This window comes from Natator depressus, chromosome 6, assembly GCF_965152275.1.
Source record: "Natator depressus isolate rNatDep1 chromosome 6, rNatDep2.hap1, whole genome shotgun sequence".
In the NCBI taxonomy this organism is placed as follows: domain Eukaryota; kingdom Metazoa; phylum Chordata; order Testudines; family Cheloniidae; genus Natator; species Natator depressus.
The window spans coordinates 12,252,009-12,312,956 of record NC_134239.1 but is presented as its reverse complement, the minus strand read 5'-3'; the positions used below and the strand labels follow the sequence as shown (position 1 = coordinate 12,312,956).

General features: G+C 59.8%; 3 protein-coding genes across 4 annotated transcripts; all 3 read right to left on the bottom strand.

Moving 5' to 3' along the window:
• Positions 1–235: 235 nt before the first annotated feature.
• On the bottom strand, positions 236–26,698 carry PITPNM1 (phosphatidylinositol transfer protein membrane associated 1). Its single transcript, XM_074954474.1, has 24 exons — positions 26,587–26,698; positions 24,087–24,179; positions 23,661–23,875; positions 23,051–23,172; positions 22,255–22,479; positions 21,364–21,675; positions 20,518–20,613; positions 20,088–20,195; positions 19,214–19,275; positions 18,497–18,741; positions 16,294–16,483; positions 15,857–15,964; positions 15,156–15,316; positions 14,491–14,678; positions 7,799–7,969; positions 7,199–7,348; positions 6,086–6,234; positions 5,800–5,910; positions 5,231–5,347; positions 3,014–3,162; positions 2,566–2,715; positions 2,207–2,390; positions 1,642–1,770; positions 236–1,341 (listed from the first exon to the last, which is right to left on the bottom strand). The coding sequence occupies exons 2-24, from the start codon at positions 24,162–24,164 to the stop codon at positions 1,087–1,089; spliced, it is 3,675 nt and encodes a 1,224-aa protein (XP_074810575.1). The 5' UTR covers positions 24,165–24,179; positions 26,587–26,698; the 3' UTR covers positions 236–1,086.
• Positions 26,699–30,113: 3,415 nt separating this feature from the next.
• On the bottom strand, positions 30,114–37,396 carry CDK2AP2 (cyclin dependent kinase 2 associated protein 2). 2 transcript variants are annotated; one of them, XM_074956822.1, is made up of 4 exons: positions 37,356–37,396; positions 31,687–31,787; positions 31,469–31,601; positions 30,114–30,481 (listed from the first exon to the last, which is right to left on the bottom strand). In XM_074956822.1, the coding sequence occupies exons 2-4, from the start codon at positions 31,699–31,701 to the stop codon at positions 30,414–30,416; spliced, it is 216 nt and encodes a 71-aa protein (XP_074812923.1). In that variant the 5' UTR covers positions 31,702–31,787; positions 37,356–37,396; the 3' UTR covers positions 30,114–30,413. The 2 variants fall into 2 exon arrangements, with proteins under 2 accessions (XP_074812923.1, XP_074812922.1); XM_074956821.1 differs by lacking the exon at positions 37,356–37,396 and adding an exon at positions 36,972–37,329.
• A 3,529-nt stretch (positions 37,397–40,925) lies between these two features.
• CABP2 (calcium binding protein 2) lies at positions 40,926–49,550 on the bottom strand. The gene is made up of 7 exons (XM_074956820.1): positions 49,227–49,550; positions 45,759–45,929; positions 43,125–43,155; positions 42,600–42,734; positions 41,884–41,993; positions 41,133–41,280; positions 40,926–40,951 (listed from the first exon to the last, which is right to left on the bottom strand). Exons 1-7 carry the CDS (start codon positions 49,548–49,550, stop codon positions 40,926–40,928), a joined length of 945 nt encoding a protein of 314 aa, XP_074812921.1.
• Between the last annotated feature and the right edge of the window lie 11,398 nt (positions 49,551–60,948).

Genomic DNA, 60,948 nt, shown 5'->3' with positions numbered 1-60,948 from the left:
TCGGACAAGGCCTCGCTCCCTGCTGAATAGGTTATAACTCATGATTTTAATACTCCAGTCACATAAACCTCCCCCCTGCTGCCCTGTATTCCTCTTCCTCGCCCGCAGGAACCAGCCCTTCTTCTTTGTACCATTCTCTCTTTATTTATTTTTACATTTTGTTCCACATTTACACATTTTTTTTTAAAAAAACAAAGAACCATGAATCTTTCTGCCCCCGCCCCAACCAGGCCCCGCCTCCTCTGGGCCTGGCCCCTCCCTCGCTAACTCCGACACCAACAAAAATAAATAATGAACCCCCCTGCCCCTGGGTGGGGGTGTACCGTGCCCAGCCGGGGTGCATGGCCTAAACTCACGCCCAGGCCGTCTGGCCCTGCTTCTGGGATCCAGCATCACACAGGACACAGCCGGGGCTGGGTGCATGGGTGGGGTCTCTGTGCAGGGAGGCTGGGTCATGCAGGCTGTGGGGTACAGGAGCTGCCCAGAGATGGGGCAGCTACCCTTCCACCCAGTCGCTGTGATGGGGACAGCAGGGTCCAGGGGCAAATGTGCCAGAACTAGGCCTTGCATGGGGGGCAGGGTGGAGAGCCCCAACCCCCTAATTCCCAGCAGCGACTCACCCTTCCCCTGGGAAACCCCGCCACACGGCAGCCACTTGCTCCCAGAAAGCAGCATGGGCAACAAGGGGGTCTCAGGGATGGGCTGGCAGAGGTCTGTGGGTCAGGATTGAGGGGCACCAACAGAGCAGCGGTGGAGGAGGGGGGGTTGGGCCCAGGGCTGGGGGAGCAGGGGAGGCTGTGGGTGGGGGAGGGGACCCCAGGGCTGGGAGAGCAGGGGGTTGTGGGTGGCAGGCAGGCCATGCCCAAGAGAGCAGTGGGCTGTGGGTGGGGGAGGGGAGCCCAGGGAGATGGGGGGCAGGCCATGCCCAGTGCTGGGGGGCTCCTCTGGCCCCCACGCACAGTTCTTGCCCCGCACCGGCGCTGCGGTGCAGCGCGTGGTCCCGTCGGAGCGCCCTCTCTGTGCCGGACGCCCTCGTCCCCTCATGCGGGCATGGCGCGTGCTCCAGGCCGGGAAGCCGCGGGGGGCTCACTCCTCGCTTTCCAGCTTGAGGCTGATGCTGCGGGCCTTGGCGCGGGGTGGAGCCGGGGCACCCCCCTCGCGCTCCGCCTGGCTCTGCCCCCGCGAGCGCAGCAGCTGGCTCTGCTTCCGCAGGAAGTCGACAGGGGCGGGGCAGCCGTAGGTGCCTTTGCCCAGCGTGGGCCGCGGTGCCCCCTTGGGCGAATGTGCCAGCGATGCCGTCTCCAGCTGGGCCAGGTGCGCCACGTAGCCCTCGGACAGGAACTGCGGACAGACACACAGACCGAGCGTGGGGGCAGCTGGACGGGGGAGCACTGGGGCCCAGCCCCCACTGTCTCCATGCCATGGGCACCACTGCCTCCCACAGTTCAGCCCAGGCGCTCTGTGCCCTCTGGAAGGGGCTCCCGTGTCCCATTCCCCACCCCCCTAAGCCAGCCAGTCTCCTGCCCTGGGGCCAGACCAGAGCCAGCGCCCCCTAGAGGGGAAAGGCCCCAGGTCCCAGTCCCTGAGCCAGCTAGTCCGCTGCCCGGGGACTGCGACTTGTACCCCCTGGTGTCCGCGTACCTGGCACTGGTTCTGGAACTTCTTGACGGTGCGCCCGACGATGTAGATCTGGGTGGGCGAGAGCCCCAGGGAGCTGTAGACCGAGATGTCCTTCGTGGAGCCATAGCCAGCCACAATGGTGACCTCTGCCTGCAGCACATGGGTACTCAGCCTGGCACCCCACCTCCTCGTACCACCCGAGCCCCGCCCACTCCTGCTGCCCGAGCCCTGCCGCCTAGCACCACCTGAGCCCTGCCCCCACATCCCCTCAGCCCCGCCTCCTCGTGCCACCTGACCCATGCCCCCTTGTGCCACTAGAGCCCCACCCCCTAGCACCACCTGAGTCCCACCCCCATACCCCAAGCTCCACCTCCTCGTGCCGTCCCAAGTCCCACCCCCTCACACCACCTAAGCCCCACCCCTCATGCTGCACGAGCCCCACCCCCTCGTGCCCCCCAAGCCCCCCCCAAACCCTGCCCCCTTGTGCCACCCCCTGGCACTGACTGAGCCCCGGCCTGGCCTGACCCCCGCCACTCCCAAGCCCTGGCTGTGCCCTGTCCCCCGCGGCGCTGGGCGCGGGCCCCACCTCGGTGCGCAGGCTCTGCAGGAAGGCAGCTTTCTGGCGCAGGGGGTCGTGGGTGAGGCCATCGCAGAAGGAGACGACGCCATGCGGGAAGTTGTGTTGCGACAGCCAGGCCACCACGCGGTGCTTCTGCATGTCAGGCCGCCCTGTCACGTAGATGATCATGTACCCCGAGTCCTGCCAGTGCCTGGGGCAACACAACATGAGCATCACGGGGGGCCGTGGGGAGCTGGGGGGGGCAGGAGCTGAGAGGAAAGCAGCGGGAAGGTGGTTAGCAGGGTGGTAGGGGGTTGCTGGGCGTAGGGACAGGAGTGGGAGGGTTACCCAGGGGGGAGGGGGCGGGTGTCAGTGGGGGCACCTACCGCACAACGTCGACGGCGCCTGCCCGCACCTTGGGGTCGCTGCCCATGATGGAGACGCTGGCTGTGAAGGAGCCGTCGATGCTGAACACAACCGCCTCGGTGCTGCGTGCCACCACCGTCAGGAAGGCCTCGGCGTAGCTGTGATCCCCTCTGCACGGGAGCGGGGGCACGTCAGGGACCGAGCGGGACATGGGAGCCCAGAGGACCGCCCCCCGCCCCTGCACACAGATCTCCCCCTCCTCCGCACACACATTGCCGGGGGCGGGGGCTCCCACAAGCCTTACCCAGAGGGGTCCCTGGGCTCCAACAGCTTCCCCTCACCCCTTCCCAACACTGCTTTCCCCGGGCCTTCCCCTGAGGGCTCTCCCTGCCAGGCTGCTGGTACAGCCCCACTCCCAGTGCGTCTCTCCCCAGGATCACATGCACACAGACAGGGCGGGGGTCTCACCTGACCACCATGCGCACAGGGTACATGCCAATGCCCAGTGCCTTCTCGGGCGGGATGAGGAAGGCCAGGCGCCCGCTGCTGCTTGTCACCTCGGTGCCGTAGTGCAGCCACTTCCCCGACAGCGGCTGCGTCATGATGTAGATGTCCACCTGCCGGGAGCCACGCAGGTGTTAACGTTGGCTCTTAACAGCCACTGCTCTCACGGCTCCTCAGTCTGCCCGGGATCCGAGATCACCCTGTGCAGCACCCAAAAGTCCAGCTTCCCCTTGGAGCGGCCGAGACCTCTTGTCTGGAGACCCCAGCTACCTCTCTTGAGTCTAGAATTAGGCTAAAGCTAAATGACACCGTTCCCAGGAACGTCGAGTGATACCTGCGAGGGATCTCCCAGCTGCTGTCAGACCCTCACCCCAAAGACTGCCCTAGTTCACTCATGGATGAGACGTCCAATTCGCTTAGTCTAGCTAAGAGCCCCTGCCAGGTGACAGAGAGGAGCAGTTGCTCCCAGGCGTGAGCCAAGGGCCAGGGGAGAACAGGTAAGTTTAAGGAGCTGGGAACAGCTTGAAGGGTGACCCAAAAATGTTCCTGAGAGCCCAAGAAGTCTCAACCAGCTAGCCCTCGCTGACGCCAGCGTGCAGCTGCCTGCCTTGGGAGACAAAGCCACCCCTCTCCTCGCCAACCCTCCGGCTTGTTCCTCTCTGGGACGTCTCAGACCCTGGGACAAGCCTGAAGGGTGTGGCAGCAAAGGTCTCAGAGATCATCCGGGGCCGGGGCATTGGGCCCACCAGACTGCAGGGATCTGTCAGGGGGTGGTGTGCGTGCTTTGGAGGTGACCGGGGCTCTCTAGGAGTGACAGGAATTGCACAGCTCCTCACCAGAACCGGACTCTGGAACAGTAAGAGAAATTGCTCGCGAGGGGACACTGGGCTCATTATGAACCAGGCCTGGCCATGAATCAAAGCAACACCCCTCGCTCTCTGCAATGTGTCACACACCAGTGCCATCTCCTGGACAGCAGAGGAACTCAGAGCTGGAAAGTGGCATATAAAACCGAGGTCACCCAGGGGGACCCCAGAGCTAGCTGCACCCTCTGCAGGCAGCCTCTCCCCTCGGCTACGGTCACAGCACCAAGAGATGAGCGACTCGCCCCCAGCCCAGGGTTCGCAGGAGAAGAAGAAGTGATGAGATTTCATTTCCCCCCTGTTCTTTAACAGAAATATCTGCAGGTTGGCTTGTTGAGTGTACATGCCCTAGCAACACCTCGGGCAGCCATCTGTTGGATTTAACCACCGCGCTTTGCGCGCTCTTCTTTGTAGGCCTGAGCATTGAACCAATCCACTCTGGGACCAATCCACACCCATAGCAGTGTGAGGGGCTCGAAAGACAAGCGCTTCCTTTCTCCCCGGTGAAATACTGGGCAGGAGTGTCCGTGTGTTCGGGGCGGAAGAATTGCTGAGTGATGATTATAAAGAAACCCGGGTGCTCTGCATTGCTCCTTGATCTAACCGCTCGTCCTCAACCCCACGGTACCGCTTGCAAGGCTGTGCAGGACAGAGCTGGAACGGTGGTTGTATCTATGCTCGAGTGGTGCACTGCTGCTGGTATGCTAAGGTGGCTCTGGCCAACTAATAAACGGGTTGGTTGGGAATAACCGAGCGTCCAGCTGTGAGAAGTGCCCTCCGAGGTGAGCGCTGACCTGAGAAGAGCCCAGTGTTAATTAGTAGCTAAGGCTCCTTGGGCTCAATAAAAGGGGTTCTCTTCTTAGCTTCCACTGGAATATTGGCTACGAAGTGAGAGTTTTCTAATGTTTTTATGAGGCCGACGTGTGCCTCAGTTTCCCCCTGTACTTTGCATTGCTGGCCAGTGGGTGCAGAAGGGTGAAATCTGCTCTTGAGGCGAGCAGGAGGCTTGAGGTGTTTGTGTCACATGACTACCAGTGTGGTGGGGAGGAATGGGTCATCGGAGGCCTGGGCGAAACCGACCCAGACCAACCGAGGGTGCAAATAGAGAACCCCAATCGGCACCGAGCAGCTGGGAAGGCCAGCGGCGGGGCGCCCATGAGGACTCAGCTGGAGAGACCCAGGGCTCTGGCCTTGGACTGATAGAGGGAAGGAGCCAGGAACAGAGTCCATAGCTGCATGGCACCCCAGGGCACTAGTGCCAGGGTTCACACTCCCAGCTCCCCCGTGGGACCCCGCCTCTCCCTCACGGTGCCGGTACCTTCTCCCCAGTCAGCGTCACCACATCCAGGGGGCCGTACATGAAGCGCCCACTCAGCACCTGGGGCCGCCCCTCGCACACGATGATGTCGCTGGCTCGGTGATTGGACGTCACATTCTGCGGGGCAGGGCAGGGGGGTCAGTGGCGGCTGCTTCCCCCCCCCCCACGCCCGCAAGGGCTGTTGGGGTCTCTGCCCCCCACCCCAGGGGGGCCTGCCTGAGCTCAGGCAGCACAGCTGGGGCTGAGTCCAGCGTCCCGTCCAGAGCCCTGTGGCCTAGGAGCCGAGCCCAGCCCAGCTGTGGGGGCCAATGGAGTACTGCTGACTCAGCATCACCCCGCTGACAACCCCCGCCCGCAAACCCAATGACTCAATCCCCACCTCTCCGCTCGCGCCCCCCAGGCCCCTGCCCCACTCCATTCTGCCTGGGCCCCCACTGCCCTCACCCGACTATCCTCAGCCCACCCACCCCAGCAGCACCATCTCCTGTCCCGACCCCGGTCCCCCCATGCAGCCCCCTGCTCGGGCACAGGCCAGCTGCCCCAGCCTCAGGCCGGTGGAGGCCGCGTACCCGGATCTTCACTTGTGTCCGCTTGCGCTGCCACTTCTCACGGGGGATGGCGGGGCTGTAGATGGAGCTCTCCTCGCACTCCGCCAGCTGGGGGCGCTCCTTCTCGATCACCTGCAATAGCAGCGCGGCCTCAGCGCCCCCCGCCAGACGGCGACTGCCCGCGCCCCTCTCCGGCGACAGGGCCCCAGCCACTGCACGCTCCCCACCCTGCTCCCGACACCCTCTGTGCCACCGACCCTGCCCCCAGGCCCGCCGGCCCCTCCCTTCCCAGACCCCTCCGGCGCACCTGGCGCAGGATGAAGGCTACCACGTCGGAGGACTCCCAGTAGCTGGCGTGGAAGAGGTGCGGCAGGGTGATGGTGGGGAAGGCGGTCAGCGCGTCAGGGCAGTACAGGGAGTAATCAATGCGCTTTGGGCCCCACCACCGCTCCAGGACTGCGGGGAGAGCGGTGTCAGGAGAACTTGTACCCCGGCCTGGTCCTTCTGCCCGGTACCCACACTCCAGACTGGACTGGTATCCCCTCCCGAGACTGGACTGGTACCCCGCTTCCTCTGCTCGGTACCCCCTCCCCAAAACAACCTGTACCCCGCTTCCTCCGCCCGGTACCTCCCACCCCAGACCGGCCTGTACCCCGCTTCCTCCACCCGGTACCTCCCACCCCAGACTGGTCCAGTACCCACTCCCCAGACCGGCCCTGTACCCTGCTTCCTCTGCCAGGTACCCCCTTCCAAGACTGGCCTGTACCCCACTCCTTCTCCCGGGTACCCCCTCCCCAGGCTGGCCTGTACCCCGCTCCTTTCACCTGGTACCCCATCCCCAGATCAGCCCTGTACCCCACTCCCTCCACTCAGTACCCCCACCCCAGAGCAGCCCTGTACTCCGCTTCCTCTGTCCAGTACCCCCTCCCCAGACAAGCCCTGTACCCCGCTCCTTCCACCTGGTACCCCCACCCCAGGCCTGTTCCCTACCCCCTCACCTTCTGCACTGCTCCCCCCTACCCAAGACCTGCCCCATACTCTGCCCCTTCCACCTTGTGTCCCTCATCTCAGACCTGCCCCTACTCCTCATCCCCTGGCCTACACCATCCACACTTGAGATGCCCCCTACCCCTCACCCCAGACCTGCCCTGTACTCTGTCCCTTCCACCTTGCATCCCCCACCCCAGACCTGCCCCTATTCCCCATCTCCTGCCCTACACCCCCTACCCCAGACCTGCAGCCTACCCCTCACACCCTGCCCTGCAGTCCAGCACCCCAGACCTACCCCATATCCCACAGCCTCCTGTCTTGTACCCCCCTCAATGCTCCATCCCCCTGACTCCCTCACGTCACTCTTGCTGGTGCTGGGGGGGGGAGGCTACGCAACGAGCTAGGTGGGCGGCGGAGGGGTCGCACTCACTCTTGACGACCTCGCTGGTGCTGGAGGGGGCGGGAGGCTCTCCTGTCTCGCTGCCTCTCCAGAAGCCTCCAAAACAGCTGGTAGGGGTCGTGGGAGCTGTCAGCTCCAAGTCGCCCAGGAAGAGGGTGGAATGAGTCTGCAGGGCCTCAGCTGAGCCAGGGAGAGAGAGAGAGAGAGAGAGAACAGGGTGAGCACAGCAACCCCAGGGACCCTGCCCCCCACAGTCCCCTGGGAGACAACCCAGAGGGGACCCCCCAATCTTCACTGTCCCCCTGAGAGACAACCCAGAGGGGACCCCGTATCCCACTACCACCCTGACAACCCAGAGGGGACCCCCAAACCCCACTGTCCCCTATTGCTCCCCTGAGGGACATCCCAGAGGGGCCCCCTTAACCCTCACTGCCCCCCTGAGGGACCCCTAACCTCCATTGTCTCATCCCCCACTTGCCCACCCCAAGGGGACATCCCAGAGGGAACCCCCAAACTCCACTGTCCCCCCCTTTACCCCATATTACCCCCAGACCCTGGGGACCCCCATGCTCCCAATGAGACTGCCCCAAAGGGATCCTGTTGTCCCCGCCCCCCGTTCCCAGCCCTTACCCAGCAGTGCTGAGGTGCCGTCGCCCAGCGGGTATTTCTGGTAGCGAGGCACGCCCAGGGGGGGCACGGCGTGGAAGGCCTTGGCCAGCAGGGGCTCCAGGCGCGAGGCGCAGGGGTCGGCTGCGTGGAACAGGTTGTAGATCTGCTCGCAGGCCGGTCGCATCTGGGCCACTGCAGGGACAGGGGGGTTAAAGGCCTGCACCCGGGGGAGGGGGCTAGTGAGCTATGCAGGGGAGGGGTCAGCCCCTGCACCTTGGTTGTGGGGGAAGTGCGGGGTGAGCAAGCAATGCAGGAAGGGTCACCCACTGAGTGAACAATGCAGGGGAGGGGAGCAGTGATGCAGGGGGGCAAGCGATGGGGGGCAGCAGCCCCTGTGCCTAGTGGGGATGTGAGCAATCCAGGGGGAGTGAGCGCAACAGGGGAGAGAGGCTCCTGCACCTAGGGGGTGGGGGTGGAGCAAGGCAGCGGGAACAAATGTTTCAGGGGGTGGGATCGGCACCTAGGGGAATGAGGGGGCCCCCTCTCTGTTGGAGAGCCACGGGGAGAAGCAGGGGTGCCAGATGCCCTGTCTTGGAGCAACGGAGCTGGCCCTTGCTCAATAAAGGGGACACCCCAGAGGTGTCTGTATAAAGGCTGGGGCAAAGCAGAGACCCTGGAAATCTGTGCCAGCTTGGTGGCAGTGGTGGGTGTCATTTCCCACTTTCAGTGGCCCCGGCCATAGAAACAAGCTTAAAACAATTTGCCAAGGGCCGTGGTGGGTTCTCCAGTGTTTAAATCAAGATGGGATGTTTGTTCTAAAAGCTCTGTTCTAGGAATTATTTTGGGGCCGGTCTCTGGCCTGTACTAGACAGGAGGTCAGACTAGCTGATCACAATGGGCTTTTCTGGCCTGGGAATCTATGAAAAAAGAAATGGCAGGAGAAGTGACATCTAAACGACTCCCCATGAGGGAGATGGCAGAGCAGTGCAGACACTGGGAGGCCTCCTCCAGGACATCTGGCAAAGAACCCTGGTTCCAGCCCAGGCGAGGCTCTGAGCGGCCCAATCCACCAGCCGCAGGGAATGGAGACCCAGACGCCCCAGAGGAGAGGTGAGAGGCCAAGAGTGACAGCCGCAGTGGCCCCAGCCCAGGAACTAGAGCAGGCCAAACTGGAGCTGGAAGCAAAGGGCTGGCGTCTGGGGCTGCAGCGGCAGGAGCTGGCTGAGCAGGGCAAGCAGCCAAAGAGCAGCAGGGGAAGCAGGCCCTGGCAATGGAGGCCTGAGAAGCAAAAGGCTGTGTGGCAGAGAGCTCAGGGGGCCAACTCCACTGGGAGAGAGATGCTGGATTGGTGACCCTGTTCAAGGTGCATCCTTTCCCTCCGAGGCAGCCTGTGAACCGGATCCCCCTTCAGGCGGGCTGCATAGCCTCACTCCCTTCCTGGGCCACGCGGCCAACTGGAAGGGGCCGATGGGATTATGAACAGTCCCTAAAGGAATCTTTTTGGAAGGTGGCTGCCGGCATGGGGCCCACAGCACAGCCCCCCACTCCCTGCTCAGGGAAGAAAAACATTCTGGTGGTGGCATTTGTCACCACTCGCTACCCTGAGCAGTAGGCTTCCCCAGCAAGGCAGTTACCAGCCAGGGGGCTAATTTCATGTCAACCTTTCTCTGGTGCTTGTGGGTCATAAGAACGACCACACTGGGTCAGACCAATGGTCCATCTAGCCCAGTATCCCATCTTCTGACAGTGACTGGTGTCAGATGCTTCAGAGGGAATGAACAGAACTGGGCAATTATCATAGGCTATCAGGGTTGGAAGGGATCTCAGAAGATCACCTAGTCCAACCCCCTGCTCAAAGCAGGACCAATCCCCAATTTTTGCCCCAGATCCCTAAATGGCCCCCTCAAGGATTGAACTCCCAACCCTGGGTTTAGCAGGCCAATGCTCAAACCACTGAGCTATCCCTCCCCCCTTGTGATCCATCCCCTGTCATCCAGTTCCAGATTCTGGTGGCCAGAAGTTTAGTTGCATCTCTGACTCGCTTGGCTAATAGCCAGTGATAGACCTACCCTCCATGATCTTATCTCATTCTTTTTTGAACCCACTTATGCTTTTGGCCTTCACAACATCCCCAGCAATGAGTTCCATGGGTTGACAGTGCATTGTGTGAAGTACTTCCTTGTGTTTGTTTCAAACCTGCTCCTTATTAATTTCATTGGATGACCCCTGGTTACGTTATGTTATGTGAAGGGGTAAATAACACTTCCCTATTCACTTTCTCCACACTATTCATGATTTTATAGACCTCTATAGCATCCTCCCCTTAGTCAAAACAGTCCCTATCTTTTTAATCTCTCCTTGTTTGGAAGCTGTTCCATACCCCTAAGCATTTTTGTTGCCCTTCTCTGTACTTTTTCCAATTCTAATATATCTTTTTTGAGATGGGGAGACCAGAACTGTGCACAGTATTCAAGGTGTGTACGTACCATAGATTCATATACTGGCATTATATTTTCTGTCTATTCCTTTCCTACTGGTTCCTAATATTCAGTTTGCTTTTTTGACTGTCGCTGCACATAGAGTGGATGTTTTCAGAAAACTATCCACAGTGACTCCAAGATCTCTTTCTTGAGTGGCAACAGTTAATTTAGACTCATAATTTTGTATGCACAGTTGGGATTAATTAGCTGGTGGCAAGAGCTAATTTTCTTATTTTCTTTCTCAGCTCTTCCCCAGAGCGGGGTGAAAGGGCTTGAGGGTACCCCACAGGGAGGAATTCCCAAGTGCTCCTTCCTGCATTCAAAGGGTTTTTTTTTTTTTTTGCATTTGGGTGGTGAAGAAACAGATTGACAGAGCCAGAAGGGTACCCAGAAGTCGCCTTCTACAGGACAGGCCCAACAAAGACAGTAACAGAAAGCCACTAGCCGCCACCTACAGCCCCCAACTAAAACCTCTCCAGCGCATCATCAAGGATCTACAACCTATCCTGAAGAACGATCCCTCACTCTCACAGACCTTGGGAGGAACATGTTGTGACAGAGTGGGCATTGTCTATACTATTTGTATGAATCTTGCCCATGTCTCAGTTTCCCTCATATTTTGCAAGGCTACCCAGGGGGAGGATGAAAGAACTGTTTGCTCTCAGGCAGGTGAGGACACATAGGTATGAATAGCGCCTAGCTGTCTGAGCTGGGATGGGTCACTAAAAAGGACTGGCTGAGGCTGACCCCATATCAACAGAGAATCTATGAAGAAAATGGAAAGCCAACCACCAGGACTGTGACACCTAGCAACCTGAGGGACATGGATTTCCCCACCTCTCAGCAGGGAAGCTGAGCGACCTCCTTCAGCTGGAGAACAAAGGCCTGACAAGGTGGGAGGTGGGGATAAGAGTCGGCTGCTGGAAGGAGTCAGGGCTCTTGCCTGGGATGTGATTAACAAGGTCAGACTCAGAGACAGAGCTTGAACCCTGGGGTTCACTATAGCTTGGCTGGGCCCTGGGCTGACCAACCTGTGCTAACCTAAGGGCTTCCTATGCTGTGTTCCAGCTGACTAATAAACCCCACTGTTCTGACAACGCTGTGTGAGCGTCACTGCAAATGCTTGGTGAGGTGCATTAATCCCTGGTGACTGGGCAATGGGGGATAGTGGGGGTTCGAGGGGGCCCCCCTCTGAGATGTCCCTCGAGGTGGGCACACTGAAGGGGTTCCCCCAGAGACTCTTCCAAAGCTGGGGATGTAGCACCGAGCCCGTGGCTCCGTGACACATGGCCCAGGAGTGAAGGAGGCAGGAGCGACTGTGCAGGTGGACAAGTGTAAAGTGGGGCTCACAGAGATGTCGTGCCTGGGAGCAGCAGCACAAGGCCAGACCTGCCAAGGTGGAGGCGATTAGAGACTGAGCTGCTCCCCAAACCAAGAACAGGCCCAGGCCTTGATTGGGATGGCAGGGCACTACTGGAGGTTTGTGCTCCACCCTAGTGCCCTAGCAACTCCCATAACCAAACTGTACAAGCAGGGGGAGCTGGACAAGGTGGTCTGGCCAAGCAGTGCACTGAAGGAGGCTCTAAGCCCAGACTCAATACGGATGGACCCAGACTTTGGAAACTAGGATGAGTTACCTCAGACACAGGGCTGGGTGTGGTGCTGATGCAGGCCAGTGCTAAGGGGGAAAGACACCTGATTGTACCCTTGAGCAAGGAACTACTACCCCAGGAGACAGAGCTATGTCACCCCGGAGAAAGGAGGTCTGGCCGGTGGGTGGGCCCTGAAGAAGCTGCAGCCGAATCTGTTTGGGCAGCAGCGTACTGTGTGTACTGACCATTCACGTCTCACCTGGCTACAGCAAATGAAAGGGTTGAACGCTGAGTTGTTAAGATGGAGTCTGACAATCTGGAAGAGAGTCATGTGAAGGGGGAATGTGAATGTTACTGCTGACACATGGTCCTGAAAGGAGAGGGTCCAACTTCCCTTGGTCACTGGGGTGGGGGGGGTCACCTGGAAAGAGGGTGCAACATGGAGAATGCAGGAACATCTATAACGTCTGCGTGAATAATATACGTGACTCAGTTTCCCTGCTCACTCTCGATGGCCCCGAACACACTGGCTGTGAAGAGGTTGCCTTTCCCCTCTGGGGACCAGACCGGTGAAGGGGTGCTGCTGGAGGCACTATCCCCAGCTATCCTCCAATAAGAGGAGGGAGGGTCCAGCGACTGGATGTGGTTCCATGAATGCCTGGCAGCCAACGCGAGGGGACGTGGAACCAGCGCAGCTGTGACCAGGGACAGAGACTCCCAGTGCATCACAAATTGAATATGAGCCCACACCAGGATGCAGCTGATGGCTAATGTCATTCTGGGGTGTGTGTGTGTGTGACGGAGGGAGAATTTTCCGTAAATATTTTGCATGAATACTATGTGTGCCTCAGTTTCCCCCATACGCTGCATTGTCACCTGGGGTGTGGGGAGGATTGTTTACTGTCTGCAAGGGCGTGGGCTTCAAGATGCAGGTGTGACTGATGCCTACCTGTCTGGGGTCTGGCCCAGCTCAATGGAGAGTCTGTGAAGACAATGGCATATCCAGTCACCGGGATTTGGTACATTTACTAAGTACATACTTAGCAACTCATGACAATGGATGGCCCACCCCTCTGCAGGAAGCCAGCCCTGTTTCACCAGGTGGGGAACAAAGACGGAGGAGGAGCCAGCTGGGACCTGCCAGGAACTTGAACAGAGGACAGAGAGGGAGCCAAGGGGGACACACCGCTTGGCTGGGCCTCTGGGTAACCACAATGCTGTAACTTTCTTTTTGCTATGATGCGTTCCAGTTGACTCATAATCCCTGCTGTCTTTACAGTCACTGCAGATGCTTAAGGGGTGTGTGTGTGTACGAGTCTCTCTCAGGTGTCCATCCCAGCAGGACTCACTGAACAGAGCTCAGTCAGTTCTGGGCGCTGCACGCAGGACAGATGTGGACAAACTGGAGAGAGTCCAGAGAAAACGGTCAAAGGTTCAGAAACGCTGGCCTGTGAGCGAAGGTTGAAGAAACTGGACATGCTCAGGCTTGAGAAACGAAGACTGAGGGGGGACCTGATAATGCTCCTCAACTCTGCTAAGGGCTGTTATAACCAGGACTGTTCTCCACACCCACAGAAGGTGGGCAAGGAGCAATGGGTTTAACCTGCAGCAAGGGAGATCGAGGCTAGGTATTAGCCGGGCCTTTCGAACGCTAGGGCTAGAGAAGCTCTGGAGTAGGCTGATGTGCCGAAGTGGGAATTCTCTGCAGTATTTTGAGGAGTGATCTGCACTGCAGGGACTGATTTGTCATGGGGCCGGTACCCAATGGGGGCAACAGGGGTGTGGCTCAGTGGGATGCGCCAGGCAGAGCTCACAGGGTGGAGCAGGAGGGCTGGAGCCCAGAGGCTCTGTCTCGGAGGTGGTGTGGCTGCGTGGCCGGCCCTGGAGGAAGGGTGGGACCCCTGGGGGGCTGCTGCACTCAAGGGTTCCTCCGAGGGACAGTTTACAAGCTGGGGGGCAGCCACATCCCTGCAGGTGGGACAAACCCCAGCTGTCAGGGATGGTCTAGATTTACCTGGCCTGTCTCAGTGTGAGGGGACAGAGTTGACCTCTCGAGGCCCCTTCCAGCCCGACATTGCTATGATCAGAGCGTGGCCGTCCAGGGCACGGGCAGGGGCAGTGGACCCCAGAGGCTCTGGGCAAGGGCAGGGAATGGGACTGTGATGAAGTTTGGCTTCCTCACGCGGCCCCAAGTGGCCTCCAGGGGCCTGCCAAATGCGGACTGTGGGAGAGGGCGTGCTCTCTCCCTGCAGATCCTTGTGGGGCCCATTGCTCTGCCAGGGGCCTGAGCTCATGTGGACCCGCTGGGGACCCCCGGGGAGAAGCAGGGCCCAGTCTCAGGGGCTGAAGCCACAGGCCTCGCCCTTGGAAAAAGCTGAGCCGAGGGCCTGGCGCCCTAAGGTACGCCGACACCGGCACGGCCGTGGGTTGTGTTACCTTCACGCTGGGTAACAGCCAGGGCATCGAACCCCCTGGAAGTCTGTGCCGGGGGGAGCGCCAGTGTGCGTGTGTAGGGGTAAGTGCCTGCACCAGAGAAGCGTGGGGGGTCAGCGCGGGAGGAAGAGAGGAGGCCTGGTGTCGGCCCCGGGGGAGGCCTGTGGGGGTGCAGAGGCCGGGGCAGGCTGGCGCGAGGGACCCTCACCATCCAAGGCTGGCATGACAGTCTTGCGCAGCGCTAGCACCAGCCCCAGCGGCGAGCCGAACAGGAAGAAGCCGGACACCTTGAAGTCGAGGCGGGCGGCCGTGCCCTCGCCCCCGTCCAGCGCTGAGCCCGAGGAGTAACTGCTGGGCCGCAGCTCCCCCTCCCCCTGGGGGACGCTGGCCTGCAGGCTGGAGAGGACAGGAGAGCAGGCTCCAGCAGGCACCGGGACGGACACGGGGCCTTTCCCCTCCAGGGGCACCGGCTCCTGTCCAGCCCCAGGGCAGGGGGACTGGCAGGCTCAGGGAGTGGGGAATGGGACACGGGGCCTTTCCCCTCCAGGGGCACCGGCTCCTGTCCAGCCCCAGGGCAGGGGGACTGGCAGGCTCAGGGAGTGGGGAATGGGACACGGGGCCTTTCCCCTCCAGGGGCACCGGCTCCTGTCCAGCCCCAGGGCAGGGGTCTGGTTCTGTGCATGTCCACATGGTGCTGCTCCCATGGGGTTGGGGTGCAGCTGTCACACGCGGTCAATCTCCTGCCCCCCGACTGGGGTGAGCCGTGCCATGGGGCCCAGAGCCATTGCTCCAGTCCTGCCAGTGACCTCCTCCCCCTTCCCTTCCCCCAATACCCACCAAGGGCAGCCCCCTCCCCACCCCGGGTGCTCTCACCTGCACAGGAAGGTGTGCTGCTGGCGCACAGAGTCCATGTCGCTGTGCTCCGGGGGGGGCGGGAGCACCCCAGGCTCCGGGCTGGCCCGTCCCGTTCCCCCTGCCCCCTCGGCCAGCGGGTCCTTCCTGCTGCCCAGCTCCGGGGAGATCGGCTCCAAGTTCTGGGCAGTGGGTGAGCAGTGAGAGAGCAGCACCCAGCTGGGACAGTACCCAACGCGGGCACCCCTGGCCCCACGGGGCCGGTGCCGCCCACCCCACCGCGGGCACCCCTGGCCCCACGGGGCCGGTGCCGCCCCCCCCATTGCGGGCACCCCGGCCCCACGGGGCCGGTGCCGCCCCCCCCATTGCGGGCACCCCGGCCCCACGGGGCCGGTGCCGCCCCCCCCATTGCGGGCACCCCGGCCCCACGGGGCCGGTGCCGCCCCCCACCTATCGTGGGCATTGTCCCCACCTCAGGAGGCCCTCGGTGCCCTGGACCCCATCACCTCTCAGAGGTTTGTCCCTATCCCAGACCAGGGCTTCCTGAGCTGCTGCTCCCTCCCCACCATGTAAAGGGTCGGGGCCACGGACAGCCCAGCAGGCTCCAGCGCTCAGGGGGGTGGGTATGGGGCAGTGTAGAGTGATGTGAAAATGGAGGATCCCACAGAGGGGTTGCCAGAGCCACCCCAGCTCCCTTGGCAAAGAGGGGCCCAGGCACTCACCAGGCTGCCCCGGCGGCTGCTGCTCCGGCTCCCCGCAGTGCCTGCCCGGCTCTGGCACAGGGCATCGAAACCCAGGATGCCCCCAACACAGTCACCGATCAGCACCACCTGCTGGAGGGAGGGACCGTCAGATCCGGGAGGGACCCCATGCCCCATAGCCATAGCCCACTTGGCCCTGCCCGACCCCCACAGCCGCTGCCCCCTCCCCCGTGCCACAGCGTCCCCCACAGCCACCAACCCCCACTCTTCACAGTGCCCCCCATTCTGCCCCCCACAGCGAGTGCTCCCTTCTCCAGTCCCACAGCCAGGGACCCCCAGCCTCACAACTCCCCCGTCCCACTCCCCACAGCCAATCCCCACCCTGATCCCCACAGCTTCAGCCCCACCCTCCTCCCAACTGTGCCCCTCTTCACCTCCCCCCAGCGCTGCCCCCCGACCTGGCCACAGAAGCCGGAGCCCTCAGTGGAGTGCAGGAAGGCGCTGTGGGCCTGGTTGGCGCGGGCGATGGTGGTGGCCACGGCATGCTGGTAGCTCCCGGAGGACGTGGCCAGCAGGGGCAGGGCGGCCAATGGGATGTGGTCCTGGCTGCTGGACAAGCTGTCCCTATCATGGCTGTAGGGGCTGAGGCTGGGGGTGAGGGGTTAGTGGTGAGAGAGGTGGCTGCTGCCCGGAGACCCCCATACTCCATGCCGTCGCCGGAAGGCAGCCCCTCCCATGCCAGCTGAGGGATGGCACAGGCAGCTGGGCAGGGCCCTGCGCCCATAGGACCACCACCCGCTGTAGCCCATGGAGCCTGTGATTTAGCTCAGCAGGAACACAAGGAACCCACAGGCCTGTGTCCTGTAAGACACTGGCTTAAGCAAGTTAGCATGAGTAACATGGCCCTCAGCATAGAGAGAATGGCCTGACCGTTACCCGAGGTTTGGGGAGCTGGGAATAGCTTGCTCGAGAGAGAGTTGGGTCATAACAGTACCAGGTGACCGCAGGAGCGCTGGGGTATTTTGGGACAGAATCGCTGGAAGATGTCAAACCACCCACGTGCCTGAACAATAGGTAAGGCTCTACCAAATTCACAGCCAGGAACCGTGAACTCTGGGTTTGTGTGTGCTTTACCCTGTACTATACAGATTTCACGAGGGAGACCAGCGTTTCCCAAATTGGGGGTCCTGCCCCCAAAAGGGAGTTGCAGGGGGTCACAAGGTTATTTTAGGGGGAGCCGCGGTATTGCCACCCTTACTCCTGTGCTGCTGTCAGACCTGGGTGGGCAGAGAGTGGCGGCTGTTGGCAAGGCGCCCAGCTCCGAAGGCGGTGCCCCGCTAGGAGCGGGGCAGAAGTAAAGGTGGCAATGCCATACCATGCCACCCTGACTTCTGCGCTGCTGCCGTCGGAGCTGGGCGGCCGGAGAGTGGGGGCTGCCGACTGAGGGCCCGGCTCTGCAGGCAGCAGCCCAGAAGTCAGGGTGGCAAAACCACACCAGGCCATCCTGACTTCTGGGCTGCTGCTGGCGGTGGCTCTGCCTTCAGAGCTGGGCTCCCGGCCTGCAGCCGCTGCTCTCCAGCCGCTCAGCTCTGCAGGCAGCGCCGCTGCCAGCAGCAGTGCAGAAGTAAGGGTAGCAGTACCACAACCACCCCCCCCCCACACACACTAATCTTGTGACACCCCCCACAACTCCTTTTTGGGTCAGGACCCCTACAATTACAACACCGTGAAATTTCCGATTTTAAGAGCTGAAATCATGACATTTACGATTTTTAAAATCCTACAACCATGAAATTGATCAAAACAGGCCCTGAATTTGGTCGGGCCCTCGCAATAGGTGACCTATATGACAATGAGCTAAAAGGCACTGATGTGTTAACCGACAGCATACGGTCACCCCAATATTACAAGGGTGAGGAAGATAGATTGGACACCGAAGGCTGGGCATCAGAACGAACGTTCGTGATATTGCCCAGGCTCTAGAATAGGCCAAGCCACCATGCAGCGGGGGCTAGCTTTCCATAAGTGACCCTTCAGCTCTCCACGGCTATCTACCACCGACCTTTGGGCGTCGGAGGTCTGGACCATCGGACTCCTTGGGCAGGCCAGGGACATGGCTGGTCCTTTCTCTCTCCCCACCAGGTCCCCAAGGAAGGGCGTGAGCAGATGAGCACACGCACGGAATGGCACCAAAGGGGCCCCTAGTACTGTGTCCTGCTATGGGGTTTGGAGTTTTGCTGTCTATGGATTGCATGACTAAAAATCGCCATGACTTTGCTTTGCCCGCAGCAGGAGAGTGTTTGCCATTCACCCGAGGTTCCCTACAAGATATTGAATTGTCAGTTTTAATTCTGCAGAGCCTGGTTCTGGGACGAGACCCCTAGTACCCCCAGCTCGTTACATTAGTATCAACTGGCAATCAATGCAATTATTATTCACCCATCCAAAGGATTGGGCAACACCATACCCAGCAGCCACCTCATCTGCTGATACAGGAGTGCAGCCCCCCTAGTGCCATGCTAGAGCCAGCACTGGCTGAGGGAGAGTGCCCCCATGGAGTCCCCAACCTACTCCCCGCAGCAGAGCACCCCTAGCGCCGCACTGGGGCACAGGGGCCAGTCCTGACTGCAGGCATTGCCCCCTGCAGGAGGGAGGACATACTTGGAGACCAGGGCGTAGGCGGTGGCGCAGATGGGTGGGCAGGGCACCAGGCGCAGCGCCACGTGGCCCAGCGCCTCGGGGAAGTGCACGCGGGCGACAGCATCGAAGGTGGAGGCCAGCGTCTGCACATCAGCCTGCTTGGAACCTGGTTCGCCCGCACCCTGGTCCAGGATGTTCCCACTGTGCAGGATCAGGAACAGCGCGTGGATTCGGCAGGCCTGTGCCACGCTCTCCACAGAGCCACCCTGCGGAGACACATGCCGTTAGTGGGGCAGGCAGGGACGGGGAGGCGTGGCCCTCGTGGGGGGGGGAGGGGAGATAACGGTGCCCCTTGGTGCAGGGGGAAGATGATGCCCACAGTGGGCACTTGGGAAGCATGTCCCTGAGGACCAGGTTAGCCAGCTTACGCAGCTCTGGACTGGGGTCAGAGAGCCCCCACTTGGCCCCACGCAGCTGCCCTAGGCACACTGGACTGTGAGCAGCCAGCTCTGCCCCACACTGGGGTCGGGGGTGTCTGTGCCAGGGGAGGCCATGGCTGGTGATTCCTAGGGGAAAAGGCAAACTGGCATCTGGGTTGCAAGGAGAGGGCCAGACCAGATGGCGTGGGGCAGGGGCTGGGGCAGGTGAGACAAGACAGGTAGCAGGGCTGGAGTCAGCACCAGGTGGGCCGTGGGTGGGGTGGGGGGTAGGGCTGGGGACAGGGCAAGGGGCACACACCTCAGCAAAGCTGGCCCCAGTCAGTCCATTGCCACTGGGCTTGGCCACACTGGTTCCATCTCCTGCACAGACAAAGTCCGGGTGAGCCTGCTGGCGTGGGAGGTGCCCCACGGGCCAGGCCCAGCTGCTGAATCCTAACCCCGCTACCCTGGGGTGCTGGGTGGACCACGGGGGCCCTGGCATTCACCCTGCTGTACTCTGACCCACTCCCCCACCTCCCACCCTCTTGCCACCCTCCCCCCATGCCACCTGCCACCTTCACACCACCCTGTTCCTCTACACTATCCCAACACCCACCCTCCTGCCTCCCTGCCCACCTGAAGCCCTGCCTCCCTCAACAGCTCTATCCTCCTACTGTCCTGCCCCACCCTCCTGCCATCCTGTCCCCCTATCCTATCCCCCACCCTCCCACTCCCCTGTCCTTTAGGAAGTGTATTTACTCCTTCTATTAACACAAGAACTAGCTAGGGGTCACCAGACGAAATTAATAGGCAGCAGGTTTAAAACAAATAAAAGGAAGTATTTCTTCACCCAACGCACAGTCAACCTGTGGAACTCCTTGCCAGGGGATGTTGTGAAGGCCAAGACTATATCAGGGTTCAACAAAGAACTAGATAAATTCATGGAGGATAGGTCCATCAATGGCTATTAGCCAGGATGGGCAGGAATGGTGTCCCTAGCCTCTGTTTGCCAGAAGCTGGGAATGGGCAACAGGGGATGGATCACTTGATGATGACCTGTTCTGTTCATTCCCTCTGGGGCACCTGGCATTGGCCCCTGTCGGAGGACAGGATACTGGGCTAGATGGACCTTTGGTCTGACCCAGTAGTCTCGTGTTTACCCTGCCCCGACCCTCCCCCTGCCCCATGCTTACCCAGACCCTCGTCCAGCTCTCCTGGCCGGTCCAGCGTGTCCAGCAAGTCGTTGGAGTTCCACTTGGTCATCTCCTTGCCAAAGACCTCATCACTGTCAGACAGATCCTCTGTGGGGGAGGGTGGGTCATGAGACTGAGACACTCCCCAAAGAGACCCCCCAAGAATGAGGGACCCTCGGGAGAGACACCCGTGGGAATCGGGGACTCTGTTTGCACCTGCTCCTGGGAATGGGGGACCCCCCTGGCATGCACCCCTAGGAATGGGGGACCTCCCAGCAGAGAGACCCCCAGGAATGCAGGACTCCACTTGCACACCTGCCACTAGGAATAGGGGACTCCCCCAGCAGAGATACTTTCCGAGAAATGGGAGACTCCCCCCAGGCACACCAACCACCAGGAAAGGGGAACCACTCCCCTCCACTCTCTGTACCGTGTGCATCGAAGAATTCCTCCTCTGAGCTGTTCTCCGAGTCCCGTGCGATGTTCTGCATGCGCCACTCTGAGAGACTCTGGGGCGATACCCCCCCTAGAGGATGGGATGGGGGGTCAGATACCAGAGACTGGGGAACCCGCCCCACAGCTCTCCCACCAGCACCCCACCCCTCCCCCTGAATGCCCCATCCCCCAGTGCCTCTGCCAGAACCCCACCCGCCTGTCTGAGCGCCTTTGTACCCCAGTTCTCCTGCTAGCACCTCCACCCATCCCCCCAAGTGCCACTGTCCCCTAGCGCCCCACCCCACCCTTCCCCGAGTACCTGTCCTCCCACACCTCTGCCAGCACAGCTCTGTCCCCCTCAGCACAGCAGACCCCACCCCTCCCCCCGAGTGCCCCTACCCACCAGTGCCCCCACCCCCTGCGCCCCTGAGTATCTCTCTGCCAGCACCACGCAGTCCCCGTGAGCACCCCGGCCCCCAGCACCTCTGCAGACCCCACTGCTCCCCCATGAGCGTCCTGTCCCCCGGCCCTCCTGCCAGCACCCCACCCTTCCCCCCCCGAGTGCCCTGCCCCCCAGCAGCCCTGCCCCACATCCCCATCACCCCCAGCTCTGCCCAACTGCCCACAGTGCCCTTGCCAGCAGCCCCGCCCTGTTCCTTGCAGCATCCCTTGCAACCCTCCAGCCAGTGCTCCCATCCCGCTCCATGCCAAGGCCTCCACCCCACTCTTCGCAGCACCCCCACCTCCTACCAGCCCACCCATCCTGCTCGCCGTCACTCCTGCCCCTGCCAGCTCACTCCCCACACGCCCCCAGCACCCACCCCCGCCCTGTCCCCCTCACCTCCATGCTGGGAGGAGTAGGAGGAGCGGGAGGACGTTGACCACTGCTTGGCAAAGGTGTCGTCGGGGGAGGCATCGGGTGGCCCCTGCCCCTCAGCTCGGTCCTGCCCATCGACACTGCCCAGCTCGGCCCGGTCCTCGGCGCTGGGGGCAGCCGCCGCCTCCTCGGCCTCGGTGCACTTGGCCATCTTCTGGGCCAGCATGCGGGCCGTCTCTTCCTCCAGCTGCCGGATGTCCTCCATGGTCAGCTCCGTCCACTCATCCTGCCAGCACCAGGCCTGGCGGTGTGCCCGCAGCATCACCTTGCGCAGCCCTGGGGGGGGGAGGGGCAGGGGAGTGCGGCGCAGCCAGAGCACCCCTCCCCCCCGCCAGAGCACCCCTCCCCTGCCGCTCCCCCCCGCCAGAGCACCCCTCCACCACCGGGCCTCCCAGCTCTCCCTCTGCCTGAGCCAGAGTGGCCCAATGTGCAGCTCCAATGGGGGGATTCCATGGTGGGGATCAAGGAATTGGGGTCCCCTTAAAAGGGCTCTGCTACATCAGTGTGACCCAGCAGGCTGTGTGAGCAGCTCCCCCTTCCCTGGTTGGGTCCCCCCGCCTTATATCAGGAGGCTGGCGAGTCACGGGGAGCAGCATCAGGGGGTCTTCCTGGGTAGGGCTGGGTGGCAAAGCCAGGGGGTCAGGAGTAGGAGGGCCAATGCTAGGAGGGCGGGGGTGGGGGGCACAATGCTAAGGGGCAGTGCTGGGTATGGGAGGCAGTGACACTGGCCTGGAGGTTAAGGCGGGTGGGGACTACACCAGGGGGCAGCATCGGGGCACAGCTAAGGGAGAGCACCGGTGGAGGGGGGGCATCGCTAAGGAGCGGGGAAGCCAGGGGACTGGGGCCAGCGCTCACCTACGTCGTGGATGAACTGCTCGATCTTGGATTGCATGCCCCAGTACCGGAACTCCACCTTGCACAGCTTGTAGGCGCACATGAGGGGCCCGGCAGCCACGGCCCCCTCCAGCCAGTCGTCACCCAGTGGCCCCCGGCCTGTCTTTGCTGAGCGATACAGCTTGGGGTCCTCCTCCACCTTGTACTCATTGGGCGAGATGGGGTCCCGCACAATGTCAATGGTGTCTGGGGGTAGCAGGGAGTCAGGACCCACACACGGCACCTGCCTGCCCCAGTGCCAGGGGTCTCACCCGCTGCAGCCCCCCATGGACAGGGAAAATACCAGGCCCATTCCCCAATGTTTTTGTTGCAGAGCAATGGAACGGGGGGTTGGAGCAGTGTGCGGGGGGGTGCACAGAAGGGAGGGAGATTAGTGGGTGAAGGAGTGGGGAGAATGCCTGCCCTCCCAGCCCCACAGAACTCTGGGATAGAGCACACTCGGGCGGCAGGGCTCAAGATGACACCTTCTCCCCACTCCAGCAAACCCCAGACTCAGAAGTAGGGAGTGGGAGCTCTCCAGGCTCCAGCCCCCACCCACTGGACTTGCCCCAGCACTGAGCTCCCGTACAACTAAGGCACTTGTGAGGTAGGTCTGTGCCCTGTTCACGGGCTTCCTCCCCTGGGGGCTGGCTCTGTTGCTCACCGTCTTGGTGGAGCAGCACCGGTGCCAGTTGCCCTGAGCATGAAGGCACAGATTGGCCCACCCAGTATGGGGCTGGAGGGCCCCGTGGGAGCTGTCCCCATGAGCAGTGCTTACCCAGAATCCGCTGCCTCTTCTCGGCTGCCGTGAGGTTGAAGACATTGGTCTGTTTGCCAGAGTCGGGCCGGTAATAGGTCTCAATCTCAATGGAGAACTTCTCCACGAAGGGGCAGGTGTATCTGGGAGACGGGAGAGATGGGGAAAGAGGGGGGTGAAAATGGGCAGCTTCTGCCCTGCCCCAGCTCTGACCAGCCCCACCCCCACCCTGCTCCAGCCCTTGCCCCATCCCCCCACCTCCCTCTCTGCCTCACTCTCCCCACACCCCACCCCCTGGGGCCTGTACCAGCCCCACCCCCAGCTTCTCCCCTGGTCTTGCCCACCCCTCATCCCACCCCCTGGGGCCATCAGTGCAGCATGAGGTGGGGCCCCACAGCGCTGCAGGCTGTCCCCTACTCTGTGCCGGTCCCCTGGCCCTGCAAGGGACTTTGGGGTGGCTCCAAGACGAGTGCTCCCGACCAACCACACAGCAGGGGCAAGGGGACAGGGCAAGGAGGCAGCCCCCTGAACTGCTTCCAATGCTCCTCAGCTGCCTGCCCTCCACCCTGCATGCCGCTCAGCTGGCCTCACACACCCTGTTGTCGTTCCCCCACCCCGCGCCATGCTGCACCTGGTGCGTGTGTAGGGATAGGCATTCCATGACTCCTCCTCCACCTGCAGGGCAGCCTTGGGCAGCAGGGCACGGAACCAGCTGGGGATGTGGGAGCCCACGTGGTAGATCTTGTGGGTGTACTGGCCGCTGCCTCCCGGGCCGTCACTGTAGGGCTGGTTGGCCAGGATCTCGACCCCGCTGCCCTCCCCGCTGGATTCCTCCCGGCTCTTCTTCTGGAGGGGAGACACTGACCCATTGGCTCCAACCTGGGCCCTGGAGCCAGTCCCACCCCAACTGCCCACCGGTGCCGACCCTCCCAGACAGACAGATCCAGTCCCTGCTGTCCACCCAGAGTCCACCCTGCACCCAGACAGACAGACAGACCTCGCCCCGCACCCACACACACACCCCGCCCTGAACCCACACACACACCCCTCCCCTCACCTGGATCATATAGAGCTGGGCCACCTGGTACTCCTCGAGGCTCATGGGCAGCAGGATGTGATACTCCTTGATGAGCATGGTGACTGGCAGGGCCTGTAGACAGGGGCAAGGAGTTAGATCCCCACTGCCCCCCCGCACAGACCTCCGCCCCAGGGGGCCATCCCTGCCCCAACCCTCCTCCCTCCCTTCTGGCTGCTTGGCCCACAGGATGGGGACCCAGAAGCAAATCCCCGTGTGACCTGTTTAAAAATCCATCCTGCCTGATGCGTTTCCATAGCAATGCGCAGGGAAGGGGGGGGCAACAGGCTGGGGGGCCATCTCCCCTCCACCCCCCTCTCCCCCACACACGCTGTCAGGTCCTCTCGTATCCACCCTGCCCAGCTCTGCATCATCAAGGGACAGGTCTGGACTCCTGGGTCCCAACCCAGGCAAGGTTGGGCCCTTGCCCAGTTCCAACCCCCAAACTAGCTGGATGCTACTGGCAGCCCAGGGCTGGTGGGGGGGGGCTGCTCCCGGAGCCAAGGGAACACAGCAGTGTGGGCACCGCAGCCCCATGGCCTGGGCCACCAAACCTGCCCCACACAACTCCTGCCTGGGCCTAGGCCACCAAACCTCCCCACCCAGCCATTGCCTGGGCCCAGTGCACCAACTCCCCTTAAAAACCCTGCCTGGGGCACCAAACCTCTCCCCACCACACAACCCTCGCCTGGGTCCGGGGCCCCAGATCTTCCCCCCCACAACTCCTGCCTGGGCCTAGGGCACCAAACTTCCCTCCGCACATTCCCCCCACCTGGAGCCGGGGTACCAAACCTCCCCGCACAGCCCCTGCCTGGGCCCAGGACACCAAACCCCTCCCTCAACCCCTGCCTGGGGAACCACCCCCACCCCCTCAAAAATCCCTGCCTGGGGCACCAAACCTCCCCCCCCCCCACACACACACCCCTCGCCTGGGTCTGGGTCCCCAAACCTTCCCCGCCCCCCTCAAACTCCTGCCTGGGGCACCAACCTCCCCACAACCCTCACCTGGGCCTGGGTCCCCAAACCTTCCCCCACAGCCCCTGCTTGAGGCACCAGACCTCCCTGCCCCAACTCCCACCTGGGCCTGGGGCACCAAACCTCACCCTTCCCCACAACTCCCACCTGGGCCCAGGACAGAAAACCTTCTCTCCCTCTTGAACTCTTGCCTGGGCCATTAAATCTTCCCTCCCATAACCCTCACCCCGGGCACCAAACTTCCCCCACCCCCACAGCCCCTGCCTGGGCCTGGGCCACTAAACCTCCCCCACTCAGCCCCTTCATGACCCCAGGGCACCAAACCTCCTCCCCACACAGCCCACCTCTGCCTGGGCCGATGGCACCAAGCCTCCCACCCGGGCCACCAAACCTCCCCCCACAGATCCTGCCTGGGCCCGGGGCACCGAACCTCCCCCCCCACTCACTCCCCCTCCGCCTGGGGCATTAAACCTCCCGCCCCACATTCCCCCCACCCGGGCTTGGGCACAAAACTTCCCCTCCACTCCACCCAGGCCACCAATCCTTCTCCCCCCAACAGCAAACATGTGGGTCTGGGATACCAACACTCCCCACCCAGCCTGAACCCCTCTTCCCAGTTTCACCACAGGCAGCTACTGACTAGAGCCCAGCAATGGGACACCCAGACTTTTCTTGGGGGACAATGCCCAGCCAGCTCCCCTAGAGGGGAAAGGCCCAGTGTCCCATTTGCTACCCCCTGAGCCAGCCAGGCCCTTGCCCTGGGGCTGGATCAGAGCCAGCAGCCCCTAGAGGGGAAAGGTCTCTGCCCCATCCCTCCACCCCCACCAGGTCAGGTTCCAGCCAGTGCCCCCTAGAGGGGAAAGGTCCCTTCTCCATCCCCCCACCCCCAGATTAGGTTGCAGCCAGTGCACCCTAGAGGGGAAAGGTCCCTGCCCCACCCCACCCCCAGTCAAGTTGCAGCTGGCGCCCCCTAGAGGGGAAAGGTCCATGCCCCATTCCCTGGGGTGAAGTCACAGCCAGCACCCCCTAGAGAGGAAAGGTCCCTGTCCCATCCCTGCCCCTGGTCAGGTTGCAGACAATGCCCCCTAGAGGGGAAAGGTCCCTTCCCCATCTCCCGCCTGAATTTGCAGCCAGTGCCCGCTAGTGGGGAAAGGTCCCTGCCCCGTGAGGTTGCAGGCGCTGCCCCCTAGTCCCTGCTCCATTCCCCCCCCCGTGAGGTTGCAGGCGCTGCCCCCTAGTCCCTGCCCCATGCCCATCCCCCCCGTGAGGTTGCAGGCGCTGCCCCCTAGTCCCTGCTCCATTCCCCCCCGTGAGGTTGCAGGCGCTGCCCCCTAGTCCCTGCTCCATTCCCCCCCGTGAGGTTGCAGGCGCTGCCCCCTGGAGGGGAAAGGTCCCTTCCCCATGCCTCCCCCTTCCGATCATGTCGCAGTCGGCGCCCCCTGGAGGCCAAGGCCCCGCGCTCCGCTCCCGCCCGGGTCGCAGCCGCCCCCTGGCGGTCCCGTCCCACCTGCTGGCAGCGCGGGCTGCTCTCACTGCACCAGCCGGGCCCTCGCCGTCCCGCGGCTGCTGCAGCGCGGCCCCCTCCGCGCCGCGCAGTGGAGCATCTCGCGGGGCCCGGCGGCTGCAGCCCGGCCGCTGCGCTCGGCTCGGCTCGGCTCGGCTCGCTGCCTGCCCGCGTCACCGCCGCCCCCCACCTCCCTCCGGCGGCCGGCTCCGTGCGGGGGGAGCGAGGGGCGGGGGGAGCGGAGCGAGCGCGAGGGGGGGATCGAAGGGAGGGGAGTGGAGGGAGCCGTGCGGGGCGGGGACCGAGGGGAGGGCTGGGGGTGGAAGGAGGAAACCGTAGGGGACAGGGGAGGGCAAGGCAGGGCGGGAACTGAGGGGCGGAAGGAAGGGGAGGGGAGCGGGGGGAAGCGGAGGACCAGGCTGGAGCGGGACCGAGGAGGGAGCCGTGGGGGAGCGGGGGGCAGGGGGAGCTGTTCCAGGCTAAGTTGCTGGTGATGGAGCTGTCGCTGCTTCCCTGGCTGCCGGCCTGGGCTGGATTCTGATTCTCCCTGTGAGGGGGAGACTCGCTCAGCGCAGGGACAGCACCCAGGGGGGCAGGGGGACTCCCCCTCCCCACATTCCAAGTAGCCGACACGTGGGGCTCTTTAAGAAATCAACACGCCATCCTCTCTGCCTGTGACATCACAGCTAGTTGCCATGGAAACAGCTGTGACATCAGAGGCCAATGACATCAAGCCCCAAAAGGGAATAAACTGCGGCGGGGAGAGAGCGGGAGTCGAGTGTGACTCACTTAAAGGGTCAGCTGTCATCCTTCATTCCGCAGCCAGGGACTGGCCCCACACTCTCAGCTCTGCCCCCCGTCCCCCCCAGTCCCGACCCGCAGCCCCTGCGATCCTAACCCTTGGCTCCCCCACCATAGCTCTGCTATTGCCCCTCAAGCCTGACTCCCACCCCTCGCTGCTGTTAGGCGTGTTGTGGCACACAGCCCAGCTCATTTCCTGTCTCAGTGCCACATGCCAGCTGCTTGCGGGGAAGGCTCAGGAGCAGTGATTGGGTAATTAGGCACCCTTGTGCCAGGGGTCAGTCCCAGCTGCAGAAGCAAAGCCCGCTCCCTGCGCACAGGAATCTGGTGGCTCTAGCCCTCTGCAGCACCCAGACCCACCTGGGGTCTGGCTCAGTGAGACATGCTGGGTAGAGCTCTCAGGGTGAAGCAGGAGGCGATGAGGCTGCATGGCCAGCCCTGCAGGAGGAATGGGAACCCTTGTGGGCCTGGCACACTGAAGGTTTCCTCCACAGGACAGTTTAAAAGCTAGCATCTACCACAGACCCTCTGGATCTATGACACCAGGCATCAAGCCTGCCCACCCCCAGCTTCCTCCTGCCCAGCTCCAGCTCCGTGTGCCTGGGCCATGCACTGGGCCTGCCCATCACCAGTGCCCGGCTCAGACTCAGCCCAACATGTCTAGCACTGTTCAGCAGGAGCCCAGCAGAAACTGATTGGTGCTGGCTGCAACTCTTGCACTGGTATCACTGGTGCCATTCTCCATGCATCAGCCAGGACCCCCAACCCATCCCAGCCCCACCAGGTGTCACAGGCCTGGCAGATGGGTAGGTGGCAGGGGCCAGAACTTCTGCAAAAAGCACACTCCCACCCCAAGAGCTTGGCTGTGGCCCAGACACTGGGCACAAAGGCTGGGAGTGTCCTATCATGCCCAGCATCCAGGAGAGGGCTGCAATGCACAGGCCATGGGCTGCTGGTACAGCACTTGATCCATTAACCAGAGCAGGAGCACACGTCTCACACACAGCTGCTGAGGAGCAATTGCTGGCAGAGATGCCAACCATCCACAAGCAAATCGACCCAAGCTTGTGTAGCTCAGCAGTTTCTGAGCTGGCCCTTGGTGCCACTGAATAGCTGAGCTCACGGCAGGCTGTCCCATACCTGGCACCAAATAAAAGGTATCTGGAAATGACAAAATTAGCTATTTGGGGGAGGGTTGGATCTCAGGACCCCTTGACCGAAGGATCTCAGATTTTCCTCACAAAATCTACTCCAGTCCCTGCTGTGTTGCAGCAGTTTTCAAGACAATCTCCCTCTGTATAGGAATTTTAAGTGCTTTGATTATTAAAGTCAGCTCTTTATTGGGGGTATGGAGTAAATAAAGTAGTATTATTTACTCCTCATAACACAAGAATGAGGGGTCACCAAATGATAGGGAGCAGGTTTAAAAACAAAACAAAAGGAAGCATTTTTTCCACACAATGCACAGTCAACCTGTGGAACTCTTTGCCAGAGGATGTCGTGAAGGCCAAGACTATAACAGGGTTCAAAAACTAACCAGATAAGTTCATGGAGGATAGGTCCATCAATGACTATTAGCCAGGATGGGCAGGGATGGTGTCACTAGCCTGTTAGCCAGAAGCTGGAAATAGTGACAGGGGATGTCATGCTCTGGGGCACCTGGTATTGGAAGCCAGGACACTGGGCTAGATGGACCTTTGGTCTGACCCAGTATGGTCATTCTTACGAGGGGAGGCAATAGCTGAGAAACCCTTTTGAGCAGATGATGGTAGCTGGCACTTCAAACTACTGTTGGCCTGAACATGGAAGCATACACTTTGTGCAAAGCATTTCATTTTTCCATCAAAATGACTCCCACCTTTGGAGGCCCTTATCAGAGTCCTAGAGGAAGGAACCACCAGGCAGATCTGGTCTAACCTGAATATCACAGGCCACCAGCATCGCCCAACCTTGCTCAAACAATCCCAAATTTGGACCAATACCCTACCCCAGGCTTCCACAGGCACAGCAAGATTCAAACCAATCCAGGTACGAACATGGATTCTAGAGCTCTTATAAGTATCGGCTGTTATCCGGTGAGTGAGCCTAACTCTTAGCTGTAGCGGCCCTGCCACCCCACCCTAACCCCCTTCAGTAACAGCTGTGTGTTCCCCCCTCCACTCCACTGGAACATGCCCTTGATCCAGGATTCTAACCCTGCAGGGCTCCAAGGATGAGGCCAGTCTTGAATGCTGGACCCATTCATGCTGCCAGCTGACTGGTCATGCTGAGTCAGTAGGATGCTTGGCTAAGACCGTGGGGAGGCAGTGCCAGGCCACTGCGCAGGCAGAACACACTCGGAACGCAGGGGGTTGAGCAGGGCAGGTGTGACTAGAGTAGGGCCAGCACAGCCCCGCCCAGGTGCAATCCCAGCACCACCATGCTGCTTTCCCATCAGCCGTGGCGACTAAGCCATATGCCCCAGGCACACTCCCAACCACCAGCTGGGGAGCGTAGCAGGTGGCATGGCTCCGCATGATGCAGTTCCAGGCTCCAGGTGCTGTGGGCTCTCTCCAGCTAGCCCAGGGAATACAGCATCCTGCCCCTGGTGCAAGGCAGCCTCCCTCCTGTGAGCTGCTGCTGCTTCCAAGGCCCTGGGAGGCCCCAGGAACCTGCTGTGGGAGGGACCCACTCCTTCCTCGTCACTGGGGGCAGCACAAACCACAAGGGCCAGAGGCAGGTCAGAATCCCAATGCTTTCTTTTATTGAGTTATAAAAACAAACATGTTATAAAGATGCGAGAAAAGCCGCTGGCTCCTCTCCCTGGAGATCTCTGCAGCATGGTCCAAGCGCCAGCTTCCCCAGCGCTGACTGCCGGCAACAGCTGCACTCCAGCAGGACCCGCTCCAGATCCTCGGCTGATGAATGCTGAAAGGTCCGTGTGGGGTATGGCAGAGCCAGGTCTCAGGTGGGAAGGTCCGTGGGAGGGCAGATCTCCAGGTTCTCAGATCCTCATTGGTGGGAAGGTCCATGGGGCAGGGCAGCAGCTGTTACGTACGGGCATTGCGCTCTGTCTCTGCCAGACACTCTCTCACCAGCGCCCGGGCGTGAATAATGCCTGGAAGGGGAAAACCCAAGGGAGCCTCAGACCTGCTGAACGGCCTCCGAACCCAGCCCAGCAGGACACAGTGCCAGGGCCACACCTAGGCCACTGCAGGGATCCAAGCACTTTTGGAGCTCTAGGAGGTCTGGCACCAGCTCATAGCCAGGAGCAGAATGCCCACAAGCAGAGCTGAAAGGGTAGCATCAGCCAGCCCTCTGACCCCCCTGTCCAGGAAAGACGGAGTGGATCCCGACTCCTCAGGCTCCACTCACATGGCACTGAGCCATCGGCACTGCAGGCACTGGCAGGGAGCTGTAGCTTTAAGTGGCTGCACGGGGGCACTCTCAGCTTTAGCCTGTGAGGGATGTTTCTCCTCTTTGCCTCCCTGTTGGGCAGGGATAGAGGGGACCTTACACTGGGCAGAGGGATGAACTCCTCCTTCCCATCCGGGAACTAGCTGCCCCACAGCCCCTCACCCCAGTATCTGCCACTGCACCCGACAGCAATGGATACACGCTCACAGGATGGTGCTGCCAATGGCACTGCCAGGAAACAACGCGAACAGAGCAATTGTCTTCATGGGGTTCGGCAAGAACTGCCACTGAGATGCCTGGGGCAGCCCCTGCCCCCTCCCAGTGATTGGTTCAGGCTCACTGCAGATTCAGGCAGCGTCGGTCACACCCAGGGCAGCTCCCAACCCCCAGCACCAGCAACGGGCTCAGACTCAGGCAGCGTTGCTGTGTCAGTCATGCCCAGGGCAGCTTCGTCGCCCCGCACGACCCACCAATGGGCCCAGGCTCTCTGCAGCCTCAGTCAGCCTCACTGCACTGATCACATCTGGGGCAGCTCCTCCTCTCTCCCCCAGCAATGGGCTCAGGCTCTCTGAAGACTCAGGCCGCAACAGTCACACCCGAGGTAGCTCAGGCTCTCAGCAGATGGCTCAGACTCTGTGCACAGTCACTGAGTCAGTCACACCCAGACTGACCCCCCAGGGCCTCGTACCTCGTTTCAGCCGCTCCATGGCACTCTTGCTACCTGCATAGGTGGGTCGAATCTCTTTGCCCATCTCCTCAATGACTGAGAGTAGGTCAGTGTACGTGCTCTGGGAGCCCTGGGAACCTGGTGGCTTCATGGCCTGCAAGGGGCAGAGAGAGCATGAGAGAGCCAGCCCTCCCCAGGCCGTGCTGGAGCAGGCAGCAGAGGTGGGGGCAGCAGCTCACCTGCACGTAGCCCATGGATGGGGGGCCAAAGTCGTTGAAGAGGGGCCGGAAGGGGGCAGAGGCTCCAGGGACAGATCCAGATGGCGATGGGACACTCGTGGCTGAAAGAGATGAGAAAGGAGAGGGGAGGTCACCCAGGAAATAGCAGCCCTGTTCCTGCCCCAGTGCCCTGTGGCGAGCACCATCCAGCACACAGGCCCCTCCCAACCCTGCTGTGGACTGCAGTGATGCTAGAGGCACTGCACTATCCCGCTCACAGCACATGGTGTTCCTTCCTCCTGCTGTGCGGAGTGGGTGAGGGAGTGGATTGGATCTGCTGGGCTTCGGTTGGGGCAGGGCTCTAGCCCTGGTGCTGTTCAGTGATCTCTGGCCTGTGCCATTCGCTGTCACCACAAACCGGAGGGAAGAATCTGCTGCTTCCTCCCTTTGCTTCAATGTCTCCTGTAGTTCCCCCCGATCTATCGCCACCTGCCTATATAATAGCACCCAGGCTGTGCCTCACTGCTAGAGCTACAGGACACGCCCCACCAACCCCTACAAGCTTGTCTAGCTGGGCTCCTACACTGGCACCGTCAGCATGGTAACCAGGGCTTCTGCAGGGACTGCCTTGCCTCTGACAACAATCAGGGACTAGTACAGGCCCATGGCCTGAGAAGCACCACCACCACGCAGCCCATCCCCCTTCCTTTGGACTCAATGCAGCCTGTGACACTATGGCTCTTCCCTGTGGTGCTCCCGCCCCATGGAGGGCTCAGTTCCACTCTCAGCCCTCGCCACCTTCCTGGGGCCGAGAGGCTGGGCACAGGGCTGGGAGGAGACCAGAGCTCTCGCCCGCTCATTGTGCAATCCTACTTGCCCGCTGTGCCATGGGCAGAGTGCCACTGACTGAGCTCTGCCAGGTGCTGGGAGCATTAACCCCAGCTCACAGCAGCACCACAAGCTCCTCTCCCCACACCCTCTGCTGGCCTTGGCCACAGGAGCTGACGGGTTTAGCTCAGCTTCCTGCAGCCAAGTGTTGCAAAGGAACAAAAGCCTATCTTGGGCAAGAGCTGCCTCCGCCCCACAACCCCATCTCCACACTGCCCCTCCTACTCCCAGCCTGCACTTGCTCCACTGTCCATAACCTGGGCATCGTCCGTGACGCTTAATTCTCTCCTTCCCCAGCCTTGGGTCTGCAGCTCAGTCCACCACCCCAGTGCTGCCTCCCCAAGTCCCTGCTCTAGCATGCTGCAGCTGCCTTCCTCTGGGCACAAAGCAGCATGGGTATCTCCAGGCATGCAGCTCACTTGCCTTCCCTCCAGATCCCAACAAGTCACCCTGCTCTCCAGAGGCTTCTCAACACCACTCCAGCCTCCCTCACTGGCCTGCTGTCTCACTCAGACCTTCCACGTCTAGCCTCCTGCATAGCACAGGCCAGGGAACCCACCCAGCCCAGCTATCTCCTGCCTCCCCTGCTTCCTCCACTTGGCTGGCACCAGCTCCTCACAAAAGAATCAATGTCAGAGCTTCCCCCACGTCCTCCCTCATCTGCTTCACCAACTTCTCTCTCACTTCAAGTCTCAGCTACAAGCATCTCTCCATTTGCCTCAAGTCACCTGCAGTATCAATCCTGGCTTAGAGAACTCCCTGTTGGACCAGAGAAGTGGGAGACTCCTGGGTCCCTCATGCAATGGTTTGGCACAAAATATCTTTTCTCCCAGCTGTATGCCAGACATTGACATGAGACAAAGTCCAGATGTTTAAACCTGCTGACTAAGACCTTGTCTACACAGGGTGGTATTGCAGAATAGCTGTTCCATGTGTGGATGCTCTTACTCCAAATCAGTTTAAACCACATGGGAAGTGGATTAAACTAACTCAAAACAAGGCACTCTTGTTCTGGAATAAAAGCATTCACACATGCAGTTAATCAGGAAGAGTTAATCCACTTTTGATTCATATGCCAGCTTCTTCCAGGTTGACTTTCTCGTGTAGACACGGTCTAAGCTTCCCTTCCAAGCTCCACAAATGAGGATTCACTTTTTTGGTGAGGTCACAAGCCTATGGACTGTCCCAGGGGTCAGAGAGTCTTACAGGAGAAAAATGGAAGACAAGATCTGAATATCTAACATGAGTCACATAAGCAGATCAAACCACTACCACAGTACAGCTTTCTTTACACATCTCACACATTGGCAGAAAAAGCCAATACCCCTCCTCCCCCCAGCTGTGACATTTCCTGATTTTTGCATGCTTAAAATATGCAGCATCTACTTCAAAGGAAGGTGCAAGACACTCTGCAGCAGCAGTTATGGGAGAGCCTGCCCCATGGCAGAGAGAATATTAAATAATAAGAACTGGTTCTGGCTGGATGAAAGGAATCCCCTGTGAGATATCTGATCCTTTTCTGTATCCAGGTAAGGTCTTGGCCTCGGTGATATCCTAGGGCAGTGAGTTCAACAAGCTAATTGTGTAAAAAAGTATTTCCCTTTACCATAGATTCCTGGAGTTAAAAGCAGTGAGCCTGATGTGCCACATTCCAATGGCATCGAATGCCCTTGTTCATTGCATTACGACAAGGAAAATACACAGTTCTGCTCTACAGTCTCTAGGAGTCCATTCAGTGTTTTGTATCCTTTTGTCAAATCCCCTCTCTGCCAAGCTGAGCTATCCCAACCTCCTTCCAGGGCTGAGAGTTTCTTGTCACTCATCTCTGAAGCCCCTCCAATTCTGAAGTGACCAGTATTGCACATCATCTCCAAGGGAGGATGCCCCACTGATTTACAGAAGGGCATGCCGAGGATTTCAGTAGTATTCCCCAGCCCATTCCTCAGGCAAACACAGCGCTGCATTTGCCTATTCTCACAGTTGTTGCACAGCAAGCAGAGGAATCACAGCGTGGTACATAGCAGTGCTGTGAGTGGTGATGGTTAATTTACAGCCCAGTAAAGTGGACGGTGAATTCAGATTAGTCCCTTCAATGTGCATTACTAAGCATCTGTCCCTCTGGAATCCCACCTACCATGGTGCTGCTTTTTTCCCATACCGTGATTAGGTCCCTCAGAAGCGCCCTATCAGCATGAGTTTCCCACTCCAGGAACAGAATTGACAGTTCTAATGGAGTTTATCACCAGCTACAAATGCAGCTTTTCTGCATTTAGCCTCCTAATTCCTTAGGAGGGAGTGTACAAGATTGCAGAGTTAACTGATCTAAAGTCAGGAACGCCCAAGTCCCAGCTGCATGCACTACCCTGTCACCCGTAGGCAGCATTACGATAACAAGTCGGACTTCACAATCCGAGGTTATTTCTCAAACAACAAACTGCTCTTCCAGCTCAGAGGCTACAAAGCAGCATCTGCTACAGACAAGCAGGCTCTCCAAGTCACTGAATGGAAGAAGACACAGCAATCAGCTGAATGACCCACACAGCCAAGAAGAGCAGTGGGGACAGGCCAGCTCACTTCACTGCCAAGGGATGGCCCCTTCCTCTGAGCTGCACTCCAGGAAGGCCATCTTGTGGTTTGAAAAGCAAATGCCTGGCCTGGTGCATAGCTCTCATGGCAGGCTGATCCAGGGGAAAAAGCACTGAAGTGGGTGTCAGATTTGAGTTCCACTCCTTGCTATGCCATAGACTCTGGAGAAGCAAACTCCCCCCACCTCCCAGTCCCCCATTTGTAAGATAGGGGCACCTGTACTTTACTTTCTTAATAATGTGCTCTGAGGCCTCAGAATGAGAAGCGTTACCTAGGAGCTGAGCTGACAGATCACGGTGAGAGAAGACTATACAGTGTCAAAGCTCAAAGGCAGCAGAGACAAACCTGCCAGCGACCACATTAGCTTCTCTGATGCACAGTGCCCACGCATCTACCCAAGGGGAAGCGGAAAAAGTCCCCAACCAGTGTAATACTGAAGATACAGTGTGAGCCACAAGCAGCCTGTGCCAATGGCGCAGGGCAGGGGAAGGCCTGCGGGCGACAGAGCCATGGTACTGTCTGGCAGGGGGGGGAAAATCAGGATGTTGATGTGGACCAAAGTTACTGTGAAGGGGTTCTGGCCAGGGGGGCCCCCCAGCAGGTGGTGCCCTCGGCCCTTGGAGATTTGGTTCAGGGGCTGGGAAGCCAGGTAGGGCTGTGGGGGTGGGGATAGTCCTGTGCATGGGTCTGTCAATGGCAAGGGGGGGGGGGGGTCAGTTGGGGAGCTGGGCTCCTGGGGGAAGGAGGAAGATCTACAATAAAGTTACTCGTGGGGGGGTAAGGCTGGGAGGGGGCTGGTCCCAAGGGGGTTCCTTGGCAAGGGGAGGGCTGTTCTCTGAAGGGGTTAATCTCTCACTGGTGAAGGGAAACAAGGTCAGACACAAGGGGAGCAGACTTCTGGGTTGGGGGGGGGTTGGTTTTTCACTGGTGGGTGGGGGAAATCACTGGCTCCCGTGGGAGAGGGAAAAGGTCTCCGCTCCCAGGAGAGGGGCTGTTCTGGGGGGGAGTAACTTGGGGGGGGGGTTGCTCCCAGGGGAAGGGCTGTTCTGTGGAAGAGTCATGAGGGGGAGAGAAGGGGTGCTCCCGGGGGAAGGGGTGTTCCGGGGGAGGGACTCAGGGGGTGGGGTCGCTCCCAGGGCAGGGGCTGTTCGGGGGGGGGGTCACTCGGGGAGGGGGGATCACTCCTGGGGGAGCAGCTGTTCTGAGGGGCAGGGGTGTTTCTCGAGGAGGGTGGGGGTCGTTCCCGGGGTCCAGGCTGCTCTGGGGGGTGGTCACTTCCAGGGTAGGGGCTGTTCTGTGGGGGGTGGGGGTCGCTCCCAGGGGAGAGGCTGTTCCGGGGTGGGTCACTCGGGGAGGGGGATCGCTCCTGGGGGGGGGTCCCTCTCTCCCTCACCGGGAGGTGGGGCACTGGTGGCAGGGGAAGGAGGGATCGCTTCTGGGGGAGGAGTGTTCTGGGGGGACTCACTCGCGCGGGGGTCGCTCCCGGGGAGTCACCGCGGGGGGGGGCTGCTCCCAGGGGAGGGGCTGCCCCAGGACGAGTCATTGCGGGGGGTGGGGGGGTCCCTGTCTTGCTCGCCTGCGGGCGGGGCACCAGGGGTCGCTCCCAGGACAGGGGCTGTTCCGGAGGGAGTCACTCGGGCGGGGGGGGGTCGCTCCCGGTGGAGGCACCGTTGCGGGGGGGTCGCTCTCTCCCTCACCGGCGGGCGGGGCACTGGGGGCAGGGGTGGGTGCCGGGGGGAGTCGCTCGGGCATGGGGGGGGTCGTTCCCCGGGGGGGGTCGCTCCCGGGGGAGGCGCTGTTCCGGGGGTGGGGGGGGTCCCTCTCCTGCTCACCGGCGGGCGGGGCCCCGGGGGCGGGGCTGGCGCTGCTGCTGGTGCCGGCTGCTCCGGAGCTGGCGGGGGCGGGCGCGATGGGCTTGTAGGACATCCCCGAGTCCCCTCCCTGACGCGGCGCGCGACTCCTGGGCGCTGATTGGCTGCGGCTCCGGCGCGGGGCGCCTCGGTTCCCGGGCTAGCGGGAGGACCCCGCGCGCTGCCGCTGATTGGCCGGCTGGCGAGGCTCCTCGCGCCGATTGGCCGGCCCCGCTCACTCCTCGCGGTTGATTGGCCGCAGCCTCACCGTCCCGCCGGGTCCCGACGCCGCTCTCGGCTGTCCTCACGCTGGGTGGGCGCGCGGCCCCTTCCCGGCCCCTCGAGCGCGCGCGCTCTGGCGCTCACCCCTCCTGCTCGCGGCCCGTCCCCACAGGCCTGGGCCCGCCAGGCCCGGCGCGCGCCGCTGCTGCCTGGCTCACTCCGCTCGGTCCCCTCAGCGCCTGCTCGCGATGACGCCTTTCCCCCCGGCGCCTGCGTCTTCCGCCTCCTCTGTGACGTACGCCTCATACGTAATGGCGCCCGCGCGCTTTCTCCCGTCTCCATGGAGAGCAGTGGGACGCCCGGCTGCGGCCTAGGCGCCCTCGGCCAGCCCGGCCCCGGAGGGTCGGCCCCGGTCCCGGACCCGTGGCAGCAGCAGTAGCGCGGCCCGCCAGGCCGGGTCCGGGTGCCCCCGCCCGCAGCTGCCCCCGGCCCGGCTCTCGGCCCCTCCGGCGCCTGCTGCCGGGCCGCCGCGCCACGAGGCTGGGGCGGTTCCAGCCTCGGCCCCGGGCAGGGCGGGCTCTGAGGCGGCGCTACCGGCACCGGGCCGCTCGGCTGGAGCTGGAGCCGAACCCGTGCCGTGGCCTGGGGTCCCCCCGCTCCGCTGTGGGGCGGGGTCCCTCCGATCAGACCGCCGGGCCCCTCGGAGGTTGCTCTACAGCCCGTTTGCCCGGGGCTGGACCAGCCTGGCCCCGGGGCGTGGATGGGGCGCCCCCGTCAGGAGGAGGGCGCCATCGCCTGGCTCCTCGCCGCCCATCGGCCGCAGCTGGGGAGCAGGGCGGGCAGCTTTGGCTGGCTGCATGGGGGCACTCGGGGCCTAGGGGCGGGGGGCATCTCCTCTTTGCCTCCCTGTTGGGCTGGGGTGGCACTTTCACTGAGTGCCGGGATGGATTCCCCCCCCCCCCGCCCCCGGAGCTAGCTGCCCCACAGCCCCTGACCCCAGGAACGGACTCTGCAGCGGATGCACGCTCCCAGGATGGCACTGCCGCCGCCACTGGCAGGAAACAACACTGACCGCGTGATTGTCCTCATGGGGGTCGGCAGGAGCAGCGGCTGTGATGCCTGAGGCAGTTCCCCCCGTGCACAGCAATGGGCTCAGGCTCTCTGCAGACTCAGGCAGCATCACTGGGTTGGGCATGCCTGGGGCAGCTCCCCCTACCCCAGCGATGGGTCAGGCTCTTTGGAGACAGGCAGCATTACTGCATGAGTCGCACCCAGGGTACATGAGAACAGCTAGAAGGTGAATGTTACGAAGCCAAGGGCACCACCGTGCAGCAACTGCTGTCTGAGTGCAGGCCCCAGAGGGCCCTCCGAGCACCAGCTTGGCCTTGAAATCTGATGTCCCAGTGATCCCAGTGTCAAACGTTAGCACAGACTGTCCATGGCTGCGACACAGCCAAACCCAGTGGTTGCTGGGAACTCACCAGAGCAAGCCCAAAAAGGGGGCAGCTGGGCCGTACAGCTCTCCCCCAGCACCCTGCAGCAATGGCTGCAGCCTATAGGGGGCACCAGTACTTCCAACCACAACCCTGTCCTGTGACAAAGTGGGAATATTTTGTAATAGTTTTATGACCCCTGTGTGCCTCGTTTCCCCTATATGTTGCATAGCTATCCAGTGTGGGGGAAAGGATTAAGTTTACTCTCAGGGCAGACTTGGAGACAGAGGGGTGGGTGACACCCTCCCTATGTCGGTGGAACAAAGAGTCATTAACGTACTGACTGAAACTGACCCAGACCGTCAAGGGGGCCAGAGAGAAAACACAAGCTCCATGACTCGCACATCGACACTCAACAGCAGGATGCTCCGGCCAGGGGGGCTGTGGCCTCAGCGTGGCCCTGCCTGGAGAACAAAGGACAGATGGGTCCAGCAGGGAACACATACGAGCTCTGAAAGAAGCTGGGGACTCTCACCTGGGAACTGATGATGGAAGGAAATCAGAGAGATCCAGAGCCTGAACATGGAGTTTGGGCTACGTTCTTTGGGGAGGCGGGGGATAGCTTTATGGGCAGGGGCAGGCTTGGCTGGTAAATTGTGGCTCAACCAGAATGGTTGATTTTTTAACCCTCAGTTCTGTTTGCTGACCTAAGGCCTCCCTGGGCTGTGTAAAAGGCGACTAATAAACCCAACTGTTTTGAAAATGCTGGCAGGAGTCTAACTCAGTGGGACGTGCCGGGCAGAGCTCTCAGGGTGAAGCAGAAGGCCTGGAGCTGAGAGGCTCCGTCTTGGAGGCAGTGAGGCTGCAAGGCCAGCCCTGGAGGAAGAGTGGGACCTTTGGGGGGCTGGCACACTGAGGGACTCCTCCAACGGCCTGTTTAAAAGCGGGGGCCTAGCACTGATCCTGACCCCCACCCAATCTCTGACCTTCACAAAATCTAGATCCCAACCCCATCTCTGACCCTAACTGCCCCCCCACACACACACGTAGCCCAGACCCCACTCGCACCAGAGTTGGCAGCAGCACCTAGGGGGTGGTGATGAGAGCTTGAGAAGGGCTGCCCTCCCCCAGTGCCACCTCCTCCCCACTCAGGTGTGAAGAACAACACTTTATTAAATCATTAGTTGGGCTCACAAGCAGAACACCTTGGGGGGACAAGCAAGGGGCACAGACTGGGTGGGCTCAGGGGGACACACATTCTAAACCTACTGGGAACGTGTCTGGAGAACTGGACAGGGTTGGGGAGTGGGGCCACGGTGTGGAAGGCAGCATTGGGGTTGGAGTGCAAGGGTCAGCATCAGAGGCAGGGTTCAGGAGGCACGGCCAGCATGCAGGGGTCCACATTACGGGTCAGGGTCAAGGTGCAAGAGGCTGAATTGGGGTGCAGCGGTCAGCATTAGGGGCAGGGCAAGGTCAGGATGCAGAGGGCAGCGTTAGGATTGGGGTGCGGGGGTCCTTGCTGGGGTGCCAGGGCAAGGTCGGAGTGTGGGGGTCAGCATTAGGGGCAGTTTATAAGGCAAGGTCAGGGGACAGCACTGGGGTGAAGGCAGATTGCCAGGGTGGCATGCCGGGGACAGCCCTAGGTCAGGGTCAGGTTCGGGATGTTGGGGACAGTGTTAGAAGCTGGGGTGGGGGCAGGGTTGGGTTGCAGTGTTTAGGGGAAGGGCTTGGGGTGGGAGGAGCAGGGGCAAGGTGAGGGGCAGCATCAGGGGCAAGGTCAGGATGGGGGGGCAGCGTAAAGAGTGGGATCAGGAGCAGGGCGGAGGTGAGAGGGGCAGCACAGGGGGACCAGGGAGAAGCACTTTGCTATAGGGTATGTGCCTGGCTGAGTCCGTGTCCCGGGGCGCTGGCCTGCTCCGGGGGTTGGAGGTGCAGGCCAAGCTCAGCAGCAAGGGATGGCATGGTCTGAGGTGCAGGCGGAGCCATCCGGGGTGTGGGTGGAGCAGGCTGGGGGTGCAGACAGAGTGGACCAGGAGCCAGTGTGGGGTCGGAGTGTGGGTGGAGCAGGCTGAGCTCAGCAGCAGGGCCGGCGTGGGGGGTCGGGGTGCACTGTGGCAGGGCTGGCACTGGAGAGGTGAGGTCCTAGCTCAGTGCTTGCACGTTGCGCTGCTCTGGTGTCCGGACCCTCCAAGCTGCCGCCGGAGCCAGCTCTCTGCAGCCCCCTCCTCTCCGTAAGGCACAGCAGGGCTCTTGTCCCGCACCCTGCACGGCACTTGTTGCCTCAGCGTGACATCATTCGCACAAACTCTGCCAGAGCAACCCAGGGACACTGTTAGGGCAGTGAAGGCAAACAACCCAGGAGTCCTGGTACCTCCCCCAACCCATTAGGCCCCCTTCCCTTCCCAGAGCTGGGGATGGAACCCAGGAGTTCTGGTTCCCAGCCCCCCAGCTCGAACCATTAGACCTCACTGCCTTGCCCACACAGTACCTTCGAAATCCACCAGGCCGTCCCCATTGAGATCCACATCCTTGAGGATTTCGTCCACCTCGCGGTAGTTGAGTTGCTGGCCCAACAGCTTGCGCATGGCCTCGCGCAGCTCGGCTGTGCTGATCCGCCCGTCCCCATTGGTGTCGAACTGCGCGGAGAGCACTAGGCAGATGGCTGGGCTGGGCGCAGACCCCTCTTGTCCCTGAACTGCCCCAGGGCATCTCTGCCCATACCTGGCCCTGGCCCCCACCTAACCCCCAGGCCCTACCCACCCTGCTACACCCTCAGGACAGCCCTGCCCGCATCTGGCCCTGCCCGTCCCTAGGACTGCCCTGCCCTGTCTGTCCCTGGGACTGCCCTGCCCCCCCCATGCCCCCCGATCCATAGGCCCGTCCTGCCCACTCACACAAGTCATCCCCCACACCGGCCTCCTGGGCCCACTGTCCCACACCCCCAGAGCTGCCCCCTGCCGGACCCCTGGGCAGCCTGCCCCGCCCCAACTGCCTAACCCTGTTCCCTCAGGCACCCACCCCTTGCCCTGGCTCCCCTCCTCATGCCCAGCCCGACTGTCCAACTCCCTCTCTTTGCCAAGAGCCAGTTCAGCTGCCTTGTGTCTGCCCTCTGCTCTGCCCTGTGGGCTGTGGCATCAATGGGGCAGTGCCATTGGGGGTACAAAACTGGGCACCACCAGAAGCTCATGGCTGGGCCACACAGAGTGTATAGGGCGCATGGGGCCAGGCCAGGCTCTCACCTCGCGGAAGGCGTCCCGTAGCTCCTTCATCCCAATCATATCGGCAGTCTCTGCCAGCATCTTGGGGCCCATCAGCTCCACGAAGTCATCGAAATCCACCTTCCCCCCAGCTGTGAGACATGGACACTGTTATGTGGGATGGGTGGGGACGGGGAACTGCGCCTAGTGTGGGGTCCTGGTTGGGGACTCTGCCCCATGGGAGGCAGGGGTGACGAGGGCACACGTCCTGGAGGAGAGGTGCCTGACGGAGTCTGTACCCCATGGGAGGGGAAGCCTGTGGGGTCTGTGACCCATGGGAGAGAGGTCTGATGCGGTCTCTGTCCTGGGGCAGCTGATGGGGTGTGTGTGAGGGGGCAACCTTACGAGGTCTGGGACCCGCAGGAAGGGCGCCTGATTGGGTCTGTGACCCAGGGGGTGGGGGGGCTGACAGGGTCTTTGACCCAGGGCTACAGGGGGCCTGATGGGATCTGTGACCCACAGGAAAGGGGCCTGATAGGATCTGTGAACTGGGGCGACGGGGCACCCGAAGGACGCAGGGCAGTGGGCGGGTGCAGGTGGAAGGGGGTCTGTGACCTACAGGAAGGGGGCCTGATGGGGGGTTGTGCCAAGGGCGAGGGGTCTGCAGCCCTGCAGGGCCTGGGCCATGCCCAGCAGGGAGCTCCCTGGCAGGGGCGCTGTGCCTCCCCCAGCGGGGGCGGGGGGGGGGCGGCACGTACTGATCTGCTGCGACAGCTCGATGAGCTCCATCTCGGTGGGCATGTAGCCCATGGTGCGCATGCACTCGCCCAGGTCTTTGTAGCTGATGTACCCGTCACGGTCCTTGTCGAATTCCCGGAAGGCTTCCTTCAGCTCTGGGCAGGGGAGACACCGTGACAGTGCACCCCGACACCATAGCCTGCCCCTCAACGAGGGCTCCCCATGCACCAGCCACTGACAGGGACATGGATCCACAGGAATCTGGGTTGAGACCCACCAAACTCGTTACATATCCCACAGTGCTCCATGGGGGTGGGATAGCTGAAGGAGACCCCTAGAGGGGAAAAGCCCTGTGCCCCAGTCCCCATCCCCCCTGAGCCAGCCAGTCGCCCGCCCTGGAGCTGGATCAGAGCCAGCACTGCCTAGACGGGCACAGCCCCATGTCCCTGGGCATGGTGGGTGGGTGCAGCACTTGCAGGTGGCTGGGAGGTGGATCCCCAGCGGGGCAGGCTGGCCCCGTCCCATGGTCCCGCTCCCTCCTTTACCTTCTATCTCCTCCGGCCGCAGCTCTCGGTCCTGGGGAGGAAGGAGAATTGGGAGTGGTCAGAGGGTAGCAGCTGCTGCGGATCCTTCCCCCAGCCAGGTCCTGGCCGAGCCTGCCCAAGGACTTCCCTGAGCTCAGCCTCTGGGACCCCTCTGCTAGACCCTGGGTCCAACGTGATGGGTGGCCTAGGTGGCCTTTCCATGGCTGCATGAAGCAGGTGCTGGCAGCTCCGTGGGCAGGGCTGGAGTGGGGTGCTGCAGGGCAAGTGCTGGATGGAGGGGGGGGGTGGGTTGGAGTGGCCGGTGGAGGGGGGCATAGGAAAGAGGGCATGGGGGGAGGAACCGGCGAGGGTGGGCATACATACCTTTGAGCTGGGCGACGGGGCGGAGGCGTGGGAGCAGGGCATGGTGCAGAGGGGAGGCTGGGGCAGGTACAAGCTGTGAGGAATGTGGGATAAACTATCCATAGGACTCTGTCCCTGCCCCTTGGCATACTCGTTCACTCCCTGGCCATGGGAGATCAGGCCAGGGATTTGCGACAGAGCTGCTGGGACTGTCTGGGGCAACGGCAGACCCTGAGGAGACCAGGGGATCTCCCGTGGCAGGGAGAAGGGGCCAGGCTGGCTTCTCCAGCAGCATGGCTCAAGGGGGCTCTGGCATTGGCCAGGCTGAACCCTGGCTTCACCTTTGGCTTCCTGTGCCAACCTAAGGCCTCTCTGCCAGGTGGCTAATACCTCATTCTGCCGAGGCTGCTGGGGGTCGCTGCACTCTGCAGGGCTCTGGCTCGGCTGCATTCCCTGCAGGGTGCTATGGAGGTGCTATGGTGGGAGACAGGGTGGCTGGCGCCTGCAGGCCCAGGTTCAGAGTTAAGCCATGGGAGATGGGCACAGGGCAGTGGCTGTGGGGAGGTGGCCGTGTGGAAGTGGGCGCAGGTGGTGGGTGTGAGAGGTGGGCACAAGGAGGGTGGGCACGGGGCAGTTGGCGTGGGGTGGTGGGTGTGGAAGGTGGGCACAGGGCGGTGGTGCAAGTGGTGGGTGCAAGTGGTGGGTGTGGGAGATGGGTATAGGGCAGTGCCTGTGTGGAGATGGGTGCGGGATGGTGTCCGTGGGGAGGAGACACAGAGTGGTGGGTGTGGGAGGTGGGCACAGGGCAGTGAGCATTGGAGGTGGGTAAGGGGTGGTGGGCATTTGGATGTGGGCATGGGGTGGTGGGCATGCAGAGGTGGGCATGGGGTGGTGGGTGTGTGGAGGTGGGTGGTGGGCGTGTGGAGGAGGGCACAGGGCAGTGGTCGTGCAGAGGTGGGCATGGTGGTTGTGGGAGGGAGCGCAGGGTGGTGGGAGATGGGTACAGGGTGGTGGGAGATGGGCACGGGGAAGTGGCTGTGGGGAGATGGGTGCAGGGCAGTGGCTGTTTGGAAGTGGGTGTGGGGTGGTGGCCATGTGGAGTTGGGCGTGGGGCGGTGGCCGTGGGAAGGTGGGTGCTGGATGGTGGAAGATGGGCACGGGGCGGTGGCTGTGGGGAGGTGGGCGCAGGCGGTGGGTGTTGGGAGGTGGCTGTGGGGAGGTGGGCGCAGGCGGTGGGTGTTGGGAGGTGGCGGTGGGGAGGTGGGCGCAGGCGGTGGGTGTGGGGAGGTGGCCGTGGGGAGGAGGGCGCAGGCGGTGGGTGTGGGAGGTGGCCGTGGGGAGGTGGGCGCAGGCGGTGGGTGTTGGGAGGTGGTGGTGGGGAGGTGGGCGCAGGCGGTGGGTGTGGGGAGGTGGCCGTGGGGAGGTGGGCGCAGGCGGTGGGTGTGGGGAGGTGGCCGTGGGGAGGAGGGCGCAGGCGGTGGGTGTGGGAGGTGGCCGTGGGGAGGTGGGCGCAGGCGGTGGGTGTTGGGAGGTGGTGGTGGGGAGGTGGGCGCAGGTGGTGGGTGTGGGAGGTGGTGGTGGGGAGGTGGGCGCAGGCGGTGGGTGTGGGGAGGTGGCCGTGGGGAGGTGGGCGCAGGCGGTGGGTGTTGGGAGGTGGCCGTGGGGAGGTGGGCGCAGGCGGTGGGTGTTGGGAGGTGGCCGTGGGGAGGTGGGCGCAGGTGGTGGGTGTGGGAGGTGGTCGTGGGGAGGTGGGCGCAGGCGGTGGGTGTGGGGAGGTGGCCGTGGGGAGGTGGGCGCAGGCGGTGGGTGTGGGAGGTGGCCGTGGGGAGGTGGGCGCAGGCGAGGTGGGCGCAGGCGAGGTGGGCGCAGGCGGTGGGTGTGGGAGGTGGCCGTGGGGAGGTGGGTGCAGGCGGTGGGTGTGGGGAGGTGGCCGTGGGGAGGTGGGCGCAGGAGGTGGGTGTGGGAGGTGGCCGTGGGGAGGTGGGCGCAGGTGGTGACCGTGGGGAGGTGGGTGTGGGAGGTGGGCGCAGGTGGTGGCCGTGGGGAGGTGGGCGCAGGTGGTGGGTGTGGGGAGGTGGCCGTGGGGAGGTGGGCGCAGGAGGTGGGTGTGGGAGGTGGCCGTGGGGAGGTGGGCGCAGGTGGTGACCGTGGGGAGGTGGGTGTGGGAGGTGGGCGCAGGTGGTGGCCGTGGGGAGGTGGGCGCAGGTGGTGGGTGTGGGAGGTGGGCACAAGGAGGGGGCCGTGGGGAGGTGGGCGCGGGGCAGAGGGCGTGGGAGGGGTGTGGGTACGTACGAGCTGGGTGATGGCGATGCTCTGGCGCAGGAAGATGCAGGCCGGCCCCACCAGCCCATGCAGCACCGAGTAGCTCTGCAGCGGCGGGGTCTGCAGGGCGGCGTCCGGGTCGTCAGGGTTGTGCCTGCCGGAGGCCGGGGAGCCCGGGGCGCCTGAGCGCTGCTTGCCGTCCTACGGCAGAGCGGGCAGTTAGCAGCGAGCGGGGCCCACGCCTCCCCAGCCCGGCAGGCGCTTGGGACCCACATTGGGGGTGGGCTGTATTGACAAGTCACACACAGGGGAGAGGGTAGTCCTGAGCGAGAGACAGCTGGACAGAGGAACATGGACGGGTCCGAGCGAGGCTCCCAGATGCCTCACCCACCAGTGCCCCGCTCACGGCATTGGGACACCCACGTGGCACCAACACACCTGCCTAGCAACCACACACCTGCATGGCACTCACTAATTCACCTGGCAGTGACACACCTGCCTGTCACCAACACATCCATGAGCCCCGCTGACACCCCCATCCGTCCCCTTACTCCCCATAGGCCAGCACTGACAGCACACACCCACGGCAAAGTCCCTGCTGGCCCCCACCCCCATCTCACATCCCCTGCGCCCACGTGCACGACACAAACCCGCCGACACTGCAGCCCCCAGTCACACGGGTGGTTACACAAACCCAGAGACCCACAGTCCCATCCTCAGCTGCTGAGACGGCAGAGCCTGGGGGGGGGGGCGGGGGAGGGATGTACACGCTACCTCACTGCCACTGGGGGCCTGATACACTGGCACTGGTGTGTGTGTGTGTGTATTGGGGCCCCGTGGGGGGGGGGGCTGTGGGGGGGACCATGCACAGGCGGTCTTGTGGGGAATGGGCCTGTTGGCAGGATATCAGAGGCCTATCAGCAGGCAGGCATGAGGCGGGGCCTGGAGGTGGGAGTGAAGTGGGGCCCTGTGGGCACAAGTGGGGCAGGAGCCGATGGGCAAATGGGGGTGGCATAGTGGGCATGGAAGAGGGACCTGGCAGCAGGAGTGTGGGGTGTTTTGGGGACTGGGCCCCAGGAGCAGCTTTAAGAGGGGCATGGGGAGACCGTCGCCCATTGGCAGGTGTGGGGCAGAGGCCCACAGCTGGGCATGGGAGTCTTGCATGCTCCTGCCCCATTCCCACTGGGATGGCTCGCTGCCCCTAAGCAAACCACTCAGGGCAGCCCCAGGCTGTGCATCCCGCAGGGCCGGGCCCCCATCCCCATCACATCCTGCTGACATCAACAGGCCCCACTGAGGGGTCAGTGGACATCAGGGACCCAGGACCCCCCACTCCCTGCAGCAGAGATCCAGTCAGGGCCCTAACACACAGGAGGAGCCGACTGACACCAGGGAGTGGGTCAGGATGAGAGCCCCTCATAGATGCTGCCATCTGGTACCCTTGGCCCTGGGGTGGAGGTGTCTCCGGCCCCAGCAGGGTGGGCAGTGTGGGGGGCGAGTGAAGGGCAGGGCAGCCAGGGGTGAGCCACAGGCTCTGGGTGCTGACACAGACATAGGAACAGACAGAGGGATCAGTGCCCATGCGCCCCTGCCCGCCCCGCTCCACCCTGGCCTTACCTTGGAGACCCTCCTCTCAGGGGTCTTGGTGCAGTTGCCCATGGCTTGTGGGCCCCCCCTTGCCAGAGAGCATGCCTGTGCGGGGCTGGCGCTGGCCCCGGCCCTGGCGCTGTGCCTGGCGTTCTGGCCAGGGTGGGATTTTTTATAGTAACAGGGGCCGGTGGCTGCGTGGGGATTTGAGGTTTTTATTGAATATCTCTGGATATGCAGGGCGCGGGGGGGCTCCCTCCCACACACACATAATCCCAGGATTACTCCCCTCTCAGTCACGCCGCTCCGGGCATGGGGACAGGCCCAGCTGGTCCCCACATGGCTCCTCTCCCCCCCCACCCTGCACCTGAGGGGCTCACGGCCCCTCTTGCTCCCCCAAGGGCAGCCGGCCGGCCTGCTGCCACTTGGGCACCTGCCAAAGGGGCACTGCTCCCCCAGCTGGCATGCAGCCCTAATCTCCAATGACAATCACCAGGGATTTACAAATCTCTCCCAGCGGCGGGCCGTGCTGCCCCGAGCCCTGTACACCATCCCTCGTGATTGAATGGGGGGGACACCAGAGGCAACATGTGGGGGGCACATGGGGTCATGCCCCCCCCCTCAAATTTCTGCCTTCCATTTAGCAACAGCTAAATATTCTGAGGGGACCCATCCAGCGGGGGTGCTGCAGACTCTGCCCCACAGGGCACTGGGGGTGGGCAAGGCTTCTGGCAGCCTCTTGGGGATGCCCAGCAGCAAGGAGGCAGCGGCTCCCCCTGGTGGCACTCACCATGTGTCTGTGCAGCATGGGGAGGGAGGGAGCAGCGGGGCGGCGGGCTGAGCACCCCCATACATGGGGCTGCTTCTCCTTCCCTGCTGCTGAAGTCCCAGCACTTCTTGCTGCCTGCTTTGCAGGCTGCCTTGGGGCGAACGCCATGGGGCAGGGCAGGGGCCGCTCTCCCACTCCTATAGCAGGGGCTCTGCCCAGGGGAAACTGCTCCCCTCGGGCTGCGGCGGGGCTGGCTCTGCCTTGCGTTTAGCAACAGCTTCTATCTGAGGCTGCTGGTGTCTGCAAATGCTCACTGGGGGCATCGTGCCAGCAGGGACCTGGTCCCAGCAAGCCACTGGCAGGCGTCTGGCTTGGCTGCATTCGCTGCAGGGAGCCACAGAGAGAGACGGGGTGGCTGGTGCCTGCACAGGCCCAGTGGAGGCCGTGGGCCTGCCCCTGTGGAGCGGTGTCGCAGCCCAGAGCCCACTGATCCACGAGGGTGCTGGTGGGTCTCACCATGCTGCCCGGCTGCCAGCCTGCTTCTGCTCCAGCCTGCGGCATGGCCCAGCTCCCGTGCGGCTGCTGTGCTGAGGGGAAGTCAGGGCTAAGTCTGGGGCATCGCAAGGCACCTGTGCAGGTGCTGGGGCCCAGAGCTCCCCAAGGCGGTACCATAGGGATTGGCGGAGAGACAACCCTCAACTCTGAGAGCCCAGCCCAGCCCAGCCCGGCTCTCCCCCACCGGCAGGGCCAGGGAGCATCGCCCAGCCTTGGCCTACCCCACCCCACTGCCCAGTCCAACCCACCTCACCAGCAGGCTCTTGGACCTTTCCCCCTGCAGCACTGCAGCCTGACCATGCTGCCCGCAGGAGGCCCCACTGGGGAGCCTGACCCTACCTGGCTGGCTCAGGGTAACTCCACCAGGGCAGGGCCTGGCCTGGGCAACTGGCTGGGGGCATTACTGGGATATCACTCCAGGGACCCCCACCCCTGTCCCAGGCAGCCCCTTCCCTGGTGTCTCTCACCTTGCCCCCGCCACTGCCCCAGCTCCCTCCCCGCCACCCCATCTTTCCCACTGTTCCCCAATCCCACCCCATTCCTGCTGCCACCCTGCTCCCCAATCTTGCCCCACCCTGCCCAATCACCTGCCCAAAGATGGAGCTGAGCAGGGGCACCAGGTCCTCGGCACCCTGGGGCCCCTCCGCCTGGGCCAAGCTGGCCTTGCCCGACGACGCCTCCTCCTCCGGGCTGCGGGCTCTGTGCCTGTCCCAGCAGGGCATGGCCCCCCTCCCCGTGTGCCCTGCGGGGCCAGGCGGCTCTTCGACCCGCTGGCTGCGGCCACCCCTCCTGCGCAAGCCCTGCCTGCTGGCTGGCCGCTGGCAGGAGATGCTCCGGGGGGCCGGGCAGGGGAGCCGGGGCTCGGGCATCTCGCCACTCAGGCGCTGTGACTCACGGAGGAAAAGGAACATGCCAGGGATGCTGAGCTCCCTCCTCCTCCTCCTCCTCCTCTTCTTCCTCCCGCCTCTTCCCACTGCGCTCCCTCCGTCTCTCCTCTTCCTCCTCCCCCTGCCACTGCCACGCTCCCTCCTCTTCCTCCCACCACTGCCACACTCCCTCCTTCCCTCCTCTTCTTCCTTCTCCCGCCACTGGGCTCCCTCCTCCGCTCCTCCTGCCACAGGCCTTCCCTTGCTCCCTCCTATGCTCCCTCCCTTCTCCCCCTTCCACACTCCTTTGCTCCCTCCGTCCTTCCTTGGGCCTGCCGCACTCTCTCCCACCCTGGCACCCTCCCTTTGGCTGTGCTGGGTGGCTCCCGGCTCCCTTCTCTCTGCGACTTGAATGCAGGCTCCCAGAAGAGCAGGCTCCAGCTGGCAGCTCTGTCCACCCCCACCCCCCTTGCTCGGGTCCCCTTCCTGCTGCCTCTCCGAATCAGGTTCCCTCATTGCCAGGAGTGAGATTGCAGGGGGGTGGAGGGGGAAATTGGATCTGAGGGGTCAGACACGCGACCCGGCCCCTTCTCCGCTGGGTAAAACTACCCGTGCGGCCCGAAACCGGAGAGTGCCTGGGGCTGCCAAGGGGATGGTGAGAGTGGGGCATCCTGGCTACAGCACCTGGCCTCTCCCAGCAGGGGGCGCTGTGGGGAGTGGGGCAGGAGTGCTGGCTGGGGGGAGAGCAGTGGAGAGGGTAGGGTTTGGAGGGGTAGGCTGACTGTGGGGTTTGGGGAGGTGGGAGGGCTTTCTCCTTTCTTGTGGTAGTGGCTGTGAGGCTGGTTGCAGGAAGCGGGGGGTCCCTGGCTGCAGCCGGGTGGGGTTGTGAGACCAATGCAGTCCCAGCCAGCTTCCTTGTGCATCCGTAACTGGATGCCACCTGCCCAGCACCATGAAATCTGAGACAGTGGGCACTGGCCCAGCTCCCCCCGCCAGCTCCCCAGCCGCTCCCTGCCTACAGCCCGCTCCCATATTCCCCCACAGCTCTCCCAGCCTGTTTAGCTCTGTCCCCAGCCCGCACCCCCCACACTTCTACTCCCAAATCCCCCTATAGCCCCCCGAACAGGTCTCCACCCCCCCAGTGCAGCCATGCGGCCCCCCTAGTCCTTGGACCAGCTCCCCCACACAACCCCACTCATCGCACCATCCCCATACTCCCTTCCCTGTGGCCTGCGTAGCCTCCCCCAGCCCCTCCTCCACCCCCCTGCCAGCCACCGTGCTCTCACCCAGCCTGCCCCCCACAACTACCTCCAGATCACCCAACCCTTACCTGTCCCCCCACAGGCCACACCCAACCCTTCCATCCCCCCAGCCTTCACACAAACCTTGCCCAGGCCCCCCACAGGCCTCCCAACCCACACCATCTAACCTAACTCCCACTCTGCCCCCCAACCCCTACCTGCCACCCCAGCCCTCCCCAACCTCATCAGATGTGCCCTAGCTGTGAAGTGTGGGGGAAGGCTCCTGGGGAAAGGCAGTGTCTCTCTGTGCGGCACAGAGCTCTCTCCAGCCCTGGGGGGTTGCGTGTGGGGTGTAGGGCTTGTGTCAGAGAAGCCACCTGTTAGCTTTGGGGGCGTTGGAAGAAGAAGGGGTGATTCAGGACCCCCCCCCCACTACGGCTGCCTGCATTAGCCGCAATGCATGTGGGGTGGCTGCCAGGGAGGGGCACAGACCCCTCCCTCCCCCCAGTATCTGCGAGAAATCAGGTCACCTCCCAGGGTGTGGAAACTAATACAAGGGAGGCAGCCTGGGGGAATGACCAAGGTAATTACAGCCAGGAAGGAGGACGACCCCCCCGCCCCGCCCCGACTGCCTGATGGACTATGAAGACATCTCTCTCACACACACACACACACACACACACACACACTGGGTGGGGGAGGGGAGCCCCTGGACTTGGTATGTGGGAACAAAAGGCTGCCCCAGGGGGCTGGGAGATCAGTTCTCTTCCTCCAGAGAAGCTGAGGTAAAGCCACAGGAGTCCCAGCCCCTTTGTGCCCCCCCTCCCCCAGAGGGGTCCTGCCCTTCTCCTCAGCCCCTGACACCTTTTCCCCTGTGTTCCCCAACTCGGTTCCCACCAGTGTTTTCCCCAGGAATTGAAATGGGGGGGGTGTTTAAATTTACAGGTGTGTGCGTGTGTGTGTGTGTGGAGACTATGAGGGTGAATGGGGGCTGTATGGCACCATAGTAAAAACTGAAAAATGGTTCATGACCATTTTATTAGATTTTAAAATCATCACACAAATTAAAGCTGGCTACTCAAGCCTTCTGTGAAGCACGACGTCTACATCCTTCTTCGTTTCTTGTTATAATTTTGCACAACTCTCTTAATGAACTTCTTGAATGCAATGCATTCATCTTTGGTGGCTTCTCGTGTGTCCGGTACTTCCATTCCTTCAATGGATATGCTCATTAGTTCATTCACATGATCAGGCAGAAGGCGATTTCTTTCAAAACACAAAGTTCTATTCAGTGATGAAAAAGAACGCTCGACTGTAGCTGTTGTGACTGGGAGTAGAAAAAGATGAATTCCTACTTCTTTCAGCCCAGGAAACACAGCACGAAGATTGGGTTGAGCCACTAGTGATGACAAAAAAGAAGTTGAAGACAAATCTTCATTCATTTGTCATAGGATATTCCACTCTGTGTTCAAATTCTCTATTCTGTCCTGAGCACATGGCAGCCGCATTGCTGGTAGTGCCTCACTCCACTCAACTGTCGGTGTTTTATAGGACAGGGATCTGTAAAAGCTACATAGAGGTTGAGTAGAATCTAGAAGTCGCTGTTGTAGATTTTTAAGAATCAAGTCTGTGTACTTTTTCAGTTGTCTTAACAAACACTTCTTGTCCTCTTCACTTAAGGATTCAATATAAATGCCTTCATTAGTCAACTTCTGGACTGAAGTCTTTACTTCTTCCAGTACTTTTTCAATGGATAGCTCTCGGATTGATCCAAATGTAGCTTCTGGACCAGCTTTGCTGGACAAAGATCTACTACTGTTGTAGCAGATGCCTGGATGGCATTGTTTAATGACCCAAGTGGTGTCAACAGTAGACTTACGAGAGAGAATGGCGATAGTCTCCTCTGAACGTAGTAGCAAAAGTAATCCACCAGCCTCACGACTTAGATCCATCCCATCTTGGTAGATACTTTCCAAAGCCAGTAATAATGGCTGGAGTAATTTTAAGACAACAGCCAGGGCTCGCTCATGAGAAAGCCAGCAGGTTTTCCCAGGTTGGACTAATTTGAACTTCAGTCCCAGTGTATCTTCTATATTTGCCAAGATATTCAGTCTTTTTGGACTCTTGCTGAAAAAAGAATATAATGAAGACATTAAATTTATGGCTTTTTAAATGCCTTTTGAAGAGTCTGCAGCTCAGACTAGCGCTAGTTGGAGTAGATGGCCTCTGCAGTGTGTATAGGAGAGACGAGGGTTACACTTTTCTCTGAGCAAAGCTTGAGCTCCACCATGTCTTCCAGAGAAGTTTGCAGCTCCATCAAATGCACAAGCAGCCATCTGTTTGGGGTCCAACTGACAAGCATTTAACTCTTCTAAGATGTGGGTTGTCACCGATGCAGCCAATCTGTCTTCTATAACTTGAACATCTAGAAATGCATCGACTGGCCTACCACTGACATCAAGATAACGTACACAATGCCTTAGTACTTGATGACTATTTGCATTGATGCATTCATCAGCCATGTATGCAAATTTTTTGATTGTGGTGAGAGAGTTCTTCACTTTTTCAACTGTTGACTCTTTCACTGTTGCACCACATGCATCTAGCCAGTCTGTTGAGTTTCTTGCAGAAAGATAGTGAGCATTTGCTGGTCTTGTTTGGAACCAGTGTTCAACTTCAGGATGAACAAGTGACAATGCCCTGAACATTGGCCTCCAGTTTGCAGTGTGTGGTATCTCTTGCTTAAATAGAAAGTACGATGCCACAGCCACGTTTGTTCGCATGAACTGTGTTGTGTAACAGCCTCATTAACACTCACCGGTGTTGTCCTTGGTCAGTGGAGACTCAGAGTTCAGAGGTGCTTTCACATCAGTTCACCTCCCAGGTGTGGGGCAAGAAGGCACCTTGCTCGTTCCTCCAGCTGCTCACTGTTCGCTCTGGCCACTGTTGTTCGTTGTGCCACCGTTCACTCCATCGCTCTGTTGCCAGTGGCCCTGCGCCGTCACCTTCTGCTGCCACCTGCCACTGTGACCTCTGCTAGTTGGTCTCTTGAGGTTCCAACCAGCTCTCAGTGATTTCAGCTGAGCTCTCAGTGAGGGAACCTTGCGGCTAGTGCAGACTGGGCCGTCTCTTCCACAGAAACACTGTCCCACAGCAGCTCTAAGCACTTAGACCTGATTATCAGGGATGTCAGCTGTAGCAGTCACTTAACACAACAACAGACTCTCTATGGAGCCTAATCAGCTCTGTCTTTAAACAGTGGAGAGGGGCAGGTCAAATCGTACTTGTGACTCAGGAAGACCATCAAGCAAAACACCTGCCCCCTCCCTCTCTCTTGATGCCCTCAGTCAGCACAGGCTAAGTACAGTTCTACTGCCCCTTACTCATACAATAAGAACAACATTTCTTTACCCCCTCCCCCCGCATTCAAGTGATTTGTAACCCAACCCCAGCCAATACTTATTATTAGGTTGGCCAACATCGAAATGAATGCACTGACATGGTCATAAAAACAACAGCTGTATAAGGAAGCTAGTCTATGTTCTTACTTTTCAAATCTATTATAATTTTTCAGATAAAATATGTGTATCATACCCTTTATATGCTTTTAAAGTGTGTATTAATATTTCAATTTCAATTCAAATTTCCAAACAATCATTAAATTGACAACACTGAAGGTAACTAGTTCACAAAATTGGGGAGGATGTTGGGGAAATTCAGGGGGGAAACACCCCCATAGGGGGGTGTCAAGGTTCCTTCCCCACTCTGAACTCTAGGGTACAGATATGGGGACCAGCATGAAAACCCCCCTAAGCTTATTTTTACCAGCTTAGGTTAAAACTTTCCCAAGGTACAGACTATTTTACCTTTTGTCCTTGGACCTTATTGCTGCCACCACCAAGCATCTAACAAAAATAACAGGGAAAGAGCCCACTTGGAAACGTCTTTCCCCAAAAAATCCTCCCCAAACCCTACACCCCCTTTCCTGGGGAAGGCTTGATAAAAATCCTCACCAATTTGCATAGGTGAACACAGACCCAAACCCTTGGATCTTAAGAACAATGAAAAAGCAATCAGGTTCTTAAAAGAAGAATTTTAATTGAAGAAAAAATAAAAGAATCACCTCTGTAAAATCAGGATGGTAAATACCTTCCAGGGTAATCAGATTCCAAACATAGAGAATCCCTCTAGGCAAAACCTTAAGTTACAAAAAGACACAAAAACAGGAATATCCATTCCATTCAGCACAGCTTATTTTATCAGCCATTTAAACAAAACAGAATCTAACGCATATCTAATTAGATTGCTTATTAACCCTTTACAGGAGTTCTGACCTGCATTGCTGCTCTGGTCCTGGCAAAAGCATCACACAGACAGACAGACAGACCCTTTGTTCCCCCCACTCCAGCTTTGAAAGTATCTTGTCTCCTCAATGGTCATTTTGGTCAGCTGCCAGCGAGGTTATCTTAGCTTCTTAACCCTTTACAGGTGAAAGGGTTTTGCCTCTGGCCAGGAGGGATTTTATAATTCTGTATACAGAAAGGTGGTTACCCTTCCCTTTATATTTATGACAGGGGGTGTAGGGAAATCCCTGGTTCCCACCTCACAGCTGGCCTTGATGTGGATTTCTCAGTCTTGGGGCCTCTTTGGCTGGCTGGCCCCTCTGTGAATTTGGGTTGGGTTCAGCTTTTCTTTAATGGCCCAGACAGGGAGGTGACACCTGTCCACCTGAGAGCAGATCGAAATGCCCCCCCCCACCACTGGGTACCCATACAAGGCATTGGAGGAAACTGAGGCACGCATTGGTCATCATAAAAATATTACAGAACCATCCCTCTTCATGACAGATGGGCATTGGCAGAGGGCTGGTTCTGTGCATGGGTGAAGTATGAAATTATGCAAGATCACAGCAGAAATGCCATCCAGGGACTAAACCAGGAAATAAATCAAATGTACCTTGCCCCTCCCCACCCCAGAGAAGGGGGAATGGCCAGGGGCATGGAGCCCAATGTGACCCAGAGAAGGGCGAGTGATGGGGTTGGGTGTGTGTGAGGGGAAACGAGGCAGTGAGCAGGGCATCACCTGATGTGGGAAGGAGCCGGGGCAGGGTGGGGGGAGGCAGTGAGCCTAGCATCCCCTCATGGGGGGAGGGGCGGGGGTGTGGCCAAAGAGCCCGGCGTGACCCACAGTGGGGCAAGGGTGAGTGGGAGCCCCTAGCCCAGTCTGACCCAGTTGTGGTGGGCAAGAGTGGGTGGGAGCCCCGAGCCCAGTCTGACCCAGTTGCAGGGGCACTGAGCCCAGCCCGAGCCAGTGGGGGCAGAAGGGCCGGGGGTGCAGCGCAAGCCGTGTTGCGGGGTTTGGCAGATGCTGGTCACAGACCCAAGGATCAGCCAGTCCATGGGGCAAGGTCCTGGCTGGGGCTGTAATGTTAGAAACTGCTACCAGCACAATGTGCTACTGGCAGCTATGACTGACGCCTAGCAGCTCTCTTAGAGGCCCTGTCACCATCTGCTACCTCTCCCCTTTCCCTATCTCCTGGTCTGGGCGTGGCCTGTTGGGATGGTTAGGGGCACTGCTCACCCCCTTTGCTACCGTGGTGAAATCTCCCATTTAAATGTGGACACAAATAAAGAACAGTATTTCTGTAAGCTGGAGAAGCAGTGTGCAAAACTGCTCTACGTAAAACTCTGACTGAAGGGCTTTGTCCTCTATTGGTCCCTCTCCATAGTAGATTAGAGGTTTATTTGCCGCTGGCTATACAATTTCTAATGTAGGCCAAACACTAACTAGTGGGAAGCGTTGTAAACAGTATTTGAAATACTTATGAATAACTTTTCAACGCAAGCAGTTAGGGGGTGCTGCCGGTGGGTGCCTGCCTATCAATGCCTCTCCCACCCCCAGTGCCTCCTGCCCGCTAGGGGGCCCCACCAGTCAGTGCCTCCCACCTGCCATGGATCAGCTGTTTCGTGGCATCAGGAGGCACTGGAGGGGAGGGCGAGGGTGCAGCGCGATCTGGGGAGGGGGCAGAATGGGATGGGAAGAGGTGGAGTTGGGGCAGTGTCTGGGCAGAGCTGGGGGGGAGCAACCCCCGCAGCAGATTAGAAACTCGGTGCCTAAGGTAATGAGGCATAAAAGTCAGAAATGGTTACAAGAAAAATAGAGATAAAAACTTACTAGTATCTGCTTAAGAAACTCTCTCAATTGCAAAGCAAATTTTCTTACCACATGCTCCAGCAGACTACTGACAAAACTTTCATGTCAGGGCCCCTCCCCTAGTGTCCAATGGCTATTTCAATTGTCTTCTTAGGTGCAGCGAATGAGGTGGGTGGAGAGGGAGGGTGTCTCAGGGTGTTTGAGTTTCCTTTGATTCCCTTCCTGCTTCATGACTCTGTTATAAAGGCAAGTATACATTCCTTTGTTTAGGACAGACCTCTTTGCTGACTTTTGTTCGGATAGGTCTGTGGGATTTGGAACATCTCTTAAAACCAGCACACAGGAAAATCTTATGTAAGCAGTATCAGGATGAGCTCCACCCTGACCTCTGGTGGTGAGGTGTGGCAAGTTGTGGAAAAGAACTTCAGGGGCCGATCTCATTTGCATAGGCACACCCACCCCGCCTAGAATGAGGCCATAGCTGCCCAAATGGTCACTTTGGCTGCTGTGGGATCCCCAGTGTCTCTGTTATTGGGGCAGGAAGAATAAATTGTTATTACCCTGATTATGGGAACTGTGCTTGGAACTGTACTTGGCCTTTTGTTATGATGGAGGGATTCACCATGAACTAAGTAGCACTCGCTAGGCAAGGGTCATGGGTTCCAAAACCTCTGTGAATTGAGAGAGGCTAGGGACAAGTATTAATACTTGGTGGTATGGGCCCCTGGGTGAGGGGCTTACAGGCTAATTGCACTTCCTTCTCTCTTCACTGTAGAATATCAGAGCTAATTTTGATTCCATTAGGAGTCTAGTTATAGGCTGTTGAGCTCACTTTGGGCTAATGGTGCACCAGCACTGAGGCTCCCCTGCTATAAGCTGAATTCACCAAAGAGCTGAACTGACTAAAAGCTGAGATCACTGAATGTTGTGTTAAGTAGTGGGGGAGCCTGAAGATATATTGTGGAGCAGTTTGCGGGATGGCTGGAGTGCCTTGTGGACAGGCTGGTGGAGCAGTTCGTGGGACGGTGGGAGCGGAGCCGAGTGAAGCAGTTTGTGGGGCGGCTGGTGGAGCGGAGCAAAGGCCTATGGAGCTGTGGGGTGGTCAGCTTCAGATCACGTAAGGTGCCCCTTACCTTCCCCCCCCCATCTTCAGCCAGGTTGGGAGGTAAAGCTCTGCAGATAAACTTTCGAACTCTGGGGCTCCCCTGACCAGGGAAAGAGACTTTTGGGTCATTGGACTTTTGGGACTTTCGGTGATTTGGGGTTGCTGGACTCAAGAATCAAAGGGAAAGAGCATGCCCCAATTTGCTTGGGGTGGGTTTTTGCTCATGGGTTGTGTTACGAATCCTGTTGGTGGTGTTTCCCCAACATAATGCCACATTGTTTCTCTCTGTTATTAAAAGGCTTTTGCTACACTCAGACTATGTGCTTGCGAGAGGGGAAGTATTGCTTCTTGGAGGTGCCCAGCGGGGGCAGGGGGGTATATATTTGTCCCAGGTCACTGGGTGGGGGCTTGAGCCGGTTTGCATTGTGTTATTGGAATGAATCCCCTAGATATTGAACCCGGCCCTTGTTGCTGCCAACTCTGACGGGCAGAAGGGTTACACTTATAATTTTCCATACAATGTTGTCACACCTATTTTATCAGGACAATACTGACCAGAAAATATGAGTTTTCATAAAGTTCACCCACTCCCTCAGTGTGGAGGGGAATATATCACGGCCTTTGCCCCTTGAGCTAAGATTCACATACACTTCACTCCAACTCACTGGTTTAGATAAAGCAAAAAACAAGTTTATTAACTACAAAAGATAGATTATAAGGGCTAGCAAACAGATCAAAGCAGATTACCTAGCAGATAAACAAAAAATGCAAACTAAGCTTAGTATACGAAATAGATTGGATATGAATAGCAGATTCTCACACTAACTGATGGTACAAGCAGACTGCAGATTCTTAAGGAGCAAGCTGCCCTTTCTTTACAGCCTGGAAGCCCCAGGTCTTTCATGCACAGGCTAGAAACCCCTTCCCCCAGTTCAGTCTTTGTTCCTCAGGTGTTTCCAGGAGTCTTCTTAGGTGGGGAGAGCAGAACCACAAATTATGTCACTCCCTGCCTTATATAGCTTTAGCATCTGGTGGAAACCCTTTGTTCCAAATTCAGTTTGTGGAAAAACGCTGACATCCCAAAGTGGAGTCTGGAATCATGTGACCTGGTCACAGGCCCTTTCATACCTTGCTGAGTCATCGCAGCCATTACTCATAGGTTGTCTGGAGTGTCCTCAGAGAGGCTCAGGTGGTGGATAAACATCTCCTAAGACCTCTTGTTTTCCCTAATGGCCCATTACCAGGAATGGGCCCTTCTCATCCAGCTATCTAGGCTGAAAGCATCTTGTCTAGTGGCCGTTACCTAGGTGTAACTACATCTGAAATACAGATACATAGTCACTATTTATAACTTCAGATACAAAATTGATACATGCACACAAATAGGATAATCATATTTGGCAAATCATAACTTTTCCAATGACACCTCACATGACTTATCTTGTATAAAATGCATCATAATTATACCTTAATCATATCATAATAATATCACTGTGAAGACTATGGGGCGTGGTGTCACACCTCCCCCCTTAGATTACTGCCAGAGGGTTAGTCACTGACTAATGCGGAGGCAGATGCTTAATGCCCGCTTTAGGTTTTGGCTCGACGACTCCCAAGTGTTAGCAAACAATCTACCGTCACCCAGTTTCTTTTCTGTGTTTCTTTTCCCAGGTTGCCTGAAAACATTCTTGTGTGTAGCATTGTTAACATAATGCAGATATCAATTTATTTTAGAGTGTCAGTGTCTTGGCATTTAGCCACCAATGCCATGAGATGGTATGCCTCAGTTTCCCCTTCCACACAGCAGACTGGGTTTGTTATGCTTTTTCTGCTGTGCCAAGCTCTAATCCTGTTTACAAGTATTAGTTGAGAAGCAGTATCCTTATAGGACTTCCCTGATACCACTCCTAGCATGTTCAAAAGTTCTTCCCAACAATCATGCATGTTACACCTTTTCAAAGGATTTACCTTCAATATAACCAACAAACGGTGTATTATGAGACTTAACAGTATCAGCAAATTCATGACAGGGAGGCGTTTCCAAGTGCCACGCCTTCTGTTTAGACAGTCCGGTTTGTTTAATATTCATTGTTTTTTTCTATTCCTCCCTGAACCATAGCAGGTGTTCAGATACTGGTCTTTCTTCCCCGTTAGTGTTTTTTTCCAGTGTCCCCTTCAGTAAGGGTGTGATGGGATCCCCGGGGTGCATCCTGGGACTGTGGGACTGCTGTGCCCCCTTAAACTCTCTCCAGCCTGGGCTATCTCTCACAATGCTTTGCTAGTGACAAGCAGCAAGCCCCGCCAGATGCCGTGATCACTCAGCACAACAGCAAGTGGAGACTCACACCCAGCTAGATTGCATGAATGCTCCCAGAGCCACTCAAGAATCACACAGAGAAAGGCACCAGAGCCAAATCCCCCCAGCTCCCAGCACTGTATCTCAGGAAAATACTGTCTTGCACTGCTCAAGACGAGCAGTGCAAATTTATTATTTAGTTCACCGCTTCATCAATGGAAAGCGGATATGCACCAGCCTTTGCAAAACCTGAGCAGATTTGCCACACACTTCCTACAAACTCACTGGTAAAGATAAACAGTAAAACAAATTTATTGACTACAAAATATAGATTTTTAAGTGGTATTAAGTGATAGGCAAAAAGTCAGCGTTAGTTACCAAAAGAAATAAAATATAACCACGCAGTCTGAACTCTCAACCCTATTAGACTGGGCAACAACTAGATTCAGCAGGTTTTCCTCACCCCACAGGATATTGCAGTTCAGATTTAAAAAATGTATTAAAGCGAATGTTTAATCATATGTACACAAGTTAAGAAGGAAGGTACTGTACATCTGGGGTCAGGGTTAAGTTATGGGAGATTACAAGTGTAACTCTTCTGCCCTTCAGAGTTGGCAGCAACAAGGGCTGGGTTCAGTATCTAGGGGT

Coding starts and splice junctions, on each gene's coding strand:
- CABP2 (XM_074956820.1), bottom strand. CDS start 49,550: ATGTTCCTTTTCCTCCGTGAGTCACAGCGCCTGAGTGGCGAGATGCCC. Junction 45,930..49,226: donor TCAGCTCCATCTTTGGGCAG/GTGATTGGGCAG, acceptor GCTCTGCCGTAG/GACGGCAAGCAGCGCTCAGG. Junction 41,994..42,599: donor CGAGCTGTCGCAGCAGATCA/GTACGTGCCGCC, acceptor CATGTCTCACAG/CTGGGGGGAAGGTGGATTTC.
- CDK2AP2 (XM_074956821.1), bottom strand. CDS start 37,065: ATGTCCTACAAGCCCATCGCGCCCGCCCCCGCCAGCTCCGGAGCAGCC. Junction 31,602..31,686: donor CATCCATGGGCTACGTGCAG/GTGAGCTGCTGC, acceptor TGCCCCTTGCAG/GCCATGAAGCCACCAGGTTC. Junction 30,482..31,468: donor CATGGAGCGGCTGAAACGAG/GTACGAGGCCCT, acceptor TTCCCCTTCCAG/GCATTATTCACGCCCGGGCG.
- PITPNM1 (XM_074954474.1), bottom strand. CDS start 24,164: ATGCTCATCAAGGAGTATCACATCCTGCTGCCCATGAGCCTCGAGGAG. Junction 7,970..14,490: donor TGTCATGCCAGCCTTGGATG/GTGAGGGTCCCT, acceptor CTGTCCCTGCAG/TGGCCCAGATGCGACCGGCC. Junction 3,163..5,230: donor TGACGCTGACTGGGGAGAAG/GTACCGGCACCG, acceptor GGCTCCCGGCAG/GTGGACATCTACATCATGAC.